Below are 72,089 nucleotides of genomic sequence, written 5' to 3'. Positions count from 1 at the left end.
TGCTTCAGGCGTAAACTCAGAGCACTATGCAGAAAAACCTTTTAGGGATGCAGGCAAGTATGGAAAGTGCTAAATCAAGCAGGTGTTTATCCAGGATTAAATGACACAAGCAATGAGTTTTGCCATGTTACTCTAGGTATTGCCTCCAATTTTCTGTATACAGTTCAATAAAGGAGATTGGACGAGATGCAAAATTGCTAGTACCAGCAGAAGGTTGGCCCTAAATTAAAAAACAGTTATGTAGAGCTATATCACACAGAGATCTGCTTGGGGACTGGCAGATGAGAAAGGGTGGTCCAGATTAACCAGAAAAAGGCTCAGGTGTGGTATTGATGTTTTACCTTAAAGTGATCAGGTTTTAGGGATCAGCATTTTTGCTGCAGAGAAGAATTGGTGGAGCCCAATTTTGCTTTGGTCATCAGGTGCAATTTGACTGATTAGATGTTCAGGGAATTATTTGTCGGATTCAGGTTAGCAATTACCTCCTGACTGCCGGTTCAAACTCAGTCAAACTCAGTCAGTCAAATATACTTTTATTGATTCATTTAAAAATCATAAAAGGATGGCAAACCATCATTAAACAGTGCTTTCAATGAACATTTTAAAAACATAAGAGAGACATAAAAGGTATTAAAATCGTGACCACAATTAGAAGGCTAGCGGGTATAACAATACATTAAAAATAATAATGATATGGGCCAGCTGATTATTTAATAGCTTTTTGGCTTGAATTAATTTTGTCCAGTTCCTTTACTGCTATTTTCCAGAATTTTATGGCGCAACTGGACAGGGGGATTGCAAGCCCATCAAGACACCAGATGACTGCATGTTCTTATCTGTTCCTTCTTGAGAATCTCCCGAAGGATGGATTTTCGAGTTTTCAGTAGGAAAGGGCAAGTACATAGTAGATGTTGTAATAACTCCTCCTGTAGACAGCAGAGGCGGCATTCCTTAGATGGCCATGTGGTATTCCATTTTGGGGTGAAATCCTTTGAGGGGAATGATCCCATTCGTAGCATCATCAGGTGAGGATTTTTATGGTTGGAAAAGTGATCAAACAGATACTGGTGCTGCTTCAGCCTCTGGTAGCCCTGTATCATAGCCCAGGCATGATGTTTTTTTGCGAAAATCATTTTGTCTGTTAGTAGAGGGATCCACTTAATAGCATTGTTCACCACGCTTCTAAATCCGGGATAGGTTGCTGGCGTTAACCAGGCCTCCTCTAGTTGTAATGCCGACAAAAATTGCTTCAGGATTGTCGTGGTTGAATTTGCTAGTCTTGCTTGGTTTTCTATCTCAACCCAACAGTGGTGGGCTAGGGTATGGTCTTCTGACTCCCGCCGGTTCAAACTCCTAGATGGACAAAATCAAGGCGTTGCAAATGCATAAAATATGAGTCATGGTTTCCTTTTCCAGACCGCAGAGTTGGCATGTTGAATCGTTGGTTTCTGAGCGGCGCCATGCCGGGCAGTGGGCCAGCTTGTTCGACTCTCCCAGTCTAAGTGTGACTAACATGGTCTTTATCCACAACCGGTAGGTGCAGGTGATTTATTTCTGCTGCTTACTGGGGATTTTAGAGCTAACTACTGAGCAGGCGTGAGAGCTGTCATATTCTCTAGCCATAATGTAAGCAGAAACAAAGGTTCCTGTGGGGTAATAAAGTAAATAATGATACTATTTATAATCACAATCGCAATACCAAAGAGCTAAAGGTGGTATGCAAAGGAGAAGAAACCATATACACCTTGATTTCCGGTAATAACAATATTTATTTATGTATGTAAAAATGCAATTATTTACAAAAAAGAAACAGAGCAATAGTGTGTAGTGTCCCCAGTGAACATGGAGCCTAATACATTGGTGACATATTTGTGACATATATACATCGTTTCCAAAATTTTGTAAAGTCGACCATCATAAATGATAAGTAATGAGAGCAGCGTCTTTATAAAATAACAAGTGCTAAGGGATGGTTCGCTTTAGTTTTTGTTGACGGTGTTTCGACTCCTTATGTAATGAGGAGTCTCATCAGGAACTAATGATGTAGCGACATCTGAGGCAAAGGTAGTCTATCAGTGTCAAGGACGTGCACCCCAAGGAAGTAAAAGTGTGAGCAATACTCACATGGGACCCAGCCGGGCACCCAATGCGAGGGGAGGGAGGCTGACAGCGGGGATGGTAACCGCGATTAATGTGAGTAATGCGCAGTGCACAAGGATCTGTGTATTTTTGTCTGGTCTCAGGGACGAAGCTGTTCAATGCAAGCAGAAAGAGTGGGATTGCTCTACCCTGCGAAATGCAGAATTATGTAGAATCAAACACGGCTGTGCGTGTGTCTGCAATAATCAGAGATCACCAATGCTCAGGTCTCCAATTGTGTAATACCACATGTATATGTCTACACTTGTCATTCCACAAGTGTAGACGGATACATGCGGTTCTACACGTTCGTGTAGCGGCTGCACGTGCACCTGGTCTCTGAAGCTACACTTTATCACAGATACACGGATTGTCATGTCATTAATATTACACAATTGGAAACCTGAGCAACACTGATCTCCTATTATTGCAGACACACGCACCGCCGTGTTTCAATCTACATAATTCTGCATTCCGCAGGGTAGAGCTATTCGTCACAGTCAGGATTCAGGGCCGCTCACAGCACCGAAACAGCTCTGGTGGAAGTCATTAATAAAATCAGACTAGCCCAGTATAATGGGCAGTCAGCCATGCTTATCCTGTTGGATCTGTCAGCTGCCTTCGACACCATCTCCCACAGCATTTTTGAACAACAGCTCTGGGAGATGGGGGGTGTCAGAGATATGACCCTGGACTGGCTCAAAAGTTATCTAACCGACCGAACCACAGCGGTATAGATTGGCCGCATGGTTTCTCGCAGTCTGCCAGTAAAGATGGGAGTCCCTCAGGGCTCCATTTTGAGCCCTATGCTCAATCTTATTCTTTATGGGACACCACTGGCCAAGGTGATCAGGTCCTATGGTTTTGATGTGGTGTCATACGCTGAAGACACCCAGCTATTGATCATCCTAGGTCACGATCCCATCTTCACAAATACCTGTTTTAAAAACTGCATGACCCTCATTAATAACTGGATGAGCCCTAACCATCTTCAGCTAAATGGTAGCAAGACTGAGGTCATTATCTTTGGGAGAGCACGCAAATTTTGGTTGAATGACTGGTGGCCCCATAATCTGGGTCCCTGTCCGTCTCCAAAACCAGTGGTGAGGAACCTTGAAGTAATGACTGACAACCAGCTATCAATAAAAAAACATTTAAACCATATAATCAGCACCTGCTAAGGAATTATGTGCATTCAACAATTTTTTTTTCAATGGATTCCAATTGAATCGAGGAAGCCACTTGATCAGGGACTAATCATAAACTGTATTGATTATGGAAATGCCCTGCTGCCTCGATCAATGAAGAACTCTATTCTATTAAGGTCCTGTAGAATACAGCCAGACTTGTACTGAACCTTCCTTCTAGGTCTTCACCAGTGCCTAGCCTGAAGCATCTTCACTGGCTTCCTTTCAGGAAGGGAACACGTTCAAGATCCTCTGTCTAGTGCATAAAAACATGTACGGAAGCGGGCCTAGCTATTTCGCAAAAAAACTCAGCTGGTACCAGCCAACTGGGATGCTGATGTCAAGCACCAAATCTCTTCTTACCCCATGTAGAGTTTGTACCCCCAGAAATGGCGGGAAATCCTTTTCTTCCCTCGCACTGACTCTCTGGAATAAACTTCCATCTCACCTACTCTCTGTTACAGATCACAATTGATTCCGCAAGGAACTTGGTTGTTTAATCATCAATAGCATCCCTTTTTCTATCCTTCAGCTTAAATGGAGTCGTACGCAAGTGCCATGAGACCTCAGGGTGATATGTGCACTCAACAAATATTCTTGACTTTACTGGACTTGACTCCCTCTGTAGCTATGGCCCAGAGCAGACAGGCTTAACTTAGAGGTAATGTGTAAACTTTTTATTCTGTACTAAAGCAGAAATAAAGTTGAAATGCAAAACTACAAAAATCCCAAAATGAAATAGAAAGATAGAGCAATAGATAATAAATAAAATGCAATTAAAATGACAAAAATTCGATAATAGGAACCATAAATATAGACTTTTAACATTTTAAGTAGCTATAGCACTGAGAAGCCCAAAGTCCCAATGATAGTCAACGATCGCAGTAGAGCAGGACTTTGGCGCAATTTGATTCTAACCATGATGGAGCTCGGGTCAGATACATTACCAAAGTTCATCCTAGCCAAAGATTTTACCTTCTAAATTTAGTGCTTTGTCCTAACACATCAATTTTTTTTAAACATTTACAAAAAAAATACATTTACAAACTAAATACAATAAACATAATGATTACTTGTTTAAATAAATATGTATAACATCAATCTATTTTTAAATTAACCACATAACAAATACAAAAAATAAAAATTCAACAAAAATATAAAAAAGTTTATTATATACAACAATATATTTTTTAACAATATTAAACACTACACTAAGAAATAGAAATGTATCTTTGATATGTATGCCTAATATATTTCAAAACACAATATTCCTGTAATGTTATCTTTGTATTATGATTTTAGGCTATTCAATCCAAATACCATTAAGTTCAGTTCTCTAAAAAAATGGCAGTCTGTCTAATCCTCTTCATGTCAGACCAACAGCAGTATTATATTTTATTACTATTTCTTAAAGTAGTACAGAAACAGTCATGCACATGGTCCCGTCCTTTACTATAGCCCTAAAGCCTGTTGCAGAGTGTTATGCGTGTTGTTAAAGGCCCTGAACCGAATTATAGGCCCAAACTGCAGGTGAGGGCCTATATCAAGGGAGTAGATCTTTATAGCTGGTGTAGCCTGATGCACAAATGCTACCCACATCATAAAGGGGAAAAAAACAAACTCAAGAACTGGTATGTTGAAGCTGAAGGCTTATACCAGCTAATATTGACCCTAAGCCACTGTGTTGCCATTAATGGAGCTCCCAGCATTACATTGTTTTAATTAGAAGTAGTGCACAGTGCTGATTTCTGTGATGACACTTGCATGGGAAACCCAATCTCCTAAATTACTGTCATGTGGTGGAGGTCAACCAACTGTTTAAGTCTTGTAAGATAACTGAAACTTTGCACAGAACCAACCATAATCCAAAATATATTTTCCGTCAATAATTATTTAGTAAAATGATACCAAGGAATCCCATTACAAGCACGATGTTTCATAATCAATGTTGAAGACTAACAGTCCATAAAAGAATTGGGCATGAGCATTCACTCTAGATGGGCCTCAGCCAATCTATTGTTGCAATGGTGTTGGGAGGACCTGCGCCAATCTTTGAAGTATTTTTATTTCATTAATTCCTGAAAGCTACCAAAGATTTCTCTAGATATGGTGAGGGGCTCCTCAATGTGTTTTAGGAAGTGTGCCTTGTTTGCTTTCTTTATGATTTGGCAGTATCCTCTCTTATGTAGCTTGCAACTAACCTTGCCCATATTTGTTATTGTCTATTGCCATCTAAATTCAAGTTGGCACCTTCTTTTAGGAGTTGAACTAATCATGCATTCTTATAACTGGGATTACTGATTGGTTGAGTTATGCATCCAGGCAGGAAAGGAACCACCACTCTAGTCAGTGTAAGCTAGATACACACTAAAAGATAACCTGTGCTCACCCTCTGGTAGCTTGGTACTTAGCAGGCAGGCTTATCTAAAGAGACAATATGCAAAGTATTCATGCAACACACACACACACACAGTAACACAATGAATACTCCACATAAAAAGACTCCTCACCACCGTAGAAAAATATATTAATATGTTCTGGATAAAATAAGAGCAAAACAAGAAAAACCCTATGTATAGAAGCTGAGATATTGATTTTTAAATGTATAAATGCAGTAAAGCGCTTAGAATCAAGTAACACAACAAAAGTTACTTTAGGTCATGCTGGACTGGGGAAAAGTTAAAGTCCAGGCTGACCACGATGGTGCTCTGGCTGGCTACAGTGCCCCGGTGAAAAAAGTACTTTTCCAGGTCGCAAACAGTAAAATGTGAAGATGTTGAGTCCCACAGGTGCAGGAAGCATGGACCTTCTGCACGCAGTGAAGGTAATCTGTCAGTGTGAAACCTTGACCCTTTGTTCAAGGCCAGCACTCTCCCCTGCAGCGCCGCCGTCAGCCGCTCTCCAGTCTCCCAGCCAGCTCTGCGCCGGTTAGCATTCAAGCCTGCTGTCCGTCCCTGCGCCGCATTCCCCTGCCGGCAGTCCGCCCCAGGTGTGCCTGTAATTGTCACCCGCTTAGTGTAATTCTTTTACTGTATTCTGGATTTAACCCTTGATTGTTCCGCTCCCTTTTGTGCCAGTTTCCCGCCGCTGCTGCCCCTGCGGCCCTGCCCTGATCCTGCACACTCAAGCCTCCAGTCATCTGCTCCGGCCCCCCTCCCCTTCATATGGCGACTGCTGCACAGTCGCACAGCAGACACGCGCAGCGGGCATGCCTAAGGCAGGCCTGTTTGTGCTCGTCTGAGCCTGGACCACGCCGAGCACCAGACCCCCTGGCCCCCGCGACTATCACAAGATCCGTTGCCGCTATGACGCAAACACCCTTCACGCACTTAACGCCGGACGGACTTCCACCTGCTTCCAGGCCACACCGAAGCTCACCACAGACGCTTCACCTGCGGAAACTGCAGCTACACCAGCAAGTGCACACCTGCACGTCCTACCCTTCCCAACACTGCAGGCCACAACTACCTCAGCTGCGTACTACTCAACACCCGCTAAGTCCACAAGCATGCCGTCTGGGACTTGCTCGACTTCTCCACCCCGGACATCGCCTTCCTGACAGAGACCTGGATGAACACTTCCTCAGTGCCCGACATAGCCATAGCCATCCCGGATGCTACAAGATCACCCTCAGGGAACTAAACAACAACAAACCTGAAGGAGGAATAGCCATCATCCACAGGAACACCATCAGGATCTCAACCAACACAGATGATTCCCTCAGCATCGCTGAACAACTACACTTCCAGATCCATGTCGATAACAACACCACCCTCAGAGAAACACTCGTCTACAGACCTCCGGGACCCCGACCACAGTTTAGCGAACCCATCGCCAACCTCATCAGCATGCCCTCGACTCCACAGACCACATCCTCCTTGGAGACCTAAACTTCCACCACGAGAACGCTAACGACAGCAATTCCACAACTTTGATCGACAACCTCATCAACCTTGGACTCAAACAACTCATCAGAACACCCACCCACTCAGCCGGTCACAAGCTCAACCCCATTTTCTCGGCCAGCGACCACATGACCTTAAGCTACACCACCGAACTCCACTGGACCAACCACCACTGCATCCACTTCTCCTTCGAGAAACATACTGCACACAACCAACCACAACGTATCCCACACCGCAGCTGGAAAAATGTCAACGAAGACCAGGTCACCACCACACTAACCCGAGACCCTCCACCCAAGCCCTCTGGGACCGACGCAGCAGACAACAAATTTAGACAATGGATCGGCGACTGCGCCAACACCCTTGCACCAATCAGGAAACCCTCCAAAAGGGGCACCGACACAAGAGCCATCTGGTTCAACGCCGACCTCCAAAACTCCAAACACACCTACAGAAGATTCAAGAAACAATGGCGCAAGGACAAGACACCAGACAATTATGCAGCCCTCATGAACGCAAGACCCAAACACCACCAACTCATCTGATCCACCACACGAACCTCCTTCAAAGAACGAATTGACAACAATGCACACAACAGCAAAGAGCTCTTTAACATCGTGAAAGAACTCGCCACCCCAGCTCCTGCTCCAATGACATACTGACATCACAAGAACTCTGCGACTGCCTGGCTACCTTCTTCCACTGCAAGATCGCAGAGATCGACAACAGCATCGACACCCAGACGCCGACAACAGACACCATCACCCCCTACTCTACACCCACCAAGCACTTCGACCTTCTAATCTCCTGGCACAACGTCAACGACAAAGACACCATCAAAATCATGAACACCATCAACTCTGGCTCACACTCCAACCCCTGCCTCCACCACATCTTCAACAACCCAAGCTCCATCATCGTACCCCAACTTTGAAAGATCATCAACAGCTCCTTCGAGACCGCCACCTTCCCAAAAAGCTGGAAACACGCCAAGCTCAGCCCCCTTCTCAAGAAACCCAAGGCGGACCCATCTTCTTGCTCCCGTTCCCGGTGAAAGTCATTAAGAAGCCCTCCAGCAGACAACTGACCCACTTCCTGGAGAAGAACAATGTCCTGGACTCCTCTCAGTCTGGCTTCCGCAGCAATCACAGCACTGGAACCACCCTCATCGCCACCACTGACGACATCAAGACCATACTGGACAACAGCGAAACCACAGCCCTCATACTCTTGGACCTCTTGGCCACCTTCGACACCATATGCCACCACACCCTGTGCAAACACCTCCAAAACGCAGGGATCCGAGACAAAGCCCTGGACTAGATCACCTCCTTCCTCACCGGTAGCACGCAGAGAGTCCGCCTCCCCCCTTCAGGTCCGAAGCCACCATGATCACCTGCTGCGTACCCCAATGATCATCCCTGAGTACCTTTTTAACATCTACATGGCACCGCTCATCAACTTTGTCCGAGCACACCATCTCAACATCGTCTCATATGCCGATGACAACCAGTTGATCCTCTCCCTCACCAAGGACTCGACCAACGCCAAATCCAAGCTCCATGAGGAAATGAAGGCCATCGCACAGTAGATGAAGACTAGCCAGCTGAAACTGAACTGGACAAGACAAAGGTCCTCATCTTTGGCTCCATCCCCTCCACATGGGACTACTCCTGGTGGATGACCACGCTGGGAGCTGCCCGACACCCACCAACCACGCACATAACCTGGGGGTCAACGCTCTCTATGACCCAGCAAGTCAACATGGTTTCCTCCTCTTGCTTCAACACCCTCCACATGCTCCACAAGATCTACAGAGGGAACCCCACCAAAACCAGAAGAACGGTCACCCAAGCACTCGTCAGCAGAAGGCTGGACTACGACAACGCCCTCTAAGCAGGAACCACGGCCACACTCCAGAAGAGACTCCAGTGCATACAAAAAGAATCTGGACACCTCATACTCGGTCTCGCTCCCCACAGCCACATCACCACCCACCTGAGAGATCTGCATTGGCTCTTGGTTAACAAGAGGATCACCTACAAGCTCCTCACCCACGCTCACAAAGGACTCCACAATGCCGGACCAGCGTACCTCAATAAACGACTGTCCTTCTACACCCTGAACTTCCAACTTCGCTCCGCCGACCTTGCACTCGTCACCATCCCATGCATCTGCCGAACGACCACCGGCAGAAGATCATTTCTCCCACCTCACCGCTAAGACATGGAACACCCTCCCCGTCCACCTGCAGCAGACTCAGGACCTGCAGACCTTCAGGAGAAGTCTCAAGACCTGGCTGTTTGACCAGTAGCTGCTCCCCCCTCCCCTTAGCACCTTAAAAAACTCACGGTTGAGTAGAGAGCTCTATAAATGTTAGATTGATTGATTGATTGATTGAAGACGGGTGCCGGAGTCGAAAGGTGTAGAGCAATGAGTCGCATTTTGCCATGCAGTCGAGGGGATCATCGTTCTCTCCAAGCTGCAGCGGTGATGATAAGCTGTCCAGTGCATTGATCTTTGCCGGAAAATCATTATTTGAGATGCTCCAGTTTTACTCTTGCAACTAAGTTGATGCACTCGTTCTGCTAAACTCAGACAGGAGATGTACCACAATACATGTTGCAAGTATCTGGGTCAATTCCAGTGAGCCGGGTATAGGAGTAGAGACTTGGATATCCTGAGTCTCAAGCAACAGGAGGCAAGCCAACAAGCCCCTGGAGATCACTTTGAGAGAAGGCAGAGTCCAGCTTACCTTCAGCAGAGTCAGAGAGCAGCCGGCAGCAGGGTAACAAACAGAAAGCAAACCTTCCACATCAGCAGTCCAGTCGAGTCTTTTAAGCAGCACAGCAGTTTTTCTGACAGAGTTTCAGTTATAAGTCCAGTAGTGTCTGATTTTAGGGGGGTCAGAGACCCAGTACTCATTCCCAAAAGTGCCTTTGATTTGGGGTTGACTTCGGAGCAGCTCTCTGGAGTGCACAAGTATCCCTTTCAAGCCAGTACTATCTGCCAGGCTCTCTGTGTGTGGTAATCAGTCCTGTGTGGGGACAGGACACTGCCTATTCAAGTGAAGTGAAGGCCCCTCCCTTCTATCCTGCCCAGGCCAGACCATCACAATGCAGATGTAGGAAGATAGGTACTCAGACACCTATCCTTTCTGTGTTGTGGGTGTCTTGAAGGACTGCACAAAGGGGAGCTGCCATCCAGAGATATTTTCTAGACAGGCAGCAAAGCATGCAGAGTTATGTCCACTTTCTAAAAGTAATAACAAAACATAATTGATCCTTGAGGAAACATTTAACTTTGATTCATACTTATGTTGTCACAAAAGTGAACACATTTTCACAGAACTCAAAAACCTTTCATCAAAAATTAATTATTTTTATAATAGAGTCAATCAATTATCACAATCAATACATTTTCTCGAAAGAACATGGAACAATATTCATAAATCTTATGATACAAGGCAACCATATGACTACTGTTTGATTTCCTCTTGTATATACAGTAGTCTATGACACATTTTGTACAGAAGTATGGACCGTATACAAATCAGCCATATATTGTAATAAGTTCATTACCTTTCATTCAATTCAATAACCATCCATTGATAATATTATATACAAAAGAAGTGTCGTAGCATCGACGTTTCAGTCTCATACACGGTTAGTCAAATCCACGAGACCATCCTCAGGACGTATGTTGCACCGTGAATCTATCAGTAAAATATACAATATATTTCAGAAGACATATTTTATAAAAACCTTGAGTTCCAATATGTATTGTCTGCTTATAACTATATCTAAAAATCAAGTGCCACCTATATATGAAGTCACCATATGCCAAAACTCGTGAACTCCTCATCACCAGCGTAATCTTATCCACAACCTATGTGAAACACTTCTACATACAAAAAAACCTTCACTGTGTTTCGCATGCCTAGTGAAACAACTCTAAAAATGTACAAAATGTACTCACAAAAACGCCGTCTTAGAACTATTCCTTCAGCAGCACTATAACCTAAAAACAACCATATCAATCTGTGAATACCTCAAGAGACAATTCACAAAAACAAGACTGACCACCAAATGTAAAAATCTAATTCTAATCTTACCTGCTGCCACCTTCACATTTAATCTATAAACAAAATACATATACTATGTCAGTTTTTCCAACCATGATTGTACAGGCAACCTTTATATGACCATCAGCCATGTCACAATACTCATGTTAAGATCTGCGTGTTCATCCGCAATCTGTCTGGAAAATGAAGACAGTACATTAGACTGATTTCCCTACTCTACTCAAAAAACTAAAAGCACTAATTAAACTTAGAAAAGGCCAGGGTGGCATGTATAAACTTACTTATTTTGAGGCTTGACTTAATCCATCCTCCACCCGTTAAAAAGATCGAGTGAAGACGCAGCGTCTAACTCGACCTATAACCTTTACGATGCGACGCAATGAGGCGTGTGGCCTGTGTCGGCCATCTTAAGAGTATTTTTTAAGTGTATTCTTAAGTATCTTAGTGCGACCTATAAGCCCTAATCTTTCAGGTTTGAGAGTGTCAGAGACGTATATTACCCCCCGTCTAACAAGTATTTTTTCAGTATCTAATCCCACGGACATGGCAGCATCAATGACGCATACTACTCCCGTCTGTACTCCATGGAAATAAGGGTTCGGGCCATATAGAAGTGTCTTATATTCATTCAATGCGCCGGACAACCCCTATAGTACGTACGACATATACAGGCTCACAGGCAACCAAGCCACATCATACCAACTGCGTTTTCTCCATTCCGCAACTTTAAAAACCTCAATTACTTCACACAAAATATTTAACCGAGGCCCTAAGTATATCATTAAATAAACTTTGCACATCAAGTTAGCAGGTGCTCAATCTCTAGGTTATCAATACATCCGCCTCCATATCAAGTGTCATACTCTCAATGTATCATTGTACAGCACAACTAGCAGAATATCACAGCCTAACCAATATCTTCCTTACCCTGATCTTATAAAGTCGCCAATGTTTGCCACTCAACAAAAGAGTTCAACCCTTTCTCCACAGTCTTAGCTGACCAAATCCACCTGTTTTCTTTGAGTATAAGTAGACAATCCACATTCTGTCTTCTTATTGAGCTCTTGCCAACCTCCAAAACAAACCATTTCATGTTTAACGGAGTATGTTGTTTCTCCAAATAATGCTCCACCAGTGGTGCAGTTACAATTTTGCATCGGATGCGAGACTGGTGTTGCATTATTAATTTCTTTACCTCTTGTGTCGCTTTGCCTACATAATGCAAAGTGCAAAAACAATATATTACAAAGAGCACAGGCATTGTATACAATAGATGACATTCCCGGTTATACAGTTCGAATGATGTTGCAATATCCACTCTTTTCCATTTAAGTTACATGATTTCACCATATATGTAGTTGTACAAGCAGCACAGTGTCCACAGGTATAATGACCTGCAACAGGCATTAATCCCCAAATATTTTGTATTGTTGCGGTGATTGGTTCTTTGTATGCTTTAACCAGATGATCCCTCGGATTTCTTGCCCTTTTAAAAGCAAAGCAATAGCAATAACTTCAGTTGTGGCTCAATTTTCTGTATTAGGTGCCAGTTCTTCGACACTTTCTTTTTTATTGCATTGGATTCTGTTCCAAACGTAGTTACACATGTGACAGATTCATGTTCATTTTCCTGGCAACTTTTAGTTTCTAGCAGAGCCCGTCGATCATAGTACCAGGCCCCTTTTAACAAGCTTTTCACCAATATATAGGGGTCATTTCTCATCACAAATTTTGCTTGCATAATACTCCCTCTTGGTACAATTCCGTTTGATGCGTAAAAATTGTTCAAAAGGGAGGTTCTCACGCAAACAACGTGGGTGATGATTTGTGTATTTTAAAAGCTTGTTTCTTGCAGTAGGCTTAGTGAAAAGACTCGTAGAGAGTTTACCTTCATTCATTCCAGGTACATAGATCCAAAAAACAGATGGATTGCTTGTCATATTCAAATGTGAATTGAAGATTAATGTCCCTCTCATTAAGCCATAAATAGAATTCCTGTAACCTTGTGATCAGACCTTCCCATATCATACATACATCATCTATGTATCATAGGTACTTTTTTTATATAGCCTTGGAAAAGGTTGTTGTTATAAATTACTCTCTCATAAAATGATGCAAAAAATATTCGCTACATCTGGAGCAAAAATTGCCCCCATAGCGACACCTTTTATTTGACCAAAGAAATTCCCATTAAAAATGAAATGGTTTCGTTCCAATACAATTTTGGCACAGTTGACGATAAAATCAGTCAGAACCTGATGTGGACGTGATGTCTACTCTAAAATCTCTCTGATGACATTGAGGGCTTCAGATTGAGGTATGCTTCTACACAAGCTTTCTATGACCATTGTCACCAGAATGTTGGTTAGTGTATCAAATGGTTCGCCTTCAGGTTGTGTGATCACACTTGTACTATCTTTGGTATATGATTTTGTATGGGACACATAAGGTTTAATGAAAAAAATCAACATATTCAGCGAGTGGTTGTAAAATCGAATGACAACCCACCACATAAGGCCTTCTGGGAGGGTTTACATTATCCTTATGTATCTTTGGTAGCGTATAAAATTCCGGGATAGAAAAGTCCTTTTTATTTAGATAATCAAATTCTTTTTGCCTTAACCATAGGCCATCACGGCCTAAACTGGTGAGGCTCAAAATTTCTGTTCTGATTTTATACGTCGGGTCTTTAATTTGACATAATGTGATGTATTATTCAGTTGTTTTAAGGCTTCCGTATCATAATCTATCTTATCCTGTACAATGATACTGCCTCCCCTTGTCAGCCGGTTTGATCATGATATCATCCCGACTGGCAAGGGTTTTGAGAATCAGATGTTCATCTTTTGAAAGATTGTATTTAACATATTTTCTATATTGGAACATTTGTTCCACTTCAGTTAGTACCACATTCTCAAAGGTAATTAATTCTTTTGGCATAAGATTAGTTGCTGGATAAAATATAGATGTGCAACGTAACCCTGTGATATTGTTTTGTGACATTATTGGGGTCTTGTTAAAGAAATATTTCAGGTGTTTTGTTCTAAAAATGTTATACATCTCCACCTGAGTTGTAAATGAATCATTTCTATTAGTAGGGACAAATGATAGTCCATGACTCAGTAGCTCAATCTCTTTTGTGCTCAGTTCATAATGTTGATAGATTAAAGATAGGTACTACCTCCAGTGTAGGATTGTTCTGATTCCCCATTACAGATACATTTATAGTATGTGTGGCTCTACCATTTGTAGTAACTGTTCCTGGTTTGGCGGAACCCAGAAGTGTATAGGTTTCTGAACCAACCCCTCCGAGCTTGGCCTCTCTGTGGTGGCTGGCCTCTCGCTAAAAAAGAAGGGTTATGTCCTCTGCCAAATCTATAGTTAGGAGGATTACCTCGACTATTTTTTCGTCTGAACTTGAAGAGGCTGTGTCAAAAAAGGTTGGGTGTTTTGGTGCCCAGTTGGACTGATTGGGGTTCTGTTGGAAATATTCTTTCTTTAAATAGGGATATGTACGTTCCCTAGCATAATTTTTTGTATCTTTATGAAGTTTTTCAGTTTTTTTCAAGATCTTATTTCTTTGAAAATCAGATATAGTTGTTTCTAATTACTTCAGGAACTCACAGGCATCTGTGGTGGTAGTATCTTCTAAGATTTATTTTTTTCAATTCAGCAATTTCGCTCTTCAATCTCTCTATATGTTTTAGGGAAGTCTTAATACTAAGAACCATCCAGCTTTGTGAACATTTATTTGAGACAAAGCTGAATCCTACTTTAAAGTCCTCATCATCCACAAACATCACTGGGACCTGTAAACCCACTGGGATAATGTTGTTTAAGCAATCTGTCAAAAATGTTGCATGAAGTTAATTTCCTATTAGTTTCTTATGTAATCGTTCTAAATTATTATGAATTGCAGTCTGTTGAATATTCTGAGTAGTGCTACTAATCTGGGGACCTAGTAACTAGAGTCCCCCAGCTATCTAGGCAATATACTTGTCGGTGTACGTGAGAGTTTCCCAATATATACAAATGAACTCTTTATAGATTAGTGACACAAAGTATAACCACACATATGCAGACTGATACACAAACAACAAACCACTTTTTTTTAACAAAAGGGCCCTTGCTGACAGCGTCTGCAGTTATACTCTAGTACATCAATAGGACAACCCATTTGTTCACGTTTGTGGCAGCTTAAGTATGAATCAAAGTTAAATGATTCCTCAAGGATCAATTATATTTTGTTATTGATTATACCCAGTTCCTTGGGGAATATTGGGCTACCTTATTGATTTACTACACTTTCTAAAAGTGTCATTTCTAAAATAGTAATGTAAAATCCAACTTTACCATTAGGATTGGTCATTACCATTACAAACATATGAAAAATGGAAAAGCTACTCTTCTCTGATCCAGAATTACATCTTAAATTTGTATTAAGGCATTCCCAATGCTATCCTATGAGAGGAGCAGACCTCACTTTAGTGAAAAATTAAATAGGCTGTTTGTCACTACCAGGACATGCAAGACATCACAGTACATGTCCTACATTCCATTTACATAGCTCCCTGCCCTTGAGTTTACCTAGGGATACCTTAAGGGTGACTTATGTGTAATAAAAAGGGAGTTTCAATCTTGGTAAATAGTTTTAAATGTAAAGTCAAAGTGGGTGTAAACAGCACACATAGGCCCTGCAGTAGTAGGCCTGAGAGCAGTTTAAAAGGCAACTTCTGTGGGTTACACCATCAGTGCTGCAGGTCCACTAGGAACATGTAACTAACAGGCTCTTGATATCTGGTACAGCCCTTTACAAGAGACTTGCATGTAAATCAAATAAGCCACACAGGTGTAAACATATTATTCCATGCTCAGAGGGGAGAACACATGCACTCTAGCACTGGTTAGCAGTGGTAAAGTGACCAGAGTCCTAAAACCACCAAACCAATGGTCAGAAAAACAGGAGGAGATAGGCAAATAGTTAGGGATGACCCTGCAGACAGGACCATTTTGTAACATGCATGGATTCATTTGCTGATTAATTTACTCCTGTAATTTGTTTTGAGTTGTGAGAGAGGGGCCAGCTTGTTGAGTAAATTGATAAAGTTATGATAGAATAATTTGAGCTTAGTTTCTTTGTTTGATTTTTGTGTATCTTTATTAGAATGGGTTTGAGGTCAACTCGTGTTGAATAGGGATTGATCTGTCATGTTAGTAAGCTGAGATGGTTCCACCAGGTCTGAATTTGCATACATTTAGCATTTTCACTAGTGTAAGATTGTAAATATAGTGTAATCATTGTTCTTCTGACCATAGCTTACAGTGTCACATTGGGACTAGTTCAAGGAATATTTCTAGAAAATGGCCTCAAAGAAGAATAAGGGTTGGTTTAATCATAAGTGCACAATAGCCTATTCAAACTTAAAATCGGCTTTAAGGAAGACAGTCAGGGTGCCCAAAGAGATTTCCTTCTTAAGGAAAGCATATAACTCCGCATTAAAGGATAGGAAATCTGAGTTGAAGCAACAACTTTGGGAACAACTACACGAAAGCAGTACCCATAAAAATAGTGCTGCCTTCTGGTTAGTGGTTAACCCCTTCCATGCTGATGACGAACCCCAGCCGTCATGCACTACGGTGCTCGTGTGCTGATGACGGCTGGGGTTCGTCACGGCCCGCCCCTGTTCGTGCTGTTTACAGCACAGCAGGGGAATGGCGGCCGCATGGAAGGGGTTAAGTCTCCCTTCTTGAATGATAAAGATAACTTGCCAGGGAAGAATCTTTATTGACTGTGCGATTAATTAAAATCTTTACAGTATAAAACACATGAACACCCCCCCCGGAGAGCCCTTTGCCCGATAAAACCCTATATACAACTTTAAAAATAACATGACGTGTGTTTTCACTACTTTATGTCCATTAAAAAAAAACATTTTTATTTAGTCCTTATCTTCCCTCCTTTGAGAATTTAGAGCTTGTGTAGGGGTTCAGCATAGTTGTTCTTGACAAAATACCAGCTATCAGTCGGCATGTACTTCGTGAGGTCCTAAACCAACCCTGCTTTGATTTTTAAGTCCGGTGATTCCACTTGCTTTGCACGCTAAATTAACCTTCAGCTGGTATGGTTGGGGTTCCAGATGGTGCTCCTTACACATTATCAGGCCCGCTGGGGACTGTGGCCTTTTGGTGTAGCTCAAGTGCCATTCTGATTTGGTGGACGAACTTGCCGACCCATGCTAGAAGGCAGGTCGTAGTTTCCGAAAAGCACCAATCCGAGGCCTCTCTACAGGTTCTGTAGCCTAGGGTCCGTAGGGCCGGACGCAGCAGACGATGTCGTTCGCTGCCCAGCTTGGTACAGCAGCACAGGAGGTGCAACCAAGATTCTCTGCGGTAGCTGCATAGCCGGCAGGTGATGGCACCATCCGTACGTGCCCATTTTGGGTTAAAGTCCACTATCCTAAGGGCCAAAAGTCACAAATGGAGAATTTTCTACCTCGCTTGAATTGATAGCGAGTCTTGTAAGTATGGTTGAGGTTTGCCTGGGATGTAAGACTTATCCAGGGCCAAGGATAATGAGTTGTGCCGAAGTGATGAACAGTCAAGCTCAAAAGAGATGTTCTGAACTTGGCGCTTTACTGCTTGGGTCCAGGCTGAATAGGGAATTTCAAGGAGGGGTAGGCTCTTGCCCTCGATTTTCAATGAGGCAATACCTTTTTCCACCATAGTGTGCCATGGGGAGCCCGCTTGACCAAAAATTATTTTTAGAAAGTGTTTAAGGTTGTTTTCGGGCGCTTTCAGCACTCTGATGTAGTATTTTAACAAGTCCCCCTGTAGTATCAGCTCTGGGCATTTCAAGCCTATTTCTAGCCTTAGCCTGATGTTCCTTGCCTGTTTTGGGGCATGTAGCACGAGTTTGTACGCTTTCACCTGGGCCGCGTTGATCGTTTTCTCAAATGCACCTGGGTAGGCTATGTGGCCGTACGTAATTGAGGGAATCAATTTTGCCCTAAGTACGGTCAACATTGGTTCTGTTGAGGGGCTGGCTAGGCGATGGCTTAAACGTCTTAGGGACAGAATTATTTTATCGATTCTAGCTTTTAACTCCTTTAGATGTTTGACTGCTGTGGCCTTCTCTGACACCCAGATAGTTGTAAAAACGGGCTGTACTAATGCGGTGCTCCCCCAAGAACCATGTTGCATGTTTTTTGTGGTGGTATTTGCCGAAGATTACTATCTTTGTCTTGCTCTTGTTTATCCTAAGGCTGTTTTCCTTATTATATGTTGCCAGGCTGTTTAAAGCTCTTTGGAGCCCCACCCTGGTGTGGTCCATGACCACCGTGTCATCTGCGTAATGAAGGGTACCCAGGGCCAATTTCCCCAGTCTTGGAGGTACTAAGTTTGCATCTTTCAAGGCTTGCCCCAGGTCTGCTGTGTACAAGTTGAAAAGTAGGGGGGCCAAGACGCACCCCTGCTTTAGTCCAGAGTTGGTGTCAATTCTTGCTGTTGTAATTGTTGGACTTAATTTGACCTGGACCCATGTCCCTCATAGAGAGCTTTTATTGCTTTAAGCAAAATCTGAGGGAGCCCCCAGGTCTCAAGTTTTGGCCAAAGCCGACTCCTATTTACTCGATCAAAGGCGGTAGAATAGTCCTTGAAACAACAAAACAGGGGCAACTTATTCCTCATATTGGCTTGCTTCGCAAGGTAGGAGAGCGCTATGATGTTGTCCAAGGTGGAACTATTGGCCCTGAAGCCAGTCTGTGAGGGCGGGAGAATGCCGTTCTTATCTACTCAAGACACCAGGTCCCTTAATAGTAGGCGGGCGTATACCTTGGCTTCTATGTCAAGATGCGCTATAAGCCTGTAGTTAGCCGGATTCGAGTGGTCGTCTTTCTTATGTATAGGAAATAGGACCAAGCCTTTCCAGGACGTAGGCAGGATTGCAGTGGCAAATGAGTGATTGAATAGCGGGGTGAGTATGGTTGCGAAAAAGGCAGGGGCAGTTTTAAAGACCTGGACAGGAATACCGTTTGGGCCAGGGGCCCCATCAGTTCTTATGGCCCTAATGAACTTTAAGAGCTCCTCTTCTGTATACTTTGCGGGTTGACTGGGCTCTGAGAAGACTTTCGGCATGCCTTGAGTTGTAATAGTTACAGCAGCCTCCTTGGACTACTCTGAGCTGCCAGGGATGGTCTGATTAACCCCACTGGTGTACAACCCCTTTGCGTATTCTTCCCACACAGCCCCTGCAACACTGTTTTCCATATGCTCGCCTCTGGGGGTCAGGCTATTAATATGACGCCATAGCTTGCTGTTATCCTTTTCTTTCATTAGGGATAACACTTTGAGCCAGTTCTTTTCTGACCACTGCCTTTTCAGCTCTCAGACTTTCTTTTTGTAATTGGCTTGCAAGGCAGAGATAGAGGTTTTCTCTGGCAAGTGTATGCCTTTCTTTTTTTCCTTGATAGCCCTAATAAGCGTTTTGTTGCTTTGTGTCAAACTCTGTGGTTTTTTGCGTCTTGGCCTGGTGTTATTTTGATGGTTTCTTTGTTGGTTGGAATTACCTAAGCTCTTCAGAAGATCCATGGTCAGTTTTTCCCAGAAGTTTGTGATGTTTTTCGTCATGTGACTTTAAATCTGCCTCCCTACTGGCTACAAACTGTGACAGGCTTTGGCTGAGGTTGGTCGACCATTTTATTCTTTTGAGGACTCAATGGTGTTCTTCGCCTGAGGTTGCTTCGATTATTTGCTGAGCTTCCACCTGTTCCTGCACCAGATTGAATGTGGGGCGGAGGGGCCTGTGGTCGCTTTCCTCTCTGTCGTCCACAGTGAAGTCGTAAAGTTTGTGGGTCAGCCCTTCGTTAGTAAAGATATAATCAATGGTGGATTTATTCCTGAAGGTCGGTTTAGCGGTCCAGGAGGGATGGTGCATTTTTTGTGACCCGTGAGAAGATTGCAGGTTAAAGTTTGTAAGAAATTCTGTCAGTGGGGCTGACTTCTTGCTTGAAGACACAGCGGGGAACGGACCCAGGCCTCTAGTGTTGAAGTCACCCACTATTATCACGTTGTGATACTTTAAGCTTACAAGTAGATCTTCCAACATGGTAATGAGTGCTTCCATGGCCTGTTGCATTTGATATTTAGTTGGGTTAATGTAACAGTTAATTAGTAAAAGGGGGTGGGACTTTAGACCCGTTTTCAACCCAACTATTGTAATGGCTTGAAGGTCGGATGACGCCACTTTTAGTTCTGTGGTCTTAAATTTGGAGGCGTGGCTTACAAAGATGGAAAGGCCCCCTGACGGGCATCCAAAGATGATCCTTTTGGTGGCTGATTTAAAGTGTTCATAGAAGCCTCCAATTGGAGTGGTCGACCTCGCCCAGGTCTCCAGGATACACAGTATGTCTCCCTGTGCGAGGTATTCAAATGATGCTGTGTCTTCGATGATGTTACTTAGCCCTGCTGCGTTCCATGAAATGAGGGTAAGCTTACGGTCTTGCCCCCCGGTTGAATGTGAATATGCACTATTTCCAAAGGTGTATATTTGGTTAGGGACCCTGTCTTCGTGTGACCTCCGGATAGACCGGACCTTGCTGAAGCCGCTGCACTCTCCGCTGCGTGTCTTTATGCATGATGTTAATTTTTAGCGGTGTTCTTGGCCTCCCCCCTATTTTCTATCCCCCGTCTAGGCTTATGAGCCTAGTTCCTTTGAGGACTGAGGTAGATTCTTGCTAGCCATACTTAGGCGTGAGAACATATGGATATTTTGGTGCCCTGGGGACAGTGACTTCAATGCCCCATTCTGCGAGTTGTGTGACTTCCTTGAGGATCGCATATTGAGTCTGCTGTTGTGCGAATCCAAGTAAGGTGGAGTCGCCACGAGTGTCCGTCTCCAATCTTTTATACATTACCCACTCGATCTCGTCTGAGGTGATTTGTGCCAAGGATGCAATAGAGCCAAAGAGGAGAACACTATTAGACCTGTTTAAAATGTCATAGGAGCCTTTGGCAGAGTATCTGGGAGTCAGCAGCCCCTCGTATATGGCAGGTTGATTTTTATGTTGAATGGGGCGCAAGGTCTGCCCTTCTCCCCGATTGAAGTGGCTCTGGCAGTTTGTGAGCTGACAGTTTTTGTGAATGACTCCTGGCCGCAGTCTACCTGACACCTCATTTAGTGAACTATCCTCTCTTTGGGCTCTTGGCAGCTCACCCTGGTTTAAGTTGGGGTTTATTTCAGTTTTATGATGAATCACCAAGCCAGGGGAGCTGGGGGCGTGGGTTGTGCACCGAGTACCTCCTGTGCCCTCCTCAGCTGAACCTCCTTGCTGTGTCTACTCTCCCGATGGGTGATCTGAGGACTTTGGGCCTTGTCTGGGACGGGAAATGCATCTCTTGACTGGGATAGAGTGGTTTTGGACTGCTTTTATTTACAATATCAACATAAGTTTGTGTTACTGGTAATATTTGTCTGCTTTTAGCTTTGGATTTCTTCATTTGTTTCTTGAATCTTTTTTTGGCCCTCCTTGACAGCGGAGCTTTCATTCCTGCCGATGCACCTTCGGCCTTCGCCGCTGGAGGGGCAGAGTCAAATGAGTCGTCACTTGTAGTGTCAAGTGCCAAGACCTCGGACTCCCCATTCCCTTGTGCTTCCGAAGAGCTGTTGTTGCTTAGCCCTGCCAGAGGCTCCTTTGATGGACTGCTAGCCACCGTACAATGGTTGGACAATTCGGGATGCACTGTCTTCAAGACTGATAATTTGAGTAGCTTGTTCTGAGGGGGGCGTCTCACTTTGACCTTTGGCTAGTGCCAAAATGTCCTTTAAAACTTCTGGTAGACTTGCCAATTTTTCAATGATGGCAGCGATAGCATCGGTGTTGGCCACGTTGGCGTGTTGGACTTCAAGTAGAGCCTCTAGTTTAGCCAGCTTATCGTCTTGACGCGCCAGGTGCTGAGCATTTGAGTACAGCAGATCAATTTGTACTTCCATCTTTGTGGACTGCCATAGCAGCGCCCTAGCCATTGTGTCCGGTACTTCTCTTATTGCTGACAGGTTTAGCTTTTTAAATGTAACTTCTTCCATTGCATCTTGCTGGTGTGCTAGGCCCAGCTGGCTCCATCCCTCTGTTTGAGACGTGACCGGGACAGCAGTTTTACCTGGGTTTAATGGTGTTGCTTCCAGTGTTCTTTCGATTGATTGTTCTAGTTTTTGCAGGAATGATGTTGTTAGTGCATCCATTCCTGAGGGAGTTGTCATCTGTTTTTCGCTGAGTGTTTCCGTTGGGGTCGATCGTTTATGTATTCTCTTTGGGGAAGTAACTACAGCTGCCTCCTTGTGCAATTTCTCCTCGCTCTCCTCCGCTAGGGGTCTCACATGAATGTCGGCTGTGATCCATATCGGGCTCTTCGCACTAGCGACAGGTTGGAGGCATAACTCGGGACTCCCAGTTTCCTGAATAACATCAAACTCACAGGGATGAGGACACCTCTGATCTGTGGTTGCCTTTGGAGGACCCAGTTTAAGGATGAACTCTGACACTGACTCTGCTTGACCCTCATCTGAGGCTGTAAGACTGGAAGCCTGAAAGAAATGTGTAATAAGTCCTTGAGGGAGGGTGTTACCATTAACTGATTCCTGGGGTTTTTGAGAGCTGATGCTCCTTGTTATCCTCCTTTGTGCTGTGCTTTCGGGGCCCACCTCCGGCCCTGCCTCCGTACTTGACTGGGTCTTCTTGAACAACATACTCAGGCACCGAAGGTTGGGGCTCAAAGCGATGTAACTTATGGGCCTCCTTGTTGAAGAGTGGCCCCTCTGTTTAATTTGTATGCCTGATTCTGCCAGCACACAGTCACTGGGAAGGACTACAGTACCCAGGGTCCTTTGTGTCCTTTGTGTCAGCACCTAGTAGCCCAAAACTAGAGGTGGGCGTTGCGGTGTGAATCGTGGTGTGATTACAGCAGCTTTAAGTATTGGAATGAACGTGTAGTGGAGCTCCTGGCAAAAAGGGGTACTGAAGGGGTACTGAAGGTGACCCGATGTGGTGATTGACCTCCCTGTACACTTGGCCTGCTTTTAAGAGCGGCAAATGAGGGTGTAGGGGGATGATGGAAAAGACACAGATGGTGAGCCTTAGGAAGGTCAAGAAATATCGGGGCATATCAGCACGAGGCTGTGCAAAGGCTGTGCAAAGTTTTTAAGCGAATTCTGAACGAGACTTTTTCCAAAGTTTTATTGTTCGTCTTAAAGGGGAGGAGAAGACAAACGGTGCACTCAGGGGAAACCGCGGGCTGGGAGACCTAGTCAGGCAGCCCCTCGGTCCACCCCCGGGCTCTTACTTCGCAGCCGCCTCTATCGGTGGCCGCGCTTGCCTCCAGGACTTACCTCCCACTTGGGGTAGAGCTGGCTGATCTGAGCTGGACTGTACCTTCCACCAAGACTTGCCGCTCGCTGTTCTCTCCTCTCCCGCCTCAGTTGAAGGACTGTGCCGCTCTCTCCGGCTCTCTCCGGCAGTCCCTGCAGCAGCTGCGGGTCTTAGGCAAGGCTCACGCTCTCCAACAACTTTCCACGACTCACAGCGTTCTCCTGAGCCCCCCTGCGGCCGGTGGTTTGTTGCGGCAGCGTTTCCTCCGCCGCTGGAAACTACCGCTTTTCCCCTATTGTTCGGAGCCGCGGCTTCTCAGTACTTGGCGACTGCCAGCGTCTCACGCTTGTGCTGATGCTGGGGCCGGGGCTTGAGGTTCCATGACGATCGTAAGTGGTGTTTTCAACTCGCACGAATATGGTCGAGTCTGGTATCTACGAACCGCAAATGACGAGTTTAGTGGGTGTACACGTTTTCGCTGTGCTAGCCTAAACCGTTTGTCTGTTTCGTGGGTTTCTCTATCTGTACCCACGGGTTCCATCTTAGATACGGCATCCATTTTGTCTCTTGCCCTCAAGTAGCCAGCGAACGGACGCTGTCCGCTTCGCGACCCTGGGATTCCCAAGACTTTTGCGAAAGACACGTTTCCTTTGAAAGTGTCTTTATGATGAGGGGGATGACACTGTAAGGCAGATGGCCCCGCTCGAGGCTCATCTTGCCGTGCCGGTCTATTGTCTTAGGTGTGCATCTCATTAGGCACGTCCCTTTGATGCCTGCAGCTCGTGTTTCCTGATACCACCCCTTTTACACCCTTTCCGATCTTCCCACTGTTTCTGCCTTCCTCTACACCTGTTCCTGTTCCTTCTTTGATCTGTTTACTGCTGATTGGAATGTACTAATGGTGGGAAGATGGGTTTTTACAGTTGGGAACCACCAAATGTTTCTGTACTTATGTTCCGGGCCCTGAATACATGAAAGCGACCCCTTTTGGTCTTTACGATGGGAACCAAGTTGTAAACCTTTGTGTAGCATGTTAATCTATGAGAGAAACTTGTATAAAAGGAGCGACCCACAGTAGCAATTTGAATCAGGCTCAGTGAACCTACATGTGATGTACTTCTCGTGACTTCTGTGTTCCCTGCAGTAATAAACCTCGAATCTTTGACGTCGAAGGAAGTGTCCCGTGTCTCTGTCATTTGTACGCCGGAACAGGTTACCCACGAAGGTTTCAGGTGTTGTCCCCTGGCACCGCTGGGTCTTAGAAAAACCCAGTCCTTCAGGCTGGGGCTGGGGCTGAGGCTGGGCAGTACGGCACGGTGGAGGCGGTGGTGATGGCGGCTCCACTGCACTGCTCTGTTCTGCTTCGTGAAGAAAATAGGCGGGCGCTCTGTTCTGCTCTAATCTACAGTCTCTACAACCATGAAGGACATGTCCCAAGAATTGAAGTGGCAATTGATGAAAAGGAATGGGTAGAGCTTTTTTCGAAAACTTTCTCTGACAATACAGTGGTCCCTAATGAAGGCGCAACAAACTCATACGATCCCCCTCCTTCTCCATACCCGATCGACTTAACATTTACCATCGGTGATGTTACTCATGCCATAAGAGCAAGCAAGAATGGGAAGGCTCCGGGCCCAGATGGGGTCCCAATAGATCTTTTCAAAGCCTATACGGATCTATGGACTCCACTTTTGATGAGGGTTTTGAATGCTTCCTGTTCAACAGGCCTTATGGAGTCTTGGTCCAATTCGATATTGGTGCCCATCTTCAAAAAAGGTGATCGGAGGTCGGTAACCTGCTACCGTTAAATCTCCCTGTTAAACTCCCTAGGCAAAGTGGCGGGCAGGGTGATTCTTGAATGCTTGCAGGGTTGGGCGGATGACGGTGGCATTTTATCTGACCTCCAATATGGGTTTTGTTCTGGGAACTATTGACCAAGTCCTAAATCTGTCGTTGCTGATAGATAAATATGTAAACGTCAAAGCAGGAGCACTTTATATGGTGTACGTGGACTTATCGGCCGCGTTTGACTGTGCTTCCCATGCCAAACTTTGGTCGGTTCTTTTGGAGATGGGAGTGGAGTTGAATTTAGTGACTTTTTAGAGGGAATTATACTCAAACGCAACCGCATGGGGGAGGTTCGGGCTGGGGGTGAGCTAACCGCGCCGTTCAGAGTGGAGAAGGCTGTGTCCTGGTCCCCTTCCTCTTCACACTTTATATCAACGGGTTGGAGAGGGACATGATTAAGGGATGCCAGGACCTGCCTATAGTAAACAACAGCCCGATCCCAGCGTTACTCTACGATGACGACGCAGTGCTACTAGCCCGCACCCCCCTTGAACTTCAAAGGGCACTTAATAGATACTCCACCTTCATGGCTAACCTAGATTTACACATCAACATTGGGAAAACATTTGTCATGAAAGCTGGGCATGGTAACAAACATAAAACAAGGGATATTTATCTGAAAGATGAAAAGTTAGCAACCAAACAAAAGTATCCCTATTTAGGAATTAGGGTTGATCCCAAACTCTCTTGGAAATCAGCAATTGAATCAAGGAAACTTCTTTTCATCAGAACCACCACAGCGCTAGTAAATTTTGCAAGGAAATTGGGCAAAAGGGCCCCTTTGGAACTTCTGAAAATATACAAAGCTAAATGCCTTACAGTGGCTTTGTACGGGGCGGGAGTCTAAGGCCATGTGCCCGTAGAAGAGCTTCAAAGGGTAGAAAATACCTTTTTGAGGTACTTACTAGCCGTCCCTAGAATCCGGCCACTTTTGTCTGTCACACTGAACTGGGACTATCCCATATAGCTGACACAGTAAAAACACAACCTCTTTTACTGTGGCATCGAATTTGGACATCAGAAAAAACAGCCTTCTCACAAACGATACTCTCAGATTGCGTGGCCTTGGACAATGCCTATAAATCCAAATGGCTAACTTATGTGAAAAGGTTTCTATCTGATTTGGGATGGGAAAAATACTATTACGATCCTATATCAATTCATGAGATTTCTAGGAAAGCCCTTCAGACCCAATTCCTAAACCACCTTGAAAAATTGTGTCTCACGAGCGAGGTTATGAAAACAACTGTCAGACATAGTTTGGTTATTCAATCCACACTGACCATTCAGCCCTATTTAACCTTCAACATCTCTGCTTATGGGCGCTTTCTTCTGGTTGGGGTTAGATTAAACTTATGTCATCGTCTGGTTGTTTTTCCGATCAGTAATATTTGGGCAAAAGAGTTACCTTTATGCCCTTGCGATCACACCTTCACACAGACAACATTACATACCGTCCTTTTTTGTAAGTTCTATAGAGAGCTTAGAAATTTAAGGCTTATCCCATCACTAAAATTAATGGGGTTTAGAAGATGTAGACCTGCATTTCTCTTTTTACAACTATTGGAGGGGGAACACTTGATTTTTATTCTTATTATTTTCTGAAGTGTACTGTTCGCCACAGAAACAATCTAGAGTGAACAGACATAGTGAAAATGTGTAATAGTTCACGTAACTGTGGGGTATTATATCTTCCATATAACATAGTATTCTCCTTTCTGTTACATTTTTTGTGTTACATTTTCTATTAAAATATATCAATTAAGCCGAGATAAGCTGCATAAAAATCACACAGAAACCAATATCCCAGCCGAGTTCCTCTACATCGGAAAGTGATTGGTAATATTGCATATAGTGTTCAAGGAAACTGTAAATATTGTAAATTACAATAGCTAATCATGTATGTAATCTATTTCTGAAATATGCTACCGAATGCATAAAAAGAAGTCTGTGGAGTGTTTTCTCAATAGTTTTTCTTGGTTTTTATGAATTGTAATATACTACTTTTTATCTTGTAAATCTCATTTTAAATTGTATAGTTTTATCTGTCAATAATTGTCTTTGGATGTACTTACTAGCCGTCCCTAGAATCTGGCCACTTTTGTCTGTCACACTGAACTGGGACTATCCCATATAGCTGGCACAGTAAAAACACAACCTCTTTTACTGTGGCATCGAATTTGGACATCAGAAAAAACAGCCTTCTCACAAACGATACTCTCAGATTGCGTGGCCTTGGACAATGCCTATAAATCCAAATGGCTAACTTATGTGAAAAGGTTTCTATCTGATTTGGGATGGGAAAAATATTATTACGATCCTATATCAATTCATGAGATTTCTAGGAAAGCCCTTCAGACCCATTCCCTAAACCACCTTGAAAAATTGCGTCTCACGAGCGAGGTTATGAAAACAACTGTCAGACATAGTTTGGTTATTCAATCCACACTGACCATTCAGCCCTATTTAACCTACAACATCTCTGCTTATGGGCGCTTTCTTCTGGTTAGGGTTAGATTAAACTTATGTCATCGTCTGGTGGCTTTTCCGACCAGTAATAATTGGGCAAAAGAGTTACCTTTATGCCCTTGCGATCACACCTTCGCACAGACAACATTACATACCGTCCTTTTTTGTAAGTTCTATAGAGAGCTTAGAAAGATATGGCTTATCCCATCACTAAAATTAATGGGGTTTAGAAGATGTAGACCTGCATTTCTCTTTTTACAACTATTGGAGGGGGAACACTTGATTTTTTATGTTATTATTTTCTGAAGTGTACTGTTCGCCACAGAAACAATCTAGAATGAACAGACATAGTGAAAATGTGTACTAGTTCATGTAACTGTGGGGTATAATATCTTCCATATAACATAGTATTCTCCTTTCTGTTACATTTTTTGTGTTACATTTTCTATTAAAAATATATCAATTAAGCCGCGATAAGCTGCATAAAAATCAAACAGAAACAAATATCCCAGCCGAGTTCCTCTACATTGGAAAGTGATTGGTAATATTGCATATAGTGTTCAAGGAAACTGTAAATATTGTAAATTACAATAGCTAATCATGTATGTAATCTATTTCTGAAATATGCTACCAAATGCATAAAAAGAAGTCTGTGGAGTGTTTTCTCAATAGTTTTTCTTGGTTTTTATGAATTGTAATATACTACTTTTTATCTTGTAGATCTCATTTTAAATTGTATAGTTTTATCTGTCAATAATTGTCTTTGAATGTACGCTTTTATGATTTTGCAACTTTAAATCGAATAAAGCTTAATTGAATTGAATTGAATTGAACTAATACTCATTCCAAGGAGGTGTACATTGAGTTAGGGTTCTCCCTTGAGATATTTGAGTAATGAATGAGGGTTACTTTGTTTTCAGACATCTGTTTTGATTAAGTATTTTTCAGTGATGTGGCACCAACTCATTTAAGACAGTTCTAAGCTAAGCTTCTGTAATTAAATATTTTCAGATCCTTTTTTCTTATCAGGTCTTGAGATTCCATTGAATGTATTTGAACAGACTGATGGCTGATTAGGCCCATCATTTTTTATCAGCAACACAAAAGATTGTAAAATAATCCAACATCATAATTACCAGAAGATACTGAATATTGCGTTCAAATTTGCATTCTCACCTACAGCACATTTAAAAATAATCATGATTGTTGGTAATGCACATGTAGCCTTGACCTGAGTGCCAATAATACTGTTGTCTGGATCTCTAATGTTGATTTTTGTTGTCATAGGCAGACACATATAATGCATGTGCACCATGACATTTGCCTGATTCACAGATTGAAGTCTTATAGGATCAGGAGGGGTGCCGAAAGTGCTACCTTCATAGTGGTGGAAGGCTACTGCCTTTACAAAAAGTTAAACATCACCAGCATGGTTGTGCCAACATACAGTGTAGTCATCAGTAGGAATGAACAGGTCCTTTTTACCCTTGTCACTGAAGTGAGGCCTGACCCGGAAGCTGTACATTTGTTGCAAGGTGACCGGAAAAACTCTATGAGGTTTTTTAATACAACCGGCTGTCTAAATGCCAGATCAACCACAGCAGATCATTTGCCATAGTTATTAATCAAAATAGCCGCAGAATATCCTGTCTTTGAATTCTAATCACGGCGCATCCTTTGACTTGTTTGTTCTTGTTGTGGCACTTGGGTACAATCAGTGTATCAGAATAGAACTGTGGCACCAATGTGCACTCTTAAACAATAAGGGACAGATGTAGGTAGCCTAATACCGGTCGGTAACGGCCGAAAATCGGTGTTTTCGTCCGTTACTGACCGGTATTTGGCCAATGAGATGTAGGTCGCCTAAATCCGGAAAAAATACCGAATCGGTAGATTACCGGCTCGGTAAAGATACCGAATCGGTAATATTTCTGAATCGGTAAAATTACCGATTCGGAAAATATATCGGGTCAGTAAATGTTCCGAATCAGTAAAATTGCTGATTCGGAAAATATACCGAGTCGGTAAATGTTCCGAATCGGTAAAATTACCGAATTGGAAGTTACGAAATGGAAAATACCACGCCATTGAGATGTAGGTGAGCCTTAAATTACCGAATAGCACCGAAATTCGGTAATTATGAATCGGTATTTAACATGGATTGCAAGCAGGTGGTAATCAGGTGCAGCCTATAAAAAAGGGCCCCAAAATGCAACACTGGAACCAGAATGGCGGCTTTTTACATCATAGCAAGACGGCTAAGGCTACAGGCAGCAGGTCAGAGGGTATGGAGAAGGAAGGAGCAGGTATATAGGCAAAGGATTACACTCTTCCAATTGACAGAGCCAGAGATACTGCAGAGATACAGACTGCACCCTGAAACGATCAAGGACCTGATCAGGGGCCTGCACCCACTCCTGGACCACCCAAGACCAAGGGCCCATGCCATCCCACCCCATGTCCAGGTGCTCTGTAGCATACACCTCCTAGCATCTGGGAGCTATCAGAGTGTTGTGGCAGCGGTAGGTGGGGTGTCCCAGAGCTGCCTGTCGCGTTTTTTCAGAAAGTTCCTGGATGCCATGATGCAAAGAATGGATCACTACATCCACTTCCCAGACACTGATGCGGACTTGCTCAGGACCAAGACAGACTTTTACCTCATGGCAAACTTCCCACACGTGATTGGCTGCATTGATGGGACCCACATCCCCATTTGCCCCCCAGCTGCAACAGAGCACATGTACAGGAACAGGAAGTCAACACACACAATTAATATATAAGCAATCTGTGATCAGTCAAAGAGAAGTCCCTGGGTGCACATTCATGTATGGCCTTATTAGAACTCCATACCTATATTCTCTAAACACTCTGTCATCGAGCTTGGAAAACTAAACCAAAGAAATTAAATTTCCACACTAAAAATAGGAACGTTCACAGTCTTTTTAATAAAAAACATATAACAGTTTATACACAATGACAAAATAAAATTTCAAAGGGCGATCTTTGAAAAAGTATAGTAAAAACAGTTAATCAAAAATATCAATCATCACAGTTCATTACATTTCATTATGTATGCACACAAATTATTAAATCAAATATTAAGCATCAGAATCATTTAAAGCAAAAATTACATGCGAAAAATACATAGAGTCACAGTAAAAAACAATTTTCTTCTGTTTTTTCCAAAAATACAAAAGACACAAAGCAATTTTCAACGAACCCCTATACAGCGTGGCTTAATGATATTGCTACCACTCTTAATTATTTGATCCAAAGGTCATTATTTCATAAGGAAGTGACATCAATAGTACTACTTTTATGTGTGTATCAATTGTTCACTGGACCTTGTTTGGATTCTACATAGAACAGAAAATGTGTCGACGCGTTTCAGTGCGTAGAACAAAAGATACTGTAGCACCTTCCTCAGGACTGCCGTTTCTTTGGGGTCACCGGCTTCAAAGGTTGTTGCTAAAACATCCTTTCTGTGAATATATTTGGAAAAAGCAAGGTATCACTTTTTTTGGACAGTTTACGGCATTATAGAATAGTCTCAAGGTCTTATCACACAATTAATTATACATCCTCTCTTTTATTTATTAATTTTATCAGTTTGTCACATTTTTTTATATATTTGCTAAGGAATCTCAGGAGAACTTCATTTATTCCATACATTTGGCCCTTCTCCAACTGAAGTTTATACTTTCGCACTCATAGTATATGCACAACATCTGCGTGGCTCATACAATTTATCTTAAGCGAGCATACCATCCTCTAGTGTCCCTCCGTTTCCTTTTTTAGTGTGGAAATAGGTCGGGAACATAGGCCAAATATTCTACTAAGGGCCTTGTTTTGGTCTTATCATGACATCGCTTTTATCAGAGTAAACTATTCTTAGTCTCATAAATTCTTACCATATAAGTTTAAGGGCAGGACACCTCTGTTGGCGTGGTTTAGAGTTTCAGGTCCTGGTTTCTAATATAAATTTCAGATTTCCTAATGAAGGCACAAAGGATAATCTCAATTTCGTCATTACATGAGTTCTTTCTCTATTGTGTACTAGATAAGTGAGGCCATTTACCTTTGCAGTCTACAAAGAGGTGGTGGTGTGTTTCTTCTCCTCCTTGTTTATCTGTCCTGGCACTTTCACTTTTCTTAAGCCAGCTACATAGAGATCTGATCAAAATAAGAAAACATGGTACTATTTCTAGCTATATCCCCCCGTTTATTCTGGTATTGTGTCATCTTTTCTTTTTCTCCTATTTTTTGAGAGAACACTAGCCCCTTATCCCCACTTGTATGTTTGAGCTAGTTACCTTGTTTTTAAAATGTAGAATGCGGAGGAAATGAGCCTCTCCTATATCTTAGTGGTGTATAATGGTACTTTCACTCTTCTTGGTCCATTGGGGTTTCTATCTATTTGAACAAGGGATGACACATTAGAGTCTTAATGGTGTTAAAGGGCTGAGCCCCCCCCCTATTATATGTGTTTAATTTACTCTATTTTGACCAACATTAACAATTTAAACCTGTCTTACCTTAAAAATTATTAAAACTTATCTTGGACGGGCATATATCCACGCAATTTCGTCAGTGAACTGGATATGTCCTGAAAGAATAGAAAAACGGGCGAATATGTATGTGCCTCTGATGTTCGTTTTCAATTACATTTAATCTCCCCCACTTTGGCTCAATGGTTTTGGTATCTCTCTATCTAATCTGGTGCTCAATGGGTTAAGCTCTCTACCTATACTTGAGTTATCCTACATATCTCGACTCCCCTAATGGGTTAGCTTTAGGTAAACTATGTCGAGTATATTATTTTCTTCGCCATTCATTATTTACTGGTGTTTTATTTGGTTCCCATGGACGGGTCCACCCTCCTCTTGCCAATATGCAATTTGGTTGTAGCACTCCCCGTCATCTTCTATGTTAGTGGGTTATCTTTTGTTCCCTCGGTGCTTTTACGTTCTAACATTCTAATATTTTACCGGCTCGATCCCCCTCGTTAACCCTCTCGCCATTAGGGACTACAATAGAGAGACTTGCCCCATGTTCCATCTAGTTGGTGTCCCGCTCTCACCTTTTTCAATAGAAGATCGCGCTTCTGCCTCGTCCTCTCGCCTTAGATAACAGGGACCGCAGAGCGCTATATTTATGCAGGTTTGCGGATAGAATAATTGAATACACCTGGATCGCGCGCATGCGCTTGCATATAACAACCTTGGCAAATAGTGGCGCCATCTTAGGATGGTGTTATTGACGTTTTTATGCAATGATTGCACTCCATATCCTTACGTAATCTGAACTTTTTATTCAAGATACACCTTATTTATTCAACTGGAGATGTTCTTTAATACATTTAAGTATTTTATTTTATTTTATTTTCATTGTGTCTGAGTATTCGTTTCGGTTTTTACCTTTCCTCTTTTGCCCCGTTTATAATTTGGTTTTATATATATGAATCAATGCCCGGTATCAATGTATTATATCTCCAAGGGGAGATTATTTAGCGGAAATTATTATGCACATTATCTCATTTTTGCCTACCGTCTAAACAGATGATATTATTCCCTGGTGTTGTTCTTATTAGGCACTCTGTGCCCTTTACTTGCTGTTACATTCACTTACCACAATGGACTTGTTATATTTTTTATATATTATCTACGGGATAATTTGTTACTAGCTATTGGGCCCCAAGTTTGCCACGGTAGTGTCATCTATTTCAACCTTTATTTAGTCGTTTTGGGGCTAGTGGTAAAAAGTCTCTGGTAGTCCTTTATATATTTAGTGGGTAATTGTTTAGACTTGCCTACTCTATTGCATTTGTTCATTGTTTTCTAGCGTCTCATGTTGCCTCTCATTATTTAGCATTTCTCTAGTCAATTACATTTATATTAGGGTTCCCACTCTTCTATTGAATTCAAACCACATCTAATGGTGTTGAATTTTACCATAAACCATTGTTCCTGCTGTTTCCTCCTATTCTTGCTGTTTCCTAATCTGGTTTGTTCCCTTATCCTCTCTAGGATGACCCATTTCAAGTCTTTCTCGGTGTGTCCCTTCTCTCTCCAATGTGCCACTAGTGGTGCATTCTCCTTATTGTTTTTAATTGCGGATTTATGTTCTCCTATTCGTAACCGCAATTCCCTGCCCGTCTCTCCTATATATGCCAGGTTACATGGGCATAGGATCATATATATTACGTTTTTGGTTTTACAGTTCTTAAGGGTGGTAATAACTTGTGTGGCTCCATTGTGCTCAACTTTTTTAGTGACCATACATAAGTCACATATGCAGCAATTGCCGCACCTGTGATTCCCTACTGTTTTGGTTCCTGTTAGGGTAGTTTGGGTTTCTATTACATCATCCCTGTATGTATGGACTAAGTTGGACCTCAAGTTTTTATTCTTCCTGTATGCATATAGAGGGCGTTGAAGGGCAATTTCAGCTCCATCATTTAGGATTTTCCAATTATGGTTTATGATGTTCTTCACCTGATTGACTACCACTGAAAATTGGCTCACCATTACTATTTTCTCTTGTGTTTTATTTTTATCTTTTTTGGTCAACAGGCAATCCCTGTCATAGTATCTAGCTCTTTTTAGTGAATGTTCAATCAACTTTTTTGGGTAGCCTCTATCTCTGAATTTTTGTTTCATCTCTCCTGCATGTCTATAGAAGTCCTCTATTTCCGTACAATTTCTCCTAAGGCGGAGAAATTCTCCGAAGGGGATGGAGTCTTTTTGGCTTTTTGGATGGTAACTTCCATAATGCAACACTGTGTTGCGGTCAGATTCTTTTTTATACAGCTCTACCTTGAGTTGCTTGTCTTGGTTCTTTATACAGATGTCTAGGAAGTTCACTTTATTCCTACTATAGGCAGCTGTGAACCTCAGGTTCACATCCCCTAAGTTCAGCCAGGAAAGAAATTCTTCTAAGAGTTCTTCTGTCCCAAGCCAAATAAAGAAGATATCATCTATGAAGCGTGCCCAACTTCGAATATTTTCATAGTATGGGCTTACTTCATTGTAAATATGTTTGTTTTCAAACATACTTATGTATATACAGGCCAGGCTTGGCGCACAGATGGCCTCCATGCTGGTCCCTTTGCTTTGGATATACAGGTCCTTTTTGAATAAGAAGATATTGTTAAGGAGTACCATGGAGACACATTGTACTATGAACTCCTTATTTCCTCCTACAATTTCCGTTTCTTCTAGCAAGGTCTTGATTACCTCAATTGTATCTCGTTGAGGTATATTTGTGTAGAGTGACTCTACATCGAGAGTCACCATGAGTTCATTCTCTCCATTGAACTCCATTCCTTCCACTTTAGCTATCATGTCAGCAGTATCTCTAATATAGGATTTCTGCTTCTCTACTAAAGGTTTCAGAAACCTGTCCGCATATTTGCTCAACGGTTCTAGCAAAGAATCAATTGATGCAACTATAGGCCTCAGGGGAGGGTTGTCTAGGCTTTTATGGACTTTGGGAAGTCCATAAAATGCTGGTGTTTTCGGGTTTGTATTGTGTAGAAATTTCCATTCCTCCTCAGTTATTTTTCCATCAGTAAGTGCCTGTTGGAGCAATATCTCCACATCTTTTTTTAGAGTTTCGAGTTTGTTCTGGGCCACTCTCGTATAGTGAAGTTCATTTGATAAAAGGGCCATCACTCGTTCGTCATAGTCTTCAGTGCTTAGAACTACTACTCCTCCACCCTTGTCTGCGGGTTTGATTGTAATCCGCGTGTCTGTAGACAAGGAATCTATGGCCTCTCTCTGAGCTCTGGTGATATTATGTTCCTGAAAATGTTTTTTGTTTAGCAGTATCCCTATCTCCAATTTTACCACTGATTCAAAAATTTCCAGATTTTTATCCACCATCCCTAAACTTGGGGTAAAAGTGGACTTAGACCTCAGACCCGAGTCTTGAGGTACTTCCCTAGTAGGTCTGTTCTCAAAGAAGCGTCGGAGGTGAATTTTCCGAAAGAAGGCTCTCAGATCTTTTCTAGTTGAAATTTGTTTATGCCCGCGGTGGGTACAAAATTAAATCCCATCCCCAGGACTTGTTGCTCAACCCTAGTTAATGTTCTGTGGGACAGGTTAATGATAGGTGTTTTCTCTAATGCCAGTACACCTTGTTCCTGGTTCTTTTGTATTCTTGAGGGGCCTGGTTTTGTTGGTACTCCTGTTCCTGTTCTCTCTGGACTGGTCTCCTTGTGTATTGTCCTCTCCCTCTGCCTCGAAACCCCCCCCGAGTTTTCTGTGGGCGCTGATCTAAAAAAGCTTTCTCGTACTCTCTGTGAGGTCCATCATACGCTTCCTCCTCTCTACTGTGTATCTCTTCTTCCCCACTACTCTCAGATGTACCCGAGAAATTGTAGTGCCTTGGTCTCCTATGTTGGAACCTAACTCTTGGGCCTTCGGTACTGGACGTGTCTTGTTTTTCTGTATAATAATCTTTTTTACGGAAAGGGTATACTACCTCCTGTGTGAATTTATTTATATCCTTCCTAAGTTTTTGTGTTTTGCGGTTTGTTAAATATTCGCAATACCAGTTCATGTCTTGATTAATTTCTTCTATTTTCTTTTTTGCCTCCTCAACTACATTGCTGTCTAATAGGGCTTTTTCTAATTTTTCCATCTCTTGCATTTCTATTAGAATGGTGTTCTGAGCTGTTTCAATTATTAAGGGCATGAGATCTCTACTGCACCTGTTGCAGATAAAAGTCCATGTCTCTAGAAATTTTGGATGATCCACAAAGAGCCCCGGTTCGTTACGTATTTGGAGCCCTATAGGAATTGTACCGGCCCTTACGTATTGCGTCATAAACTCAGCATGTAATTCGGTTCTGATTATTTTCTTTTTGAGATTGACCAATTGGTTCCATTTCTCACCCCCATTTGGGATTACTGTTATATTACTGGCCCCTCGATTAGGGCTGAGTATTTTATTCAATTGTTCTTCGCTGAAGCCAAAGGTCTTCAGTGAGTCCATTGTATAATCGGACACCTGACTGGGGGTTTTTCTTAGAAGGAAAAACTGGTTCAGTCAGCATACACAAAAAAACCTGACTCTCCAGCACAAGGCTGTTCTTTAAAGATATCTAGAGAGAGAGTACCCCACTATCACCAGGGAACAGGGTACACTGACAATCAGTCAAAGAGAAGTCCCTGGGTGCACATTCATGTATGGCCTTATTAGAACTCCATACCTATATTCTCTAAACACTCTGTCATCGAGCTTGGAAAACTAAACCAAAGAAATTAAATTCCCACACTAAAAATAGGAACGTTCACAGTCTTTTTAATAAAAAACATATAACAGTTTATACACAATGACAAATTAAAATTTCAAAGGGCGATCTTTGAAAAAGTATAGTATGGGGGCCACCTGTGCGCCAAGCCTGGCCTGTATATACGTAAGTATGTTTGAAAACAAACATATTTACAATGAAGTAAGCCCATACTATGAAAATATTCGAAGTTGGGCACGCTTCATAGATGATATCTTCTTTATTTGGCTCGGGACAGAAGAACTCTTAGAAGAATTTCTTTCCTGGCTGAACTTAGGGGATGTGAACCTGAGGTTCACAGCTGCCTATAGTAGGAATAAAGTGAAATTCCTAGACATCTGTATAAAGAACCAAGACAAGCAACTCAAGATAGAGCTGTATAAAAAAGAATCTGACCGCAACACAGTGTTGCACTATGGAAGTTACCATCCAAAAAGCCAAAAAGACTCCATCCCCTTCGGAGAATTTCTCCGCCTTAGGAGAAATTGTACCAAAATAGAGGACTTCTATAGACATGCAGGAGAGATGAAACAAAAATTCAGAGATAGAGGCTACCCAAAAAAGTTGATTGAACATTCTCTAAAAAGAGCTAGATACTATGACAGGGATTGCCTGTTGACCAAAAAAGATAAAAATAAAACACAAGAGAAAATAGTAATGGTGAGACAATTTTCAGTGGTAGCCAATCAGGTGAAGAACATCATAAACCATAATTGGAAAATCCTAAATGATGGAGCTGAAATTGCCCTTCAACGCCCTCTATATGCATACAGGAAGAATAAAAACTTGAGGTCCAACTTAGTCCATACATACAGGGATGATGTAATAGAAACCCAAACTACCCTAACAGGAACCAAAGCAGTAGGGAATCACAGGTGCGGCAATTGCTGCATATGTGACTTATGTATGGTCACTAAAAAAGATGAGCACAATGGAGCCACACAAGTTATTACCACCCTTAACAACTGTAAAACCAAAAACGTAATATATATGATCCTATGCCCATGTAAGCTGGCATATATAGGAGAGACGGGCAGGGAATTGCGGTTACGAATAGGAGAACATAAATCCGCAATTAAAAACAATAAGGAGAATGCACCACTAGTGGCACATTGGAGAGAGAGAAGGGACACACCGAGAAAGACTTGAAATGGGTCATCCTAGAGAGGATAAGGGAACAAACCAGATTAGGAAACAACGAGAATAGGAGGAAACAGCAGGAACAATGGTTTATGGTAAAATTCAACACCATTAGATGTGGTCTGAATTCAAGAGAAGAGTGGGAAGCCCTAATATAAATGTAATTGACTAGAGAAAAGCTAAATAATGAGAGGCAACCTGAGACGCTAGAAAACAATGAACAAAAACAATAGAGTAGGCATGTCTAAACAATTACACACCAAATATATAAAGGACTACCAGAGACTTTTTACCACTAGCCCCATAACGACTAAATAAAGGTTGAAATAGATGACACTACCGTGGCAAACTTGGGGCCCAATAGCTAGTAACGAATTATCCCGTAGATAATATATAAAAAATATAACAAGTCCATTGTGGTAAGTGAATGTAACGGCAAGTAAAGGGCACAGAGTGCTTAATAAGAACAACACCAGGGAATAATATCATCTGTTTAGACGATAGGCAAAAATGAGATAATGTGCATAATAATTTCCGCTAAATAATCTCCCCACTGATACCGGGCATTGATTCATATATATAAAACGAAATTATAAACGGGGCAAAAGAGGAAAGGTAAAAACCGAAACGAATACTCAGACACAATGAAAATAAAATAAAATAAAATACTTAAATGTATTAAAGAACATCTCCAGTTGAATAAATAAGGTGTATCTTGAATAAAAAGTTCAGGTTACGTAAGGATATGGAGTGCAATCATTGCATAAAAACGTCAATAACACCATCCTAAGATGGCGCCACTATTTGCCAAGGTTGTTATATGCAAGCGCATGCGCGCGATCCAGGTGTATTCAATTATTCTATCCGGAAATCCGCATAAATATAGCGCTCTGCGGTCCCTGTTATCTAAGGCGAGAGGACAAGGCAGAAGCGCGATCTTCTATTGAAAAAGGTGAGAGCGGGACACCAACTGGATGGAACATGGGGCCAGTCTCTCTATTGTAGTCCCTTATGGCGAGAGGGTTAACGAGGGAGATCGAGCCGGTAAAATATTAGAATGTTAGAACGTAAAAGCCCTGAGGGAACAAGAGATAACCCACTAACATAGAAGATGACGGGGAGTGCTACAACCAAATTGCATATTGGCAAGAGGAGGGTGGACCCGTCCATGGGAACCAAATAAAACGCCAGTAAATAATGAATGGCGAAGAAAATAATATACTCGACATAGTTTACCTACTGCTAACCCATTAGGGGAGTCGAGATATGTAGGATAACTCAAGTATAGGTAGAGAGCTTAACCCATTGAGCACCAGATTAGATAGAGAGATACCAAAACCATTGAGCCAAAGTGGGGGAGATTAAATGTAATTGAAAACGAACATCAGAGGCACATACATATTCGCCCGTTTATCTATTCTTTCAGGACATATCCAGTTCACTGACGAAATTGCGTGGATATATGCCCGTCCAAGATAAGTTGTAATAATTTTTAAGGTAAGACAGGTTTAAATTGTTAATGTTGGTCAAAATAGAGTAAATTAAACACATATAATAGAGGGGGGCTCAGCCCTTTAACACCATTAAGACTCTAATGTGTCATCCCTTGTTCAAATAGATAGAAACTCCAATGTACCAAGAAGAGTGAAAGTACCATTATACACCAGTAAGATAGAGGAGAGGCTCATTTCCTCCGCATTCTACATTTTAAAAACAAGGTAACTAGCTCAAACATACTAGTGGGGATAATGGGCTAGTGTTCTCTCAAAAAATAGGAGAAAAAGAAAAGATGACACAATACCAGAATAAACGGGGGATATAGCTAGAAATAGTACCATGTTTTCTTATTTTGATCAGATCTCTATGTAGCTGGCTTAAGAAAAGTGAAAGTGCCAGGACAGATAAACAAGGAGGAGAAGAAACACACCACCACCTCTCTGTAGACTGCAAAGGTAAATGGCCTCACTTATCTAGTACACAATAGAGAAAGAACTCATGTAATGACGAAATTGAGATTATCCTTTATGCCTTCATTAGGAAATCTGAAATTTATATTAGAAACCAGGACCTGAAACTCTAAACCACGCCAACAGAGGTGTCCTGCCCTTAAACTTATATGGTAAGAATTTATGAGACTAAGAATAGTTTACTCTGATGAAAGCGATGTCATGATAAGACCAAAAGAAGGCCCTTAGTAGAATATTTGGCCTATGTTCCCGACCTATTTTCACACTAAAAAAGGAAACGGAGGGACATTAGAGGATGGTATGCTCACTTAAGATAAATTGTATGAGCCACGCAGATGTTGTGCATATACTATGAGTGCGAAAGTATAAACTTCAGTTGGAGAAGGGCCAAATGTATGGAATAAATGAAGTTCTCCTGAGATTCCTTAGCAAATATATAAAAAAATGTGACAAACTGATAAAATTAATAAATAAAAGAGAGGATGTATAATTAATTGTGTGATAAGACCTTGAGACTATTCTATAATGCTGTAAACTGTCCAAAAAAGTGATACCTTGCTTTTTCCAAATATATTCACAGAAAGGATGTTTTAGCAACAACCTTTGAAGCCGGTGACCCCAAAGAAACGGCAGTCCTGGAAAGGGGCGACCACTCGGTCCCCCCGAACGTATGGTTGGGTGCCCCGATCCCCCCGGGAAACCATTTTGGGCGGGAGGCGTGGCTCGGCTGGTATGCCCGAAGTGGCCTAGCCGGGGCGCGCCCTTTCCCGCCCAGGAGGGGTTGTCCTAGACACCCGCACGGAAGACCACGCCCAGTAGGCGTACCGGAGGAGGGTCCCCGCCCTCCCACAGATGAATAAATAGAGCGGGAATCCGAAGAAGCGTCCTCTTGTTCCTGTGCTCTGAAGGCTGCACCAACTCGTTGCTCGTGAGCCCTCGACGGAACAAGTGGCAATTTTGAGAACTTGTAATCTTGTTGTATCTCTTTCAGTTATTTGGAGTATCAAGGATCCAGGAGCTCGTTGATCAACTAGCGCAAGGTACACGAAGATATAGCCGGCAAGAAAGCAAAAAAGAGCTCAGAGTTGGAGAAGGTACTGCGCACCTTGTCGAACCGAATGGCGGTCATGGACCGAAAACTTGGTAAAGTTGACTCGATCGGTCGAGGTTTGGCCGATGTTAAAAAACAGTTAGCGGCCCAAAACAGTTCAGGCCGTCCGAAGAAGGTATTAGGCCCAACCTTGCCGGGAGTCGTCCCTGAGGGTAGGGGGAAACGTGTTAAGAGGAGGGCGGTTTCTGGGGAAGATCCGGTTCCTGAGGTACCCCCAGTCGCCCCCATCACACCGGCGGACAGCCCGGTACCAAACCCAGATATAGGTTTACCAATCCCGGTTGTAATTACTCCTAGTAATGATGAGGAGATGCCCCTGGAACTGGCCATCCAGTTAGCGGCAGTGTTGCCATGGCTCAAGAAGAAAGCGGGGGGGGCAGTGGCTGCGGGGGACCTGGCTGAGGAGGCGAGACTAATAATCGAGCAGTTACGGCAGTCGAGAGAGGCCGCGACGGCGAATGTTCCTCTTGTTCCCCCACAGGTAGCGCCGGGAGGACCTGCGGTTAGCCGGGAAAAGGCGGCAGACACGACGGTTGAACCTGGTAAGCACACATTGCCAATGGCAGGGGAAGGTTCATTACCTTCAAGGCGAGAAAGGGTGGCCCAGCACATCCCTACGGCCACAAAGGAACTGATATGGGGGGAGAAATATGTGAATATGTTTTCATTGTTGACTGACCATCGCGAGATGGAATATGCAAAATCCCAGAAGGATTTATGGCACCCCAGTGTATGGCGGGCCAAGATGGTGGAATTTAGGGTCGAGGAAACGGTAGCGAATTGGGTAAAGGCCTTTTCGATATTTACGGCAGTCATGGGGGAACGAAAGCCTGAAGTCATGACTGAGTTGACCTGTTATCAGAATAGGATTATGGATTTTTATACCATGTATGAGGGGGACGAGTGGAAAGGTTACGATATGAAATTCCGAAAAGCGAAAGAGTTTGATGCAACTTTGACCTGGGATTGCCTCGACTCGGTGTCATGGCACAAGCAGCTCTTGCCTGGGGCGGCAGGTACGTCCTCGCTGGGCGGGAGCGGGTCGGGGGCAGCTCGCCAAAAGCCCGTGGTGCCCTTTTGAGCCCTTTCGAGCGGGCGCCGGTGGGGAATATCAGCCCAAGACCGGCGGGAATGGCGGCAAGCGGGGGGTTTGTTGGGGCTTCAATAGAGGCAACTGTAGCAGGCCCCAGGGAGCATGTAGGTTCAGGCATGCGTGTGCGGGCTGTGGGAACTCCTCACACCCGGAGAGTAGCTGTAGATCTAAAAACAGCGGAAAAGGGGGGTCTAAGCAAAAGTGAGGTGATGTTTTGTAACCGATTGTCTACACCTGTCGATATCATGGACAAATATCCTGATCATGTATCCGCCGGGGTGTTGAGGAATGGATTCCTATATGGCTTCAACATCCCGGCGAGGGATTTTCGGGGGAACTCTTTTTGTAAAAATCAGTTATCTGTCCAACATAACACGAGCGTAGCTGCAAGAAAAATTTCCAAAGAAGTCAGCTTGGGGCGGGTGGCGGGGCCTTTTCACTGCCCGCCGGTGGCGGATTTCGTGTGTTCCCCGCTAGGGGTGGTCCCGAAGAAAGACCCAGGAGAGTTTAGACTCATTCACAACTTGTCTGCCCCAAGGGGTTCTTCGGTGAACGAAGCCATCGACCCAGATATTTGTTCGGTGTTGTACGCATCGTTCGATGATGCCGTGGCCATGTTAAATCACCTGGGCCCCGGAGCGCTGATGGCGAAATCGGACATCGAATCGGCATTCCGGTTGCTCCCGGTACACCCGCGAGATCAGCGCTTGCTAGGTTTTGCATTTCAGGGGAGTTATTACATGGATAAATGCATGCCTATGGGTTGCTCCATTTCTTGTGCCTATTTTGAAATGTTCAGCTGTTTTTTAGAGTGGGCATTCACCGAGGCCACAGGGCATAGGCATGTTATGCACTATCTGGATGACTTCCTGTTTCTGGTGGCAGCCGGCGATACGACATGTGCGCAGGCTCTGCGGGACTTCTGCATCCTCATGCGGGAGTTCGGAGTCCCATTGGCACCAGGTAAAACGGTCGGACCATCTACTTCACTGGAGTTTCTGGGAATTGAGCTCAATCCTGTGGAAGGATGTTTCCGTTTACCGATGGAAAAGGTGGCCAAGTTTAGGGCTTCCTTGACTCAATGCCTGGGTAAGGAGAAAGTAACCCTGCACCCGTTACAGCAAACAGTGGGTCAGCTTAACTTTGCCTTAAGGGTGATACCAATGGCCCGCCCCTTCTCACGCTCTATTGCACAAGCTATGGTTGGTCTCAAGGAGGGACACCACCGTACGAGACTGTCGGCAGAGGTTCGCCAGGATATGCGTATTTGGTTGGCATTTCTGGCGGATTTCAACGGTCGAGCTGTGTGGAACAAGCCACCAGCATCTTCGGATGAACTAGGTTTGTGGACTGACTCAGCTGGGAGCGTAGGATTTGGCACCATTTTTGGTAACCGATGGTCGGCGCAAGTATGGCCGACGTGGTCTGACAGGTAACATTGGGTTCTTGGAGCTATTCCCCATTTGGGTTGCTCTGCTGGCATGGCCAGACGACTTCAGGGACCGCTCGGTGGTGTTTTGGTCTGATAATATGACTGTGGTTGAGTGCATTAACCAGCAGGCAGCCCGCTGCAAGTGGATCTTGAGATTATTGAAAGAAATTGTATTGCGTTGCATGAGATTGAATGTACAGTTCAGGGCAAAACATGTGCCAGGCGTACTGAATTTTGCAGCTGATGCACTCTCTCGTTCACACATGCAGGCTTTCAGGGGCTATCTACCCACAGCGGACCTAGTGGCGGCACCGTTCCCCGAAGCACTATGGCTAATCGGTGCCCCGGATTACAAGACCTCGTGGCAGCCAGCTTAGCTCCCAGAACAAGGAAGGCATACGAAGGAGCATTTCGTTCCTACTGCACATTTTTGGGTCCATCAGGGAGACAGAGCTGGGGTCATGAGGAATCCTTCCTGGGGTTCCTGGTTGCGCTGCACAGAGGAGGCCGATCAGCGGCAACGGCCAATAGACATAGGGCAGCCATTGCGTTCATGGCACAGGTGCATGGCATAAGAGACCCGACGGATTCCTTTTTGGTTAGGAAGGCACTCCGCGGCTGGCAACGCCTCGAGGGTCGCAAGCAGGATACGAGGCGCCCGATTGGTTTAGACAGATTGTCTCTACTTTTAGCAAAGCTAGACGAGACGTGCTCCTCCCCTTTCGAAGCAGTTCTGTTCCGGGCAGCTTTCGCCTTGGCATTCCATGGGGCTATGCGGGTGAGCGAACTTGTCGCAAGGAACAAGAAGGATATGGAGGGAGGCCTGGGCAGGGATCACGTCCAAATAAGGGGTGATTCGATGGTAATCTCGATAGCCAGGTCCAAGACTGACCAGGGAGCTATGGGTGATTGTGTTATTGTGCAGCGCGCACGGGGGTCCCCCACTTGTCCGATAAAGTGTTTAGAGGAATACTTGGCATTGAGGACGGCTACATGGGGGGGGAGCTTGCTTAGGCACAAGGATGGCACCCCACTGACGAGATTTCAGTTTCAGAGGGTGCTAGCACTGTCAATCGCTGCCGCGGGCATGGACCCGTGCGATTTTGGGACCCACTCATTTAGGATAGGGGCTGCTACTGAGGCTACAGCCCGGGGTCAGAGTGCGGAGGAAGTAAAGCAGCTGGGCCGTTGGTCCTCGAATTGCTTCAAAAGGTATGTGCGATTGCACATGTTGTAAAGATCAATTGACATGCACTCACGCTTCTTGTCTTTTGTTTGAATTACAGTTTCGCGAGCCTGTCACGCGGGGCGGAATTGGAAGTCGACCCAGCTTCAGGAGACCAGCGGTCGAGGATCACCGACTGGAGAGAGAGTGGTATGGGTCGTGGGCCACTCATATGTGAGGCGCGCCGGGGACGTATTCAGGGCAGGTGACGCGACTCACGCATCTGGGGAATACGGGTACAGAGTGACCTTCCATGGGAAGGGCGGGCTCTGTTTTGACCAATTTCAATCGTTCTTTGAGGGTCTTTTAGGGCGGCAAAGGTCTCCGCCATCTGTAGTCATAGTACACCTGGGAGGCAATGACTTAGTGAAGCTGGGAAGACGAGTGTTATTGGAACACATCTTGTCGGCAGTTAGCTGGTTGGCAAAGAAACTCCCGGGGTGCACGATTGCCTGGTCCCACATCATCCCCAGGAAGTGTTGGCGGGGGGGCATTTCAGTGTCAGTGTTGAACCACTCCGTGAAAAGGGTTAACAATAAGGTGGGGAAATTGTTTCGCTCAGCGCAGTTGCATAGCATTCCTCACGGGTGTATTCGGGGTGATCACATGTATCTGAACGATGGGGTTCACCTGCCCAGGGAGGGAAATGATTTACTCATAGGAGACTTCATAGCATGGCTAAGCGGTTTGAGGAAGCATGACCTTTAGGAGGAGTGGGGGGGCCGGATAGTCCGTCAACTATCCGGCCTGTGGCGGTAAGGTCATGATCGGTGAGCAGTAATTTCAAGGTCCCTAGAGGGGGGCGCCACCCAGAATGGATGCGAGCGCCCGGGGGGAGGCGGCCATTGGCCCCTTCCACAGGGAGGCGGCACCCACTAAGGATGGGTCGCCTAGGGGGAGACGGCCATAGGCCCCTCCCAGGGGGGAGGCGGCTAGATGCCCCTCCTACGAATTTCCCAGGGGGCGGATATCCGCGACGGAGTGTGGGGATGGGGGGAGTCCACGCTGTCCTACTTACAGATACCTCACACGGGAACTCGGACGACCTTTAAGATGGCGTCGAGTGAAAAGGGGGCCCCCACGACAAGGGAAGTTACAGTTGGCAATGAGGGTAAAGTCCTCTGCGCATGCGCCACTCACACCGTGAGGGCGGGATTTTGGTAGTAGGGATCTGACACCGGTTAAGACCTTGCCGTTGGCCCTTAACGCTAGGATGTACAATTTTAATTTAGAATGTATGCATTTGCATGATGCTAGACTCGGCTAGGAAAACTTTGTATTAGAGATCTGTTAAGGTTAGCCAAAGAACATGTCTTCATCGAAATGTAATATATGTAAAATTGTACATAATTCATGAAACTTTTATTTAATGTTTTTAATTTTGTTTCATATTTTAATAAATACGGCCGGGGGGGTAACTCCCCCCCGCCTTCCAAAAGTTTAAACCCGTGTCTGTCTACTCCCATGGGGAATTGGTGTTGGGAGGGGGTGGCGGGCATCCCGGCCATATGAGGAAGGTGCTACAGTATCTTTTGTTCTACGCACCGAAACGCGTCAACGCATTTTTTGTTCTATGTAGAATCCAAACAAGGTCCAGTGAACAATTGATACACACATAAAAGTAGTACTATTGATGTCACTTCCTTATGAAATAATGACCTTTGGATCAAATAATTAAGAGTGGTAGCAATATCATTAAGCCACGCTGTATAGGGGTTCGTTGAAAATTGCTTTGTGTCTTTTGTATTTTAGGAAAAAACAGAAGAATTTTTTTTTTACTGTGACTCTATGTATTTTTCGCATGTAATTTTTGCTTTAAATGATTCTGATGCTTAATATTTGATTTAATAATTTGTGTGCATACATAATGAAATGTAATGAACTGTGATGATTGATTGTTTTGATTAACTGTTTTTACTTTACTTTTTCAAAGATCGCCCTTTGAAATTTTATTTTGTCATTGTGTATAAACTGTAATATGTTTTTTATTAAAAAGACTGTGAACGTTCCTATTTTTAGTGTGAAAATGTTATTTCTTTGGTTTAGTTTTCCAAGCTCGATGACAGAGTGTTTAGAGAATATAGGTATGGAGTTCTAATAAGGCCATACATGAATGTGCACCTAGGGACTTCTCTTTGACTGATTGTCAGTGTACCCTGTTCCCTGGTGATAGTGGGGTACTCTCTCTCTAGATATCAAGCAATCTGTGATGCCAAGTACATCATCACCGATATAGTGGCCAGATACCCAGGAAGCACCCACGATTCATATATCTTCCAAAACAGTGGGATTTATACCCGCCTGACAGTGGGTGAATTCGGGGAAGGATACCTGCTAGGTAAAGAAATGGGTGACACTCCCTTGATAGATGAAGCAGACGTATGTCAATGTGTGCATCTGAGTAATGTATCTTTTTTCTTCCACATTAGGGGATAGTGCATATGCACTCCGTTCCTTCGTCCTGACACCCTACCTCAACCCCACAACCCCCAGCCAGAGACGTTACAATGTGGCACATAAATCCACCCAGAATTTCATTGAGCGCACCTTTGGCCTCCTGAAGAGCCGGTTCCGCTGCCTCCACAAAAGTGGGGGGGCACGGCAGTACGCACCTGTAACGTGCGGTAAGATAATTGCATCCTGTGCAATGTTGCACAATCTCGCAACTAAGAGGGGCACAGAGGTGGAAGTGGAGGACTATGAAGACCATGACGATGAGCAGGCACTACCAGCAGCCAACACAGTCGGAGTACACCGACAGATGGAAGACAGAGACGGGTAGAAATCACACCCAACTACTTCTGAGTAGGTATCGAGACAAAGCACGTGTTGCACATCAATGCACGTAGTTTATTTAGCACTACGTAGAAAAGACATGAGCCACAAATGTCACATACTAGTGTGCCTGGCACTACTGTGTGTACGGGGGTTACCTCACCCTCACATGTCCAACTGAACATGGCAGACTCACTGCTTGTGCCCATGAACAGCCCCGCGTGATGCATGAGGTTGGCTGAGTTCAAAGTCTGCTGTGCCAGCGCCGGCACTCTGGCGTCTGCTACTCCTCCTTACTTCAGGGACAGGGGTGCTGCCCCTGCTACTAGCGGTATCTGTGTCCCCGACACCTTCTGCTCCTGTGGTGGCTGGCTGTTTTGTCAGCAACACTTCCATCGCTGTAGTGACTCTCCCCATCCCCCGTGTGAGGTCAGTACAGCAGTGCACCAGCCCCTCTTGCATCACAACTGAACGGCGACACATCAGTGAAGTTGCAGTTGAAGTTGGTGCATGCCGCTTGTCTGCTGGTGCGTACGATGGCTCTCCCTGCGCCTTTGTGCACGGTCCTCATGAAGATCCTCACAGAGTGTCATCACACACTGAGACATGTCCCTGACTCCATCTGCCATGTCCCTCATGCTGTCTGCCATTGATGCTATTCCCTTGTTCATGTCTGTGAAGTTGGTGTTCAGAATTTGCATCTGACTGTGTACTGCACTTATCCCTTTTGCCTGCAGGCGCTGCACCTTCCCCAATGTGGTCTCAAGGCCTTGGAACACATCCTCATCACGGCCACTGCCGCCTGACTCCCGGACCCTACGACGTCTTGTTCCACCAGATGGCCTGACAGGAGTGGATGTGTGACCTGGTGCATTTCCTGCCATAGACTGCATTGACTCCTCACACTCCCCTTCCTTATCCGAGGATGTTTGTAGGATCCTATCCGGGGGACCCTCATGCCTCACAGGCCTGAAGAATTCAGACACCTCTGTGTCTGCTGGTGTGTGTGGTTGTTCTGACTCAGGTAGTGGTGAGTCAATGAGCACAGGAGATGCTTCCAAGTAGCATGGTGTTGTCTGTCTCTGGTATGTCTGCTGCTTGTGTGCAGGGTGCTGTAGGTCTTGCACTGCTGGGCCCAGCATCCCTGCCTTCTTCCTCACTGCTATCCCTTTGGGGATGTGTCTTCTCCCTCACCTGCTGTGACTTGCGTGATGTCTCCCCTGTGGACAGACATGGACAGTATCTCAGTGGTGCTTTCACCGTGTACATCACTATTAAATTACATTTTCACATCACTATTTTCTGCTCCTCCCATGTGTCTGATTGTATTGTGTGGCATGCCTGACGACATTTCATGTTGACTGCTCAAATGGGTATTCTTATGACTACCACTCCCATAATGCATTGCAGGTGCATACTAAGGTTAGAACTAGAACTGGATTTCCTCTATACATAGCCACATGGGGAGAGGAACACAGGCAGGGGGTGGGGGATGATGGACATGTTCCTTATCTTTCTTAGCTGCAGCTCGGGCTGAGCTGTCTGCATCACCAATCCCGAGGACGCACTCTGGCTCCAGTGTGGACTCCACAAGCTCTTCCAGGTCCGTGAGTGGAGGTGCCTTGTTCTTCCCTCCACCTGTAGCATTGGCCTCCTTGCTTCTTGCAGCCAGTTTCTTCTTAGTGATGATCCTTAGATCGTACCATCGCTTTTTTAGGTTGTCCACTTCCCTGTTGGTCACTCCTATGGCGTTGATTTTGGTCTGGATCCCCAACCAGGTGCTCCTCTTGACAGCCTCTGGTACCTGCAGGGACTGCTTTCCAAAGATTTTTGGGTAGTTCTTGACTACCTCCTCCACCAGCATCTGAAGTTCACCAGTGATAAACTTCATCTTCCTCTTCCTCTCTGCACCTTCCCTCTGAGAGTCTTGGGGCTCCATTTGTTTCTCCTGCAGGGCTCTGCTTCACTACAGCCTGTCTCTGTGTGTCTGCTCTCCTGTGTGATCAGGTACACTGCACCTGCATGGGTGTGGCCACTTCCTGGTTGTGGGGTGGGGTCGATGCACAGGATTGGTCTATTGCTCTGTTAGTTGGCTGAGGGGCGGGATGGAGGCACATGATTGGTTGATACTTCAACTGCCTGATATTTTGTATCCCTGACCCGGTATTTACCGAATCGGTATTTACTGATTCGGTAAATACCAATTTGGTAGTTTCAATGCATTCCTATTGGCCTCCGGGCCCATAGGATTGCATGTGAGTTACCGATTTGGTATTTGCCGTATCGGTAAATACCGATTCGGAAAATACCGAGACGGGGTTACCGAATTTTACCGATTCGGTATTTTTTACCGAATTTTGACCTACATCTCGTTTCAGTTTTCTAAAATATCGATTCGGTAAAAATCGGTATTTTAGAGTCGGTAAAAATGTGTTACCTACATCTGGCCCTAAGAGTTTTCATACCAAGAAAACTGTCCTGAAGAAGGTGTATATTTGTATACTCACCGAAATGCAGCGTCGACAACTCTGTTTTCTCATGATTATGTATTTTATTATGACATGTTTTTAATCGTGATTGTATATATACTTGCTAATAAATAGTAATTTGTACATGACTTATGTTAGTTTGGATTGTATATTTTAAGTTGCATTGACTCACAGATATTGCATTGTTGTATAATTGTTTGGATTTGTGTTTGCACCCTGACCACTGGCACTGTATAATATTATAGTTAGTTAACTACTTTTGAATAGGAACTTGCTTGTTACCGATGCACAGGGCAAGATGGCAGTCTGGCCGTAGACCACGATGCAGCACTACGCCGGAGCTCCGCTTCGTATGAAACAGAGTGTGACATATTCCTACCCTACCGCCGGCACTCTATGAACGGAAAACCTCTACGGAAGAAATGCGGCTCTGAAGAGAGATTAAAGAGCGAGTGTCGAGCAGAAGGGAGAAAATAACGAAAGACGGCAGACTCACTTAAGATGCTTATCGACACACTTTAGCGTCCTTCCTCTGTTCAGGAACAGCATGCTATGCTGTGATGGGCGAGAATCCTCTGCCGAATATGTTGAGCTCCTTGAGCTCCGTTGCCTGCTCCTCAGATGGACTGCAGGCAAGGTGCTGAGCGTGACCGTCGATTCACGCAGCTGTTCTCTGTTCCGCCAAGCGCTGCCTGAGTCACAGCTACAGGGGAAGCAGAAGCGGCAGGGAGAGCTCTGCAACCAGCTTGTAAACTAAGAAAGAGAAGAAAACTCCGACAGAGATATACTATGCTCCGCTCTGGCTGAAGTATTACAGCCTCTTTTTGGACAGATAGTTTGGGACCGAATAAAAACCCAGCTGCTGCTAGTCTGTAGTGAAAATAAATAAAGAAAATACCCAGAGCACGGCCCTACCTGGCGATACAGTTATGGATATGCTACTTAGGAAACAGGGGGCTCCTGCCTCTCCCGTGACCTGCATACAAATACCCGCAGTAGAGAATCAAAACCTGGTCTCGCAGGAATCACCGCTACAAACTCCTGAAGGCACCGGGGGTAATCCGGACTCTATCTCCAATATTGTTGAAGGACAAGCAATGACTGCAGGGACTGGCATATTGACCCCTGACATTCGAACTGTGAGTATTCCACTTACTGAAGCACAGGAGAAGTCATATAATGCTGATACTACTCAGATGGCTGAAAAACAATCTATTTCTTTTTCTGGAGTGGGTGTGAATATAATGGGGGTGCAGGAGGACTTAATTGAAACAGCACCAATCTTATTTGTTGCGTCGGATGGGGCAATAACCTCTTTAATAGCCTCAACTACATCTGATATCATGGTCACAGCTCTATACCCTGATGAACTCATTAACGCAGGAGGTAAGGGGATGCAACCCGAAGGTCATCATATATCTAATTTGCAAGGGGCTACCCTAGAACCTGATAAGGACCATAGCGAGTTCTACTCATTTACTGATGAGGCTGGATTAGATATTGAATTTGGTGGGGAAGGACAAGGAAATTTTGGACTCAGCGGGTCTAGCTCAGAGTCAGAAGATGGTGACGAGGACGAGGATGTAGACTCGGAATCAATGGGTATCATCAGTAGTGAAGGCAGTGAGGCGGAAGACGCAAGGACTAACACCGTTAGAACTAAACTGAAGCCCATGTCTAGGCTAAGCCAAACAGGCTCGGGGGGTCCTCTTGAGGCACCTGCCTTACCTCACCCATCTGCACAGGCTGCGGACTCCGATTCTGGAGGAGCCAACATACATGGTATCTCTGATACTGCCTTAGAGACAATCTTACAGGCCATCGCCGCCCATAGATAGGAGACTGCTCAGGATAGCAGGTGATCGCGGGCGGCCATTCGCAAAATGCAAGGTGTGGTCAAAAAGTTATTGAAATCATGTAAGCAGATTGGTATAAGAATGGCTGAAGTGGAATCAAGGGTTCTTTCCACAGAAAATGAGGCTATGGCCAATACGGAAAATATAAATCTCCAAGCAGCCGAGCTAACTGACATTAAATGGAAGCTCGAGGACTTTGAAAATCGTCAGCGCCGCAATAACCTACGTATACTTGGAGTCCCAGAGAAAATGGAGGGAGAAAATGTACGCGCTTTTGTGATTAGGTTATTTAAAGAGTCATTGCCCGAATTAAAGGATTGGAACTGGGAATTTGAAATCCAGCGTGCCCATCGAATGCCGTTCAATCTATCTCCTAAACCTGGCCCCTACCCAAGAGCAATACTGATTTATTTTGGAAATTTCCTGTTAAGGCAAACTATAGCGGAGAAAGCCAGGCCGGATCATAAACTGGCATTCCAAGAGATATCATATTTCACGAGACCTGATTTTTGTCATGCAACGGTTGAAAGGCGCTGGCGACTACGTATGTTAATTGAGCCTTTTCAGGAGAAAGGAGCCCAGGCCTATCTGAACAATCCTGCAAAACTTAAGGTTGTCAAAGGGGGACTGATAAAAAGTTTTGTATCTGAAATCAAAGATCAGGCCTTCCTAGAACAGATGAAGTAATCAGTTCTGTGTGACTGTGTACTAAATCTTAGCCCTTTCAGTCCATAAAGGATGGGGATTATAATCTATTGAAAAACCACATATCTCTCTAATCCCTAAGAGTAAGACCAGCCTATAAACTAACTGGGCGCGATTTGCCCATTTGAAGGGCAACAGGATATCAGCCCTTAGAACTCTGGTTTCTAAACACTTTTTCTTACCTTGGCATCTTGTATGAATTTAATACAGTAATCAAAGGTTAAGGTAGTTAGCTTGTTGCATGTTGCATGTTGTTTTTTAGACACTGTTTATTATTATTTAGCATTTTCTGTTTTCAAATGAAGATAGCGGAAGCTCTGGTGTTGTTCTGCAGCCATCACCCAGACTCTAATTGAGTCTGATCGCCTCATAGTTTTAGGGGGTGGAGGGAGGGCAGCGGGTAGATGGGTCTACTCGGGGTGGGGGGGGGAGGGGGTGTGCAAAAAATTAGAAAATACGAACCCAACCGGATGGCAGTTGCCTCACAAATGAACATAGAGCTTGCAATGAAGATAATTGTAGAAAAAAAGGAAACTATATTAAGGATTAACACTACTATAGGAATAAGTTCTACACCAGTTCAGATTATCCTATACGAGAATGGGTAGGTTGAGTATAAAAAGTTGGAATGTTGGAGGGCTCCTAAACAGTGAGAAACGCAGGCGATTGGCTGAGTTAATTGGTTTAAATCCAGTGGATGTAGTATGTCTCCAGGAGACACATGTGCCTTGGGATAAGAACTCTTTATTAAATGTAAGGGGCTATAATCTGGCAATAGCTTCAACCCAAACGTCAAATATTAGAGGGGTGGCAATATTGACCAAGACACATTTGGGGGGGACATCACGCTACCTTTCCGACCCCCATGGCAGATGGGCTATAGTCAAGCTCACTCTTGGTATTACTATATGCAATGTGTATGGATCCAACGATGACGATCCTGCTATATTTGAACACTTAGAAGCAGAATTAGCCACCTGGCAGGGACCCTTAATTATATGTGGGGACTTTAATATCTCTCTTAATCTCTCACTAAAAACCGGTTCTGTGACAAAATATGTGGGCCGAAAACCCAAAGTGTATAAAGCAATTAAAAGGCTAGTCAACAGCTTTGGTTTAATAGATGTCTGGGCTCAAAATAACAAACAGGATCCAGGGTACACTTATTTTTCGCACCCGCATCAGAAACAAGGACATATAGATTATATTTTTGTTACTCAGGAGTTAGCCCCTCAGTCTTCGATTGTTAAATGTCCCCAAATAATATCAGACCATAATGCCCTCATCCTTTCAACTGAATTTTGCTCCCCTCAAAAGCAACGTAGGCACTGGTCATTCGATCGTAAACTTTTGGTTAACGCTGAATACATTATGTATATCAAGAAATGGACAGAAGAATTCTTTAATATGGATCGTTTCAGTTCTTCAAGAAATATTGTGTGGGATTGTTATGAGGCAGCACTTAGGGGAGAAACTACTAGCTATTAAAACAGGATCCAAAAAAAACAACTTAATGAACATAACCTGAAAATATCCACCCTAGCTAAAGCTGAAGCAGATCACACCAGGCTAATTTCTTTGGGGCAGGACGCCAAGCAATTAATGTATCAAGTAATTACATTGAAATCTGAGATAAACACAACTCTTAGCCAGAAAGCGGCGCAAACATATAGGGCCCATAGAAAAGATCTCTATGAGAATGGAGAGAAAGTAGGCAGACAACTGGCTCTAACCACCCGGCAAAAAAATGTTGCTAGTAATATTAGTTCAATTCAGGAGGGTGGTCAAACATTTACTAAAGCGACTGATATAATTCAACTATTTCAGCAATACTATCAAAGTCTACACACTGAAGACCTAGCTACCACTGACACTCAAATAAATCTGTTTCTTAACAATTTTCTTGATAATGATAATGGAGAGAAAGTTCTCGACGAGGCTACTCGTGAAGATCTGGAAGGGGAAATCTCCATCGAAGAAGTATTAACAGCACTTACTTCGTTACAAGCAGGAAAAGCAGTGGGCCGGATAAAATTCCAATAGATCTGTATAAAATTTTATCTGAGCAACTAGCCCCAATTTTGCATGATCTTTTTCTAGGGATACAATGGAACGGAGTTTCTCCTGCATCTTGGTCTGAAGCCAGTATAGTTGTATTTCCTAAGAAAGGAAAGTCACCCGAATTTCTCACTTCATATCGCCCCATATCCCTTATTAATTCGGACTCTAAATTGTTTGCTAAAGTAATGGCCGGTAGATTAAGCAGGGTTATTGAACATCTGGTCTCCCCTTGGCAGCATGGTTTTGTTCCAGGTAAAGGGACTACCGATCACACCTGCAGGGCTCTGGCCCTTTTCAATGCCATTGCTGTCAGGGGGGGGCAGATGTCAATGATCCTGTTGGACACCGAGAAGGCCTTCGACCGGGTGTCATGGAAATTTCTCTGGGCGGTTATGGCACGAAATAATTTTGGCCCCAAATTTGTAAAAGCTATGAAATCTATGTATACGTCCCCCAAAGCCAAATTACAAATTATGGGTTCTGAATCTGGTCAGATTAGTATATCTCGGGGTACTAGACAGGGCTGCCCTTGTTCGCCACTATTATTTGCGCTTTATATTAATCCGCTTATATTAAAACTCCTAGAGCATACACTTATTACTCCCATCCAGAGCCACTCATTTGAGACCAAAGTATTAGCCCACGCGGACGATATCGCGGTCATCACCGCTGATCCAGTAGTGGCTATGCGCGAAATCGAAGAATTAACTCTGGATTATGGCTTATACTCGGGCTACTCCCTGAATAGGGGAAAGACTATTATACTGGCTACAGCCAATACAGTGTGTAGTGATCAAAGAAGGAGTCATAAAGCCACCTATTTGGGAGTCACTTTAAGCCCTGATACCAAGCATATTGTAGCTCTGAACTATGACCCCCTCATTGCCAAGATTAAACAGGACCTAGATCGGGTCAATAATTTACATCTTTCGATCATTGGAAGAGCTAATTTTCTCAAAATGAATGTTTTACCCAGATGTTTATATATTTTTCGTGCAATCCCGTTAGCAGTAGAGTCAAGGATATTAAAAACACTCGACTCACTTATGTTGACATTTTTATGGCAACACGGAAAGATTAGGAGATCGCATAAACTGCTCTCCCTTCCCATAGAAAGAGGGGGACTTGCTGTTCCAAACTGTACCTTGTACCACTGGGCTTCAATCCTAAAACTCTCAACTCCTATGTTTTGTAATAGTAATGGAACTACACATGTTGATATTGATTACATTCCTTCAATATATGAGTTGGTTCTCGGTAAAGAAGCAAAGGGTCTTTTCCTCCAGGTAATTGACACTAAGCATATGAAAAAGAAATACAAGGTTGAAATTATGTTAAGCGCTTGGAAAGTCTGGGAAAAGGTTGCTAAACTCATACAACTTAAGAAACTTAACAGTTATACGCTATTATGGAAACATAGTACTCTTTGCGCACCCTCTTATGATGTGATAGCAAGAAAATGGGAAAGGATTGGTATAACTACAATTAGCGACTTCTTGATTAACGATTTTGAAACCACTTTTAACGATCTGAAACAAAAATACCAACTCTCAAATGGTGACTACGCTAAATTCGCGCAGGTAATAGCGTATCTAAGAGCAAAACGTCCCTCTATTTATTTGGGGAGAGTAGAGATAATGGAAGCCCTTAACAATACAAACACTAGAATAGGAGCACTTTATAGGCTACTCCTAATTAATATGTCGGATGATCTGGAAAAAACAGAAACTAGCTGGGCTACAAAATTAAACAATCCTGACGTAGATATTGATAGGATATTAGAGATGAGCCAACTTTTGATTATGGCCAGTAACTTAAAAGCCCAAATATACAAAACAGTCTTCAATCTCTATTACACACCCGCCAAGCTGTTTCTATGGGGGAAAAGGGAGAATGACATCTGCCCAAGATGCTCGAAAGGTCCCGCCACCCTGATACACATGTTTAGTAGCTGTCCCTCACTTGTGTTAATTAAGAACATGCTCTCGAATTTCTGGGAAGAGCTTTTTGGGCACAGGGTACCAGATTCAGATACACTCTTTGTCTTAGGATTTGATACTACTCTAAAATTGACAAAATCAGAGCAAAAAATACTATATATTGGTACCGCTGCCTTTAGAATCATTCTGGCGGCTCGCTGGAAGGAGCAAGAACCTCCTAGTTTTCAGATGTGGCTCTTCTGTTTTCTGGCAATCTATAGCATAGAGACAACTATATATACTACAAGGGGAAAGAGAGCAAGGAAACTTGGGGAGTCACTCTGGCTTCCTATAACGAATTGGAAATTTAAACATAATCCTATGACTATATAAGGCTCTTAGATCGCTCCATTCCAGCTGCTTGCTCTTATGCTTTTTGATGTATGTGAGGTTTTTTTTTTTGTGCCTATTTCTGTTATTCCTTTTCCTATTAATGAATTTGTAATGTCTTGCTTTATATGATGTATTGTATAGATTCTGTCTGGCTCTGCCTGTGTTGGGTTTGTAACAATAAAGAAAAAAAAAAAAAAGGAACTTGCTTGTTTCCTGAGCCCTACAGGTTCACTCACCTTTTTAAAAGCTCTGCTGCTGGGTGCTTATCTCACCCTAGGCCTACATCAGGTAGATGCAGAGTGCTGCACAGCCCAGGAGTAGTGACTCTGCATTGGATGTATGTGTGTCTGGTAAGGGTACAGTGCAACGGAAGAGTAGTATTGTGTAGTACTTGTGGGATTAGTGCATGTTCTGAGTGTATGTATGCCTGCAAGGAATACATTACATGAGGGATGTAGTGCTCTGCAGTGTTTCCGCAATAAATGCATTTGCTAAGTGTATGTGTGCTTATGGGAAGTTCAATACATTGTATTTTATTGTAATTGCATTTATATAGCGCTTACTACCCCTGGTGAGGCGTCAAAGCGCTTTTTCGGACCCATAGAGGATTAGTGTTGAATTAGTAGAGTGAAACATGCAAGTACATTTTAAGTGGTGATTAAGTTGGTCAGGTATTTGGATTTGGAATGATAGCAGAAGGAAAGAGGAGGACAAAGGTTTGTATTTATATAGCGCTTGTTGATGCACGCTATTCAGGAAGCCCATAAAGGATTAGTGGTGAATTAATATGGTGAAATATGATGTAATTTCAGTGGTGGATATTAGTCAGTTACTTGGAGTGAGAAGGATAGCGGAGGGATAAAAGGGGAAGAAAGATTTGCATTCATATAGCACTTGTTACCCCTGATGGGTGTTGAATCGCTTTTCTGGGGAGTAGCACGCCACACCGGAACCCATAAAGGATTACTGTTGAAAATTAGTATAGTAAGAAAATATGAAGTAATGTGAGTAGTGGATATGTTATTCAGTTATTTGGGTAGTATATTAGTATAGTTTAATATGACATTTGAGAAGTGAACATGTCAGGCTGGTAATATTGATTGAAAAGGAAAGTGGAGGGATAAAAGAGTGAAAGATTTTGGAGGGATAAAAGAGCAAAAGATTTTTTCTTTTTTTTTAGGTCTTAGCAATAGGAGGAGGCTTTTCGATGAGTAAAAATGAGTTTTGGAGGGGAGGACTCAGAGGAAAGAGTTTAGAAATGTGTGTTTTAGGGGATCGGTATAGTAAAAGAGGTGTCAGATGATGCAAGGAGGGGTAGAGTAGGAGAGAGTCTAGAAAGGGTTATTTTGGCAATCATAGTAGTGGTATGGGGTTTGGGATAAATGAGAGAGTGGATGTAGAGGATATATTAATAAATGTATAGGATGAGAGGGTTAGTACATTGGAAGGAGTAGTAGAAGACGTTTGAGATGAGTCAGAAGATTGGGCTAGAAGATATATTGAGTGAAGTATAGAATGAGAAATAGGGTAGTGCATTGGAAATGCTAAATTAGAAGAAAGTGATAAATATATAGATCCATAATTACATTGAATGTATATAGATACATAAAGGAGGTAAGTATGTGTAGATTAAAGATATTTATAGAGGCACAGGATGAGAAATAGGGCAGTGCATTGGATATGCTTTCCAGGAGGAAAGTAACAGACACAGATCCAAGTACATGGAAGGTACATAGATGCACAATGGAAGTATGTACATGTAGACCAAAGATGATTTTTATTTATTTATTATTATTATTTTTTCTCTCAACAACATCATTATTTTACATGTTTATACAAAGTAATACACAAAAAAAGGTACATATCTATAGTGAAAAAAATGGTTGTATACAGAGGGATATGCTGTAAATTCCAGTTTGCGTATGGTGCTTATTTGGGGAAGAGCTAAATCTTGAGTAGTTTTCTGAAAGATAAGGTGGTTGTCGGTCGACCTTATGCTTGGGGGGTAAAGAGTTCCATAGTTTGGCTGCTTGAACAGAGAAGGATGTGCCACCCATGTTTTTTTTCTTGTATGGTGGGATTTTGAGACGAGATGCTCCTTTAGACCGGAGGTTCCTTTGTTGAATGTGTTTGGTGATTTTATTCCTGATGAAGAAGGGTCCCATTCCATGTATTGCTTTGTGGGTGATACAATGCAGCTTGAATGGATCTTCTGGCAGGGGAGATGTGGTCTCGCGGTTTGATATGCAACAGTAGTTTGGCAGCCGAGTTCGGAATCCGTTGTAGTCTTTTCATGGTCGTTAAAGGTGATCCGTGGTAGAGGCTATTGGCATAATCAAGTTTGGACAGAACAAGGGAGATGGTAGCTTGGACCTTGTGTGGAAATCCCATATGAGGGAAAATGTCTTGCTTCGTTTTTATAGTAGCAAAGCTTGATCTTGCTAGTTTATCCACTTGGGCATTCATCGACAGGTTGGAGTCCATGGTCATTCCGAGGTTTCTTACTTCCTTCGATACTTTAGGCAGTGATCGCAGTTCATCAGGCCATGCGGCAAGAGGGTTGTAATGTTTCCAATCACCACACGTGAGTATTTCAGCTTTTAAAGCATTCAATTTGAGATGGCTCCAGGTCATCCACTGATCCACGGCTCTGAGACTGCTGAAAATTGGTGATTTTCCAATCTCTTTGAGGCATTCCAGTTGAAGGAGTATTTACGTGTCATCTGCATAGTTATAGCACGTGAGGTGAAAGTTATTGATCAGTACTGGTAATGACTTCATGAAACACTTCCCCCTTCCTGATACATGAAGGGTGAAGTATTGTGCAGAGTGCACAGTGTGTTTGTGTTTGCAAATAGCACACCCGGTGTACAATACAGAAAAGCTACAAGACTGAGCAGTGCCCATGGACTGCATGTGTGTGCTGAATATATGGGTGTCTGTAGTGGCACAATGCATGGGGGAAACAGTACTGAAAAGAATGTGTGCTATGAATGTAGACTGAGTTCAGGTGTGCCTGCAATGGCACATTACATGGAGGACCCTGGGTAACATGTTGGGAAGCCCAGGCATGTCTGGTAAAGACATGAGGAGGAGAGGAATCCCCCAGACAGATTTGTGTGTTGCTACATTCCTGTAAGCTGGGTGGGAGACACCCTGGGTGAAGGGAGAAAGACCCTGCCCCTCCATGCAAAGGAAATAGGATTTTATTTGTAGGGGTGTATTATAACCACATCTGCGCAACCCCACATAATCCTTTGTTGTGTTGACTTGAAGTGATAGAATTTGAAATGGATAAACCTGAACAAAGATGTTTTTAGGCCTTTGCAAAGTAATCAATGTATAAAGTGATGTACCTATCTGAGAATATTAACGTAAAGAACTTGTGATGTGAAACTGACCATTATTCATGTCCTAAATGTGTTTATTGATTGTGTAGTTTTACATGTAGGTAGATGTATACACTGAAAGTGCCTTAACTTCTATGCAATTTCGTAAAGCTGATGTGGTGCTTTTTTCTGGTAGCTGGATTTCATAGGCCTGAAATGCATTCCCTGAAAACTCTCACTTTAGAATTAACAGGTTTAACTTTATGTGTGTTCGGAATTTGTTCTTTCTCACATTTGTGCTGTAGGTGAAAGAAGTGCTCTTGTTAGCTAAAATGATGTTTTCGTGTGGCTTGAGTCGATAAAGGAAGGTTATTGTACTTCACACAGGAGAAGGCCCGGGAACCGAGGACAACATGTGGCAAGGAAAAGAACACCGTTGTTCCATGGAAAAACACCTTCAGGATGGTGATCAAAGCAGATTGCGTAATCCGCAATGGATCTTGGCAATGTCATCTATGAACAATGTGTTGTTGGGAGTAGGGAAGCTGCCCCTTCCTTGCCTTCGGAAAGAGAACATCTTAGAACAAGCTTGGTCTTTGGTTGATTTATGCTACTTGACCCATTGATCATGGAGAGACTTCGTTGGAAGACGTACTGACACCTTTTGTCCTTTCTCCTGAAAAGGCTTATTTAGGGATGGCACCTTAGTGTTAGAGTAGGGAAAGACTAATACTTTTATTCACCAACCCTTGATGGAGGGAAATTTGGACTAATGTTTCCAGATTTTCTGTATTTTACTTCTTGAAATAATTGTATTGCTTATGTTGCACTGCCTAAACTGGATTTACAGATTTGGCTTTATGCTCATTCCTTTCTGCTTATATACTCTCTTGTTGAGGGTTCTTTATGTTCAGCTGTTTTTGGCCTTGTAATAAATTAACTAACCTTAAGTAGTTGTCCAGGAGTAATTATGCTTCCAAGAGGATTATTGATTAATTAATTGGCATCCTAGCGATGTTTCTCTACTCTATGCTTCCATGTTGTGAAAAAGAACCAAATAAAGTGTGATTTAGAACATGTCTAGAAGTTATTACCCCGGCCCTTTCAGTTGGTAGCACTGTGGGATGGTTCGCATATGAAGCGAGGGGGGAATCTAGAATCAGTCTAGAATAGGTGGAACCTAGAACCCCATAGCCCCAAAATACAGCCTGATGTCTGAGAATGGGAGGTGACAATCTGGCGGAGCCCAACAGAGTTTGATGGTGTGGCGAAATCAGCCGTGGATGAAGGAGTAAGTATTAACATGGTGTGTTGTGTTTTAGATTGCAGGAAATATTTGAATGTGTGATGTCTTGCAGAGTGGGTGTAAGAGTTGAGTGAATGTGGTTTTGGGCTAGACGTGGTGCAAGGATTGAGATTTGAGTTGCAGGTCCCAAAGTGCCCTAAGATCCCGGGATATATTAGGGGTGCAGAAGACACCAAGATAGAGATTGGATTAGTCTGACCAAAGAATTGAGGAGTTGTCATGGAATGTCATCAGCAGTTCCACCTAAGACAGGGAACTTTCTGTGCATGGGATGTATGGGTATTGTTTAGTGGACCTTGCGTACAAAGGTCATCTATACTGTTTTGGATGACCAGTGCAGGTCAAGGGTCACTGTGAATGTTCTTGGATGATTGAATTCTATTGATCTTTTAGCTGGCAGACAATTACTGATATTAAGAAGATTGTGAGAGTGAATGCATGCGGAGAAATAATGATGGAGGGTTAGCCGCTGTGAGGACTGAAGGTGATGTCATAGAGTGTTGCACTGCAATAGGATTGATTGGTAGTGATGGTAAAATGTGGTTGGAAAAAACTCTTCAGTCATAAGCTATTGAACAACATATTTTAAATGAAATCATATGAAGCTTAAGTGTGTTGTGGGATCTGTCAGGCTTAATGAAGGGGCTGTTACTCAAGTGGGTGAAGAGGTGCCACTCGAGGATACTCCTGCAAAGTACATGTCGACAAAAGTTGGGCTCCATACTATGAATTGGCTTCAAAATTGTCATAATTTCGCTGAAAAGGAGGGGGACTTGTCCTTTCCACGCTTTGGTTCATTTTGGCTGGAAGTATTGCATCAGTTAAGAGGAGCAATGTTTGAGCTGCAACCTTTGCCTAGACAAACACAGTTTGAAGTGTTAGATGCTGGATGCGTGACGCACATGCTAAACAGAGGGAGAAATACCAAGGGAGGATGAGGAAAACTGTGAGGCCTATCAGAATGCACAATGGGGTGCACAGCTTAAGAGATGGAGAGTGAAAATGATAGAAGGAGAAACGCTATATCCAGTGCTGATAGAAGTCGGAGGACCCCAGGACAGGAGTAACAAGACCAATGGAAGCAATAGTAGTGACAATAAAGACAACTTGTTGGATGAGTTGTTATCTGAGCGCCCTCTACCTTATAGTCCAGAATCCGGGGATAGTGGGCAAGACTCCAGAAGTGCAGAAAATGTGGGAAGTACAGCAGCTCAAGTGGGTCCGGGTTCAGGTTTGATGGGAAGGATATCCCCAGGATTAGGGGGGACAGAAGTGTCTAACTTGGGAGGTAGAGAACAGAACAGAGCTAACTCCGCTTCACGGTTACCGGAAGCTCCTACAGTACAGGTCACTTTTGGTCCTGTTGTCCCTGTGCATGACCCAATTTCAGTAGGAAGCCTTAGTCAATGACAGTTTATGCAGTTTGAAGGGATTAGATTGGAACGAATACAAAGCACGGGTGGGGTTTGTCCATCTTTAGTGCCTATCTACTGTAGCACCCCTTTTGTGGCCACTGCCGATCCTTCCGGAGTACGCATCATTTCTAGTATTATACTGTCTATACCCATGGCGAGCACTAGTTCAGATCTACGAGTGTGAGAACATCCAGTGAGAGGCCCAAGTGGTGTGACCTTAGAAGCAAGCACAAGTCAGGGAGCCTCAGTAAATCAGCATGTCCTAGATGTTGCAGATTTGGAAACCTGGTTGAGAGACCATAACAACAGCAAGGAGAGTCAGGGTAGTACGCAAAGTCAGGATACCATCAAGGCTGTAGTGAAGTTAAAATTATTGGACGTGGTGAAGCTGAAGGCTGAGGTAGATTAGATCATTAGTGGTAATTTCCTTTGGACAGAATAGAGATCTATGAGTCAGATGACCTATTGTTTGTAGCAAAGGATGTCACCCTAAGGGCACAACTGGCACATGAGAGGTTGTCAGAATTAGCTCAGAGGTCCGGAGTAGACTTGTCTCAAATGAAAAACTTACATGGAAATCATAGGCTCATTTATAGCGAACAGGTGCTGGAGAAGAGGGTGACTGGGTTGAAAATGCATATCTGAAAGCTAGTCATAGGAATAAGGGCTTGGAGTATGTTGGATATGTGGGAGGAAAGATGGTCAAAGAAGAAGAGTATGAGAAAGGTGACGGTAGAAACACCACCTCCAGGAGTGGGAACGCAGGGAGTTGAGGAATACCCTATATGGGACTTGCCTAGTGGAGGGTATATGCATGTTCCTTGGAGTAGAGGTGACTTTGCTGCATTTACAAATGATTTTCTCAGGCTGAGCGAGAAACCTGCTGAATGGTATAAGCAAGTCGCTCACTTTGTTATCATCTCGAAGGTGTTGTGAATTGACTTAAATACCCAGTTCAAAATTGTGGATCCTAGTGATCTATGGCATGCTTGTAAAGTAGCTATTGATCTGCTTGTTACTGAGTCAGAGAGGGATCCAGTAACTCATGGTCCTCCACCTTTAGTTATGAAAAAAGTATGATCAGCTGATCACATAGTTGCAGTCCAAAATAACACCTCAAGAAATCAATTGGGTTAAAATACATTGAATTTCCCAGGAACCTAAGGAGTCCCAGCATGCCTATTATGAAAGGCTATTATAAGCCTTTAAGCAGTACAGCGGGTTAGACTCACTCGACCCTAAGAATATGGGATCATTTGTATCAATATTTCTGATTGGACTGAAGGCAGAGATCAGCCTCATGATCAACCAAAACTTATTCTACTGAGAAAACAAGTCAGTGGACAAGATCCTACGGTACAACTGGTACTGCAGTGATGAGGTGGATTCCAAACATAGGAGGATAAAGAATAAGTTGATATTGGTTAAATTGTGAAATACACAGAAGGGAGAGCAGGTACAAGCAACAGGGGGAATGGTAGTTCAAAGTCAGGGGAATGTTCCAGGAGTTGTCCAGGTCTCATTAATTGCAGGACCAAAGGGACAGGGGCGAGGACGAGGTGCCCCTATAGATCCTAAGACAGGGATAGATGTTTCAACCCTAAAAACGACCACTGCTTTTCATTTCTGTCATAAGATCAGGCACTAGTTATGCAAATGTCGTCTAAATCCTGTGAATCAGGTGCAGGAAGGAGAATTTATGCAGGTGGCAGATGTGGTAAATCTTATGACGGTGCCTGAGGGGGGAGGAAGACCGTACACATGTTGCAGTCTTAGAGGTAGACCAGACTGAACTCCATGTTCAGCAAAAGATACACAGATGATGGACGGAATGCAGAGCAAATTAATCATTCATCCCTATTCAAGATATCTAGGTTAACTCCATTATTCTTTTGCTCACCATGCCACCCCAGTTTTAACTCATCCATATGAAAATCAGTCTTGACACTGTTCCTCATGGGAATAGCCCAGTCCGAATTACTAATCCAGGTCCTCCCTGGACTGGAAACAAGCATTCTGCACTTCTGAATGCTTCCATTCTGCAGGAGGTTACACTTGAACGAGGAATGTGGGGCACTGTGGGATTCGCTGCTGAATGTACTGTGGCACCATAGACACTTTTGACAAATTCCTAAAGAGTCAAAGGGGAACTCCTGAGTACAGTCTACTAGTGAGCATTTCCTGGCTGCTGCCACCAGTGAACGGGGACTAACCCCAACCACATTACAAGGAAGAGGTCAGGGATTTTGCTTAACAAACACTCAGTCCGACCTCATGGGGGGCGTGTTATTCTTATGAAAGTTGTTATTCCTTAAAATGTTTAAAATTGGGTATAAAATACTTACATTTTCCTCTAAAAGTAAGTACTTGACTGGATATTGATTTATTGAGAGTAGAGTGTGCACTTTGAGGTATATGTTGTGTTAACTCACCTCTCTCTACACTTTCCATCAAGGGACACTTTGACTGTGCGTTCACAGCTACCTCTGAAAGTAAAATGCGAAACCATTACTTGGCCCAGTTACTCCAGATCCATAGAAGGTTCTGCAAAATATCAGTAAAAGGTCTCATTCACCACGGTTGGGCCCAGTAATCCTTCCGTGCCCAGTGGCCCTCCGAAAGACATTCTGACAATGATTCTTTTCCTACTATACCTATTATATGTTAAACATACCCAGCCAATAACTAGAGTGTCTATTTGAAAATGTTCCTGGGAGGATTAGAAACCCACTGTACTACAACATATTCTACTGTTAATAAGAAAAGAACAATAAACAGAAGAATTCTAATTAGTAGTAGAATGGATAGTATGTGGGGGGACAGTATACACATGTGTATCATCACACATATTCAATTCTGAGGTCAGGCAAGTGGAAATCATAGTTTGTATGTAATAAATAAAATACTGATTTACCATTGTGCCTAAAATACGTATAAAATGGAGGACAAGAACGAATGCAGGCGATGTCAAATTTGACCAAACTATGCATGCTTTCTTTTGGAACAAGTAAGTGCAGGTATGATTCAAAGCTGAATAGCTAGCTAGCATGTAAATCCTAGAAAGCACTATTAGGTGAAAAAATGGATTAGCTAAAATAAAAAAAAACATTACATTTATGAGCTGTAGTGATGGCACCCACCATTCAACATACAAGGGATGAATGTCATTGATGTGTGATTCCTATAACCTGGTATCTATATTTAATAAATGAAACTTAGAAGCTTGGAGTAATGAAGTAATGTCAAAACAAAAATAGAAACATAGTAAGTCTAAAAAGTATATAAATGCAATGTAATGCTTGCTGAGTTTTATTATTAAATAAAATCAAGTGGATTCTATTTTTTAGTACTGTGTTTCAGACAAAACATTGTTTTTAGACCCAGAATCCATGGTTGGCTGAGGTAGGTACCTTAGGCCAAATAGGGACCATTGTTTCTATGTCAGAGGTAAAGGAAGGACAGCTTCTCAGATAGCCCACGCTCATCCCCTTGGTAGCTTGGCAAGAGCAAGCAGGCTTATCTTCAAGGCAAATGTGTAAAGTATTTGCAACCATGCTCATGCAACTTAATGATGACATCACAAATGGACTCACATGAGTGTCATTAAAACGAGTATAAATGTATATAAAAAGATATACGATAAGACCACACAAATATAAATCTGACATGCGTATTTGTAATATTCCTCCTGGCCGGTTGTTAAGCCATCCAGCCCTGGTAAATTCAGGCAATATTAATGAGCACTTCTAAACGTTCCACTGTAGTCTCTAATACAATGTTATGCAGTTCGTAATGCTAGAATCAGGCACTTTGCAATGTAAAAATAATGCAATGCGGAATGCAACATTCGGGCACTTTGCAATGTAAGAATAATGCAATGCATAAAACAGCAATCAGATACTTCCTGAAGCTGAAATAATGCAATGCGTAATACACTAATTAGGTAGTTTGTTTTGCAGGAATAATGCAATGCTTAATATGCTAATCAGGTAGTTCGTTATGCAGAGACACTGCAATGCGTCATACGACAATAAAGTTGGTTGTTATGCAGAAATAATGCCATGCGTAATACATTAATCAGGTAGTTTGTCATGCAGGAATAATGCAATGCATAATGCACTAATCAGGTATTTTGTTATGCAGAAATGATGCAATGTGTAATACGACAAACAGGTACTTTGTTATGCAGAAATAATGTACTGTGTAATACACTCCCGCACCGATCACAGTGCTTTAGGAGGTCTCTCCGCTACTCCTGCGGACTCGCAGTCAGACTCTATCAACAGTTGCCCCCAAAACGGGTATGGTGTAATAAAAAGTGCAGCTCCGCACTCTGGCTTTGGTACTGCCACTCCCTTGGCAAGTACGGGCCGCGATACGAGCCGAAGCAGAGTCTCGCACTGAGAGAATGAGAGAGGCAGAGAGTGTCTCTCTCCAAGCCTGCACATTGCCCGAGGCGCGACACACATTACCTGGGCGGTGCAACCTCACTCTCCTCTCCACTTCCAGTGTCTTGGGCCTCCGATGCAATCTTTGTGAATTCCGGGCAGTGGGACTCAACCCTCACTCAACGAGGTTGGCTAGAAGTCCCGCTCTGGCAACAGCAGGCTTGGGACAGCAGCTCAGGTCCTTTGGGGCGGCCAGTCTGGGTCGCTACTGCTATGAAGATCTCAGGCTGCCACAGGGCAAACACACAGCGTCGCTGAGACTCAGTTAAGCTTCGAGTGCACGATAACCAGGCACTTCTCACAAAGGTCTCATGATGCACAAAGCACATGCACACAGCGTCGCTGAGACTCAAGTGAACTCCGGGTGCACAATAACAATGCAATCCACACAAAGGTCTCAGGCTGCACAAAGTACATGCACCCAGCGTCACTGAGACTCACTTGGACTCCGGTGCACACAATCACAGGACAATCCTCATGAAGGCTCAAGCTGCAAGAAGCACACGCAAACAGCGTCACTGAACTCGCTTGGACTCTGGGAGGCCACAATAACAAGGCAATCCTCACGAAGGTCCCAGGCTGCAAAAAGCACACACACACATGCACACAGCGTCGCTGAGACTCACTTGTACTCAGGTGCACATCATCACAGAGAACTCCTTACGAGGGTCTCAGACTGGAAAAAGCACACACACACAGCGTCGCTGAGACTCTCCTGGAAACTTTTGTGTTCCTGAGTTTCTGAAACAGGAAGCCAGCTCACCTCTGGCCCTTGGAGATAAGTGACGTCAGGACACAGCACAGCAAAGTCATTTCAAGCAGGGGACCAAAGCACAACAGCAAAGTCCCTTTAGCCTCTCCTTGGTTAAAACAGCAAACTGCAGGCCAGCCCCAAAACACACAGCAAGGGTCAGTCCTTTCCTTCAGTCTTTTCCTTTTGTTTCTTCCTTGGCAAAGGTTCCTCTTGACCACAAAGTAGCTTCAGTCTTGTTCAATCTTGATCAATCGATTTCTCCGAAGTTCAGGGGCTTCAGCTCTCATAGATATACCCCTAACTGTCTTTGTTGAAGTCTTTGTGTTTGTGGGCATTGACCCTTTTCAAACCAGTTCTGGGTGCCTCCTTGCCAGTGAAACCTTCCTCATTTGATAAGTGGAGGTCTGGATTCACAATCACTCAGCAGGAGATGGGACAATTGTTTTATGGCAGCAACCCAGGTCTCTTCACCTCTAGGGGCTACTCCTCCCCTACACTCCAGATGCAGGTCAGCCTGTTGTCTCACCTCCTCCCCTGGGTCATGACATTCCACATATCCTATCCCTTTCAAATCCAGACAGTCAATCCACAACCAGGCAGAGACACACAGAAATGTTAGAGCACAAACACCCAGCCACTTCTAACAGATTCTAAACACACAATGCAAAACCCACCTTCATAAAAGATGAGTTAATGTGGGGAGACAGTATTCACCAGTGATGTCATCAGTGATGTCATTTGAGATGTCATTAGTGATGTCATCAATGATGTCACTGACCATGTCATGAATGATGTAATATGTGACATCATCAGCAGTTGATTGGGGACATTTCAATGGTTTTGTATGAGTGAAATGTCCAACTATTTCTGAGGTTTTTAAATGCTAATTCCTAACTATAACATGTCTGAAACCTATGTTTTTTCGGTGAATTTCAAAGGTTTTTTAAATGCTAATTCCTAACTATAACATGTCTGAAACCTATGGTTTTTTCAATGAATTTTAAAGGTTTTGTAAATGACAATTTTTAAACATATTTATTCTTATATTTATTTTATGATACTGATTTACTAATTTTTTAAACTATTTATTTTTAGATATATTTTTTTTTAAATTACATTACATTGTGTGTCCCCCCTTCCTTTAACTTTTTATGGGCCCTGGGGACCCAATCCCCTAGAGCCTGACCCGCAAATCTAACTTTATTCATTTTTTTTATAGGAAGGGGATTCCTATGGAATGAAATGCAATTTACTTGTAAGTATGTTTAGAACTACTTTTCAGGGTCAGTGTTGGGATAAAAGATGCAGTACTGGGTTCTCTCCTGATAACAGGTGAGTAAATTGGAATTCGTTGTTCGGATGATTTTAAAAGTTCCAAAACTCCACACTTAGAAGAATTTGCAAGTGAAACCACTCAATGTTAGCCTATAAAAGAAAATTCACTTAGCAGGTAAATAGTGTTATCGTTAACTTTTCTTACTCAGGGGTGGATCCTGGATCCTGCACTTGTGCATCTCCTCTAAACAGTTGAAGGAATGCAAATTACCAAAGACGCGCGGAAGCTCACTTTTCTTTTCTTTTTTTTTATATCGCTAGAATGCATGTATCATACGCGCATCCCGCGATTCTACCCCCAAAAAAAAAATTAGGGCTCTGGGGGTCCTTGTGGGACCCCCTGAGCGGACCTAGAGTATTAGGGTGTGTTTACCCTTCCCCTTTTCATGTTTTAAATCCACATTTCACATGCTTCTTCAGCCTCCCTTCTACCGAGGCATAAAATGGCTGCCAACAGAATCTAGTTTCGAATGTTGACAACCACTTGTCAGCCAATTAGCATTCAGCGTGTGATCGAAAGGGTATGCTTATGGTACGATGACAATAAGCGGAGTATCTGTATTAAATTTTTTTATGGGAAGGAGGCCGCGTGGCCCCCCTCACATAGCCAATTCTGGGCACCGGGGCATGGCTAATTATCTATTTTTATTTCATGGAGGAGGGCTACATAGCCCCCGTCCTGAAGCCCCTTCCAGGTCCCGGGGACCCCATTCCCTGGAAACAGCCTTTTTTAAAAATGTATTTTGGCCATAACCTCTGGGGACCGTGGGAGGGTCTCCAATTCCCCCACCGTCGCGCCGGCTTCCTGCCTCCAGCAGGAGCCGATGTTCAAATGACATCTGAACTCCATCTGTGTATTTACTCCATAGGAGCTGCCTTCACTTTGCGCATGCATGTTTGTGGTAGCATATGCGTTTTAATGTTAAGCATGCGCACAATATGTCCCTCTGTCTGACTAAGTACCCCTAATGTATTTCATTTTATTTGCGCATGCTCAATTACAACATGTCCAATACCAGTTCTCTCACCCAGTGACATCATGCTCAACTAATCATCGTTTTGCAAAGCATTTATAACCTGCCAACCTTCTCGAACTTTTACTATTCCGCAGTCACAGCCATTGGTAGTGTTCGTATCCACTTCTTCGTAGGTGAGCCCTTTTTTTAAGAGTAATTAAATTAATGAATCTGAATGATCTTTAAATACCGCGTTAATTCAAATTTTTGTTTGATTTGACAATGTTGTTTTTAAGCACGCTTTCCTGCTTTTTTATATCGTTAAAGTTGACTTTGTAACTTTTGTTTCTGTGCAAATCACTTAATCCTGGTGCGTTTCTTTAATTTTCCAAGCGCCACTTGACCGTTTCCGCACCAGTGTGCTACGTGCTGTTCAACCTAATGCAATGTAGTTTTTCTCGTGTAAGTAGTACGTCACGTGACCCATGCATTGCAAAAGTAATGTTTTCGGCAATAGTTTATTTTAATACGGTTTCCAGCTCTTGTATATCGAATAAGTTTCTTTAGTAGCCATGTTTCAGGGCAAATCACTTAATCCTGCCACCTTTTATTATTTAAGTAGTGCGCCACGTGCTGCTTCTTCCCCATGCACTGCACATGTAATCGATTGACCAATGTTGTATTTTAGCACTCTCTACATGTTTTTTAATAACGTTATACTTGATTTCTTATCGTTTGTTCTATGCAAATCACTTAATCCTGCCACGTTTCTTTAATTTGCCAAGCACAAGGTGGTCGTTCCCGCACCAGTGTGCTACGTGCTGTTCAAGTTAATGTGATGTAGTTTTTCTCGTGTAAGTAGTGCGTCACGTGCCCCATGCATTGCCAAAGTAATGTTTTCGGCAATAGTGTTTTTTAGTACAGTTTCCAGCTCTTGTATATCAAATAACTTACCATGGTAGCCGTTGTTCCTAGGCAAATCACTTAATCCTGCCGCCTTTCATTTTTTAAGTAGTGCGCCACATGCCTTTTCCTCCCCATGCACAGCACATGTAATCGATTGACCAATGTTGTATTTTAGCATGCTCTCCATG

At 43.4% G+C, this 72,089-nt stretch overlaps 1 long non-coding RNA gene across 1 annotated transcript; it reads right to left on the bottom strand.

Annotated features, from left to right (window-relative positions):
• Positions 1–32,074: 32,074 nt before the first annotated feature.
• Positions 32,075–33,115, bottom strand: LOC147698155 (uncharacterized). The gene is made up of 4 exons (XR_015299180.1): positions 33,072–33,115; positions 32,527–32,597; positions 32,305–32,404; positions 32,075–32,164 (listed from the first exon to the last, which is right to left on the bottom strand). It is a non-coding gene; the product is annotated as an uncharacterized LOC147698155 (long non-coding RNA).
• Positions 33,116–72,089: the final 38,974 nt, after the last annotated feature.

The sequence above is a fragment of the Lissotriton vulgaris genome, chromosome 8 (assembly GCF_964263255.1).
Source record: "Lissotriton vulgaris chromosome 8, aLisVul1.2, whole genome shotgun sequence".
In the NCBI taxonomy this organism is placed as follows: Eukaryota; Metazoa; Chordata; class Amphibia; order Caudata; family Salamandridae; genus Lissotriton; species Lissotriton vulgaris.
The sequence above is the reverse complement of the archived record's forward strand: the minus strand, read 5'-3'. Positions and strand labels throughout refer to the sequence as shown.